Genomic DNA, 72,089 nt, shown 5'->3' with positions numbered 1-72,089 from the left:
ATCTAGAATTTTATATCATATATTGACCTTTAAGAGTCACAATTTTGAATTTTATCTTCTATTTTAACCTTTTAAACCCTTGATTTTGTATTTTATCTCATATCTTGACCTTTAAACTCACTATTTTAACTCTCTGTCTCATATATTTGCCTTTTAAAACCTTTTTTGACTTTTAATTTTGTATTTTGACCTTTAAGATTTATAAAGTTGGCTTTTTATCTTAGATATTGAGCCTTTAACTAATTTATTTATTTAGCATTTATTTGACATGGACACAGTAACATTGATGCTGTGATATTTAATCATTTTGACTTTTCTTTTTTTTTTTAAATCTTCATCATTTATCATCACTGTTTAATTTTCACTATAATTCATTACCTGTGAAAACACGGTTGACTGTTTACAGTTAAATGTGGACCCTGTTAGGCCCTCAGGTTAGACCTAAATTCAGATTTCAGCCCCTGCTGTGATTGAGTTTGACACTCCTGCTCTGATGTATCAAAATCACCACTAGAGGGAGCTAGAATCCCATATGTAACCTAAGGGTATGCTTCTCTCTCAGTCTCAGCTGATTGATAGAGAGTTGACTATTAATGTGGATCATCTCTATGCCCATAGGTGGTTTTACCTGGCAGTCACTAAAGGGGCTAAAATACATACAGGCATTAAGTGTGAGGTGTGCATCCAAATTATGTCGACAGTGTAGATGTAGTTAAGGATGTGAATATGGTGCAAAGAGGGCAAGAAATGGCATCAAGATACAGCTAGATAATCAGAACAGAATCTCTTGTAAAGACCCTGCTGAGGTTCAAGCAGCCCCACTGTGAATTCTTATCAGGTTAATTATTGTATGGTATTTTCAAAACATCAAATCAATCATCAATTCACTTGTATTGTTACTCTCTGAATAGATAATAGGCAAGCACTGCTTGCTGACAGTGTTGTACTCTGTCATTGTTGTATTCGGTGACTAGAGGTTTGCTGCACTAGTCTCACAATTCAGTTATTGTGCCTTTGATTCAATATCAGGATGCAAAAGTCGACCATCATGTAGATTCCTCTTTTCTTCTAACAGTCGGTAAACGTCTGGGAAGTGAGGAGACCACTGCAAGGGTTTTGGGAGAGGAATGTTGTCCCATTCTTGTCAAATGTAGGATTCTTGCTGGGTCATCTTTGTTGGATTTTTTCTTTTCTGATGCTCCAAATTTTTTCTATTAGTGAAAGGTCTGGACTGCAGGCAGACCAGATAAGGACTCGGACTCTTCTCCTGTGAAGCCATGCTATTGTGATGGATGTAGCAGTGTCTTGTTGAAATAGTCGCAGCCTTCCCTGACAGAGACATTGTCTGGATGGGAGCATATGTTGCTCTAAAACCTCTTTCTACTTTTCAGCATTGATAGTTCCTTTCCAGATGTTAGAACTGCCCACGCCATAGGCACTAATGCAACCCCATACCATCAGAGATGCAGGCTTTAGACCTGAGCCAGGAGAACAAGCTGGATGCTCCCTCTCCTCTTTAGTCCAAGGGACATGGCATCTGTGGTTTCCTCTGACCACAGAACAGTTTTCCATGTTTCCTCAGTCCATGTTAAATGAGCTTTGGTCCAGAGAAGACAGCGGTGTTTCTGGATCCTGCTCACATATGGCTTCTTCTCTCCATGATGCAGCTTTAACTGTCATTTGTGTTGGCAGACAATGATTTCTGGAAGTGTTCCCGAGCCCACGCAGTGATTTCAATACAGAATCATGCCGGTTTTGAATGCAGTGGCCCCTGAGGGCCCCTTCAGTCTTGCCCCTTGCTCACAGAGATTTCTCCAGATTCTCTGAATCTGTTGATGATATTATGGACTGTTTTTTTAATTGTTGTACACTTTAAGACTCAGTTTTCCTCAGATAGGTGAACCTCTGCCCATATTTACTTCTGAGGGACTCTGCCTCTCTTAAATGCTCCTTTACCCAGTCATGTTACTGGCCTGTTGCCAGTTGACCCAATTTGTTGCAAAATGCTCCTCCGGTAGTTTTTCATTCTCACCACTTACTTTTCCAGCCTCTTGTTGCCCCATTCCTACTTTTTTGAGTAGTGTTGCTGCCATGAGATTCAAAATGAGCTTCTTTATTTTTCATTTTACACAGCGCTACAAATTTAATAATGTGGATTATAAAATGTTTGGGTTTTCATAGACTAAGTTAAAATGTTCATTACTTTTAGTCACATTTTAGTCATCTTTAACCCTTGATTGTGTTAATGTAGCTTTAAAGACAAAGACTAAATTTTAAAATTGATGCCAAAATTAACACACATTCCCTAAGAACTATGTGACAGTTCAATCATAGATATGAAACATCTCTCCTAATGTTTCCAGCCAAAAGGATTGTCCAGATTCCATGTGTGTCATCTGGTGGAGCCATCATGCATAGGTCAGAGAGTGACCGACCAATCAGCATCATTCAAGGAAAAGGAGTCTGTAGCGATGCGCTAGTCACATGACAGTGGCTGCGTTATGGAGCATACTCCTTGGTGCCATTGCACACCTGCTACGGTACACCAAACTTCACTTTTTTCCAACAGTTTACCAAAAATATAAGTAAATTATTAAAAAATAAGCAGTGAAAAGACCCCTCAGGTATTTTGGGACAACCTTGTGTGTGTTTGACTTTTGCTGTGTTTGTGTGTTTCTGACCTTTGACCTTTACTTCCTGTTGAAGTGGTGGGCCGTCAGCTACCCAGAGTCCTCAGTGGGGCCAGCTGTCAGGGCCTCCGTCCAGCGTTTTCCAGCTCAGACTGTGGGAAAGTTGGAGCCCCGGTTCATCCCACAAGGCTCACTAATATCTAACAACTGCCCCCCGCCCCGCCCCCCTCCCTTCTCATCCTGCTTCCTGCAGCAAATGGCTAAATATAATCCACAGAGGGCCTGGGTTTCCCCCCGTCCTAAAGTACAGAGCCACAATACTGCACGGACATCAAACATGTTCTTTCAGAGGTTTCACTTCCTTTTGACTTCTTTGATGACAGCTGGATTTTCAGTCAGATTCCTGTACTGAATTGTTCTTTTATAACAAACAATTCTGCACCGTGGCTTACATGAGATTTGATTCTTTGATGGAGAACTTAAAGAATCTGTTCACCACGATTACAGTGGCTTAGACATCCCGATGAAAGGTTATAGTTAAAACATGAAACATCTCTGAAAAATCCAAACTCTACTAAAGACATCTGAAGGATTAAAAACTGTCACAATCAACCAATCCTGGTTGATGAGTCTCTGCCACAGTGTCTTTATCCATCAGGACAGGCAAGTAATGCCTCTGCTGACATTGTTTCTGTGTCTGTGGCTTTAAATGTTAATAATCTGTCTGACTCCGCCCCTGACCACACCCCCTTCAGGGAATGGATGTGGCACTCCTGATGTTACAACATTACAGACACTTTTCTCCAAAGTCAAGGACCTGACCGGGATTTGAACCATCAACCTCCCAGAGCAGTTAGTCAACCAAAGAGCCAAACACATCTGCAAGAGCCACAATCTAAGAGGTGAAAAGTGACAATTAAAATAAGTTAAAGGTGGCGAAAGTGGTCAAAAAGCAGCAAACACTGGGAGAGAAGTGGCGAGAAAGGGCAGAATATGGCAAAAATGGGTAGGAAGTGACCAAAAATTAAGTTAAAATAGTCAAAAAGTGGCAAAAAACTGAAAAAAGGTGGGAAAATGGGCAAAAATCAGAAAAAAAGGTGGGGAAAATGTCAAAAGTGGCATTTAAATGCAAAAGGCTGGTTAATAGGCAAGAAGTGACAAAAAATCCGGAGAAAAAGTGGCAAAAATGGGTGAGAAGTGGCAAAAAAAAATGAGTTACAGGTGGCAAAATGGTCCAAAGTAGCAAAAATCTGAAAAAAATGAATGAAAAAGTGACTCAAATGGGCAAAAATCAGAAAAACAGGTGGAAAAGTGAGAATTAAGAGGAATTTAACTGCAACAGGCAGCTTCAATGGGTGAGAAGTGGCAAAAATAGGCAAAAGGGGCCAAAAAATGCAAAAAGCAGGATAAAAGTGTCAAAAATGGGTGAAAGTGACAAAAAGAAGTGGGAAAAATGAGGAGAAAAAGTGGCATAATAGGGTATAAAGTGGCAAAAATGGGTGGGATGTGGTTAAAAAATTAAGCTTTTTTGACAAAAAAAAATTGTCCAAAAGTGGCAAAAATCTGGAAAAAAGGTGGGAAAATCAGCAAAACGTGGCATCTAAATGCAAAAGGCAGCTTGAATGGGCGAAAAGTAACAAGATGGAGAGGAAAGGGGAAAACACCAAGGGAAAAGTGGCAAAAATGGGTGAGAAGTGGCAAAAAACTGAGTTGCAGGTGGCAAAAATGGTCCAAAAGTGGCAAAAACCTGGCAAAAATGAATGAAAAGTGACTCAAATGGGCAAAAATCAGAAAAAAGGTGTAAAAATGGGAATTAAGTATAATTTAACTGCAAAAAGGAGATGAAATGGGTGAGAAGGGGCAAAAAGGTGCAAAAAATGCAAAAAGTGGGATAAAAGTGTCAAAAATGGGTGAAAAGTGATTTAAAAAAAAGAAGTGGGAAAAAATGGCAAAATAGGGCAGAAAGTGGCAAAAATGGCTGAGATGTGGTAAAATAAATGAGTTACAGGTGGCAAAAATAGTCTGAAAGTGGCAAAACTGTGGCAAAAAATGAGTAAAAATCAGCACAAAGGTGGGAAAATGGGCAAAATTCATCAAAGAGTGGCAAAATGGGAAGTAGGTGGCATTTCAGAGCATAAAAAAGCTTAAATAGGCAAGAAGTGGCAAAATGGCAAGAAAGGGGCAACAAACTGCAACAAGCTGTATAAAAGTGTCAAAAAGAAGCAGCAAAAATGGAGATAATGTAACAAATGAAAACATAAAAGAGCCACAAATCATCAGAAAAGAGCCACACCTGGCTCCAGAGCCACACGTTGAGTATCACTGTCCCAGACCAAAGTCAGGGGGGTAACTCACTGGGCTATCCAACATGTCAGGTGGTCATTGAGAGAAAGATCAGGAGAGTGGGCAGGGCCAACCAAACCTGGGGGCAGGGCTAACTCCCCACATGGCATCATGAGGGGAAAATCTGAGAACAGCTTGTTTCAGCACACATTTTCTGAAAGGTGGAGAAAGAGAGGGGGGAGGGAATGGATTTTTCTGGTATTTGAGGGGATTGTGGACACCAGGGGCACATATTTTTGTAAGAAAAGCCTGAAAAGGTGATTTTCGAATAGAGTGTCAGAGTTCTCCTGTTCCACTGAGCATCCCTACAGACCTGCAGAGCTTTGTGCTTGTTTTTTCTTAACAAGTATATTCAGTGTCATGTTTGCAGCACAGCAGATGTCGATGACGTATGGAAGGACCTCTGTAATATATCCCATAATTCCATTCCTTGTATTATCAGTGTTATCGGACCAGTGCAGCCTTCTCAAGTGTCCACAAGGGTCTGGAACATACCGTGATATTGGCCTCTGATGCTTTATTTTCCTTAGAGGTTGTAAAAAACTAAAGACAAACTCTGAATGAATGGACAGATGAAGTGTTGGTTGGTTGCATAGATGTCTGAGTACACACAGCACTTAACCCCATCACTGAATACGGCACCACCTCCACCTCCACCTCCACCAGCAGCAGCAGCAGGCCATTACTGTTCAGGAAATATGCTGAATTATTCAATCACTTCCTCTCTGCTTTCTCTACAGGATGCACACAGTCTATTGAAAATCACAGAAAGGGTGTGTGTGTGTGTGTGTGTGTGTGTGTGTGTTGATGTGAGCATATGAAGAGTGTGTACATGTGACAGACTGTCTGTGCTGGAAATGGTCATGACCTACATAAGGCTGCACTCTCACCAGTCTAAACACAACATAACAAGAAAAAAACTTACAATAAACATGATTTAAAAATTCAAGGATTTTTCAACTTTATTCATTTCTAAACCCCACTCTCTCTCCCCACGTCCTGTCTCTCCTTAGCTGTCCTATCAAAATAAAAAAATAAAGAACGGGGGGACCCAGGTCAGCTACCACCACATTTGAAGCTTTCCAAACTTTCTCTTTACAAAATGTGCACTACACAGATTACCTCAGAACAGGAAGATGTATTTAGCTCTAGCATCAGTGAGCAGCATGTCCTTTTTGCTGTTCAAACAACAATATGTAGAAGCTCTTTAACCCAAATGATATTTTTAATGCTAAAATATAATTATTATTGTTATCCATGATTTTTCAAATGTACTGATTTCCAAAAAACTGAAAAAATAGTAAAGCACATTAATATTTCTTGATTAATATGTCAAATTATAGTTATTTATTTGCATTCCTGAACAGAAAAATGAGTTTTAGTGGTTGAATGTTATGCTTGATTAATTTCTGACTTCTCAAAGAAGCCCAGTGAGCCGGCTCAAATTTGGGTGAATTCAGTTTGAAATTCCTCATTCCTGTTCAAAATGGTAAAACATGGAGAGCTGACTGAAAATGAAAGAGTCCGCATTAAAGCACTTCATGATGCTGGATGGTCTCTGAGACAAATATGACAGGTGGTCTAATACATTTTTTAAGCACTGTATTTTCAATTTTGCATCTCACAGTAAAGACTAAAAGTTATGGTTTTGACTTTTAATCTCATATTTTAACCTTTGAGATTCATAATTTTAAATTTTAAACAACATTTTGACCTTTTAAAGTCATGATTTTGAATCTTACCTCAATATTTTGACCTTTTTCAACTCCTTACTTTTACTTTTAACTCTTTTTTTTACATTTTAGAATCCTAATTTTAAAAATTTAAACCCTGTTTGACCTTTTAAAGTCATGATTTTGACTTTTTTCAACTTCTTACTTTGATTTTATCATATTTTTTACCTTTAAAACTCATTATTTTAAATTTTATTTCATATTTTGACTTTTAAACTCACAATTTTGATGTTTATCTCATTGTAAAATATCATGATTTTTAATTTTATCCCTACTTTGCTGACCATTTCAACTCTGAGCTTTCACTTTTATCTTATGTTTTCACTTTTAAAAGTCATTATTTTTAATTTTATTTCATATTTTGACTTTTAAAACTAATGAATTTGAAATTATATCTTATATCTTGACATTTTAAAATCACAATTTAGATGTTTATCTCATAATTTTTTACTTTAAATGTCATGTTTTTACCTTCGAAACTTATATGTTTGACTTTTTATCTCAGATTTTGAGTTTTTAACTTATCATGTTCACCTTTTAAACTCAAAATCATTTAGATTAATAGTTAATATTGAGTGGTTAAATGTTGACCCTGTTAGGCCCTCAGATTAGACCCAAATGAAGAATCCGGCCCCAGCTGTGATTGAGTTTGACACCCCTGGAATATATAATCTCTCCAGCGAGTTCTGGGTCTACCCCGGGATCTCCTTCAAGTTGGATGTGCCTGGAAGACCTCCACAAGGAGGCGACCAGGGGCATCCAATCAGATGGTTCCCATTTTCAAAAAGGGCGGGACTAACTGAACCCACCCAGTTACTGCCTCAAATCAGGCACAATTTTTGCAGATTGGAGATTTGCAAGACAGACCTGTCTACAGATACGGAATTAGGGCGGTCCATCTGCTCTACACAGTTATTGTTGTATAGTTGTAGTTAAAACATATGGTTGTACAGATTCCTAAGGCGCACCATTTGAGAACCACTGCAGTAAAAATATGAAAGTCTATCTGGTGTGTCAGGTTAGCTTTAGATGTTAAAAATTAAAAAAAAGAAGCATTTCATCAGTCAAGACAAGGAATCAACACGAATGTTTCTCAGGAAATTTCCCTTCGCCATGTTTGCTCATTCTGTCTCCATCTGTTGCCTCCCACCCATAAACTCTGAAGTTTTGGGGGCTGTTAACGGACCACAGCACATTCATAAACTCCTCTTTCTACGCCAAATAAAACAAACAACATGAGTCTCTAAAGTGTCTTTTCTGTAAAACTGGTGGGATAAAACAAACGGTTTATTTTAGTCTTTGGACAGCTGGGTCTCTGACTGGACTCCAGGTCTCTGGACTGGTCTCTGACTGGACTCCAGCTCTCCAGTTTGACCGCCGGGTCAGCGACAAACATCTGCAACAACAATCAATGAAGAGAACGGATGTTTTACAAAAGTTTAACACACATTAGGTAGAGAGGATATCGTGAGGAAATTCATTTCTGACATTTTTGGATGTTCTGGCAGACTGATCAGCTTTCCAGGGAAGAAAAAGTCAAAATCACGCCAGCCTGAACGGATCCTTGGTATGTTTTATCACAGCTGTTTTATTTCCACGTCTCATATTTCAGGTGAATGAAAAAAGTAGAAAACTCTGAAGACAGGACGGGGAACGAAAGAATGAGAGTGCGAGGGAGGGATGTGAATTCCAGAGGCAGGGAGAGGAGTTTTGTCATCCCAGCAGCAGAAACAGGAAGTGAGTTAAAACCTCTGTCCTGACCTTTTGACCCCTGCAGATAACATTCCCACCCTCCCCCTTCCCTGCAGCTGTGTGAAGTCCTCGCTCCGGGGATCTCTCCGTCATATTAGTTTCCTGTACACAAGTCCAGCTCCACCAGTCTCCTCTCACCGACTATTCATCTACGTCTCATTTCACTGACATGACTGAGAAATACACTGCTCAAAAACATAGAGGAACACTTAAATAACACCCCAGATCTGGATTAATGAAGATTTCCAGCTGAAAATCTTCATTCATTACACAGTGGAATGTGTTGAGAGCAAAATAACAGAAGAACTATGAAACAGAAATCATTAACCCATGGAGGACTGGATTCAGAAGCATCAAAATTAAAAGTGGAAAAATTAGGTCCCAGTCTGATCCAACTTCTGTAAAATTCCTCAAGATGACTCAAAATGAGGCTCAGTAGTGCGTATGGCCTCCACGTACCTGTCTGCACTCCCTACAAAGTCTGGGCATGCTGATGAGATTACGGATGGTCTCCTGAGGGATCTCCTCCCAGACCTGGATCAGGGCATCAGTCAGCTCCTGGACAGTCTGTGGTGTGACAAGGCAGTGGTGGATGGAAGGAGACATGATGTCCCAGAAGTGCCCATTTGTAATCAGGTCTGGGGGACAGGCAGGCTTTAAAAATCAAAATCATCAACTGAACAGGGGAAAAAATTAGATAGAAGTCAATATAATGAGTGAAAATGGTCAAAATATGACTTCAAATATCAAATTGTGAAGCTTAAAGGTCAAAATTTGACATAAAAAGCCAAAATCATCAACTGAACAGGTCAAAACATGAGATAAAAAATCCAAATCATGAGTTTTTATCATTGCAAGATGCAAAATGAATATAATAGAAACCCCCAAATGAATTTATTTTCCAAGTTCTTACCTTTGTTTTTTGCCTTTACTTTTTATGATTGGTGGGCCGCTCCATCAAAATATCATGTGATCTTGCAGGCTGGGTTTTACTGTGCCCTCCTGCCCCCCATCTAGCATTTGGGATCACGTCACTGCAGACAACCTGTGTAGCTTGAATCCTGATTAAGAATCATCATCTGGTCGGCTTTATTTTAGACATTTTCTTTTATAATCATTACATCCTGATGTTATCATGCTTCCCTAGTGAACAAATTAAGGAATATCTCTGCTTGTTTGCAAACCACAGCCACAAGATTAGCCAGCATAGGCACCTAGAGCTGAATCATTTCTGGTCTTTAAGTCCCAAACTAAAAGTTCTAAAAGTTACTGATGTATTTGTGTCAGTCAGACAGCGTTAACACTCATTGAACCAACCTTTGATTTTAAACAGAAGGATGGTGCTCTCTCTCTAACGCTGCAGCTTTTAAATACATGTCTGAAGATCTGAAGTGTTTTTAAACTTTTGGTGCTTCCTGACAGAATCAACCATCAACGTTACAGTGTGTGTTTTTAAAACACACAGGTATTAAAAACTGAATCGACCCTCATCAGGACTCTCTCCTACTACTCAGGGTTCAGAGCCCATAATCTGAGATAAATCCATCAGTGTTGACCAGAATAAAAGAATGGTTGTGATCATATTTATGGCTCTCCCTCCAGCCCGTTTTAAACGTGTTAGTGACCATTCACCGAGCTGAAGTGTCATTGAACAGAACACAATATCCCGCCCACCTCCCTGACCTCTGACCTCCTTTTATTTGTGTTTTTGTGCTCATCCATTGACAGCTACAAACCAAAGCAATGAGTGCGTGTGAGGCCGGTGTGGCTCCTCTCGGCGACGCTCCTCTCCGACAGCAGAGCGCCGGTGTCGTCTGTGTAAACACTGAAGAATGGCGAGGTGATTGACAGCTGCATGGGCCCTTGACGGACAGCAGGTTTTGTTCCTAAGAGGCTGGGAGGCCGACTCCCAGGGCGCACCAGGACAGCGCCTGTGTAGAAACAAGGAGGGCCACAGTGGAGACGCACACGTTGGTGAGGGTACGGGGTCGGCTCCTCACCTCTGGACTCCCACTGCTTCGACAGCGGGTCAGAGATCACAGAGAGAAGTGGCCTCGCTCGTCAGTCTGTGTCCTTACTGAGAGGAGGAAGAGGGAGATTTATCTTTACTTTATCATTAAAATGTTAAATAAAATGTTCTGTAGCCAAAGACAACAGAGAACCTGAGATTGTCTGATTCATAAATGTAGTTCTAAGCTTTTTTAAAGCTTCTGAAGAGCTCAGTGATTTCCAGTGTGAAGGATGACACCTTTCCAGTAAGATTGTTGGTCAAATTTTCTCCCTGTTGGATATTCCACAGTCAGCTGTAAGTGATATTATTACTTTTACCTCACCAGCTCCAACCACATTTCCAAAAGTTGGAGGGAAATAGCTTCACCAACGTTGCACCCTCTGCCTCGAGCGAGCCACATGGAGCACACCAGCTCAGCAGTTGCATGCGCTATGGTCCGTCTCCAACACATGCCAGAAGTGTCACTCCATTCAGCATCACTGGAGATACATGCCAGGACTATTTTCATCAAAGCTTGCCATCAAAAAGAGCAGAGCAGGAAGAACTGGCAAAGAATCCCTCGCACAATTTCAAAGTAAAACACGATGCAATGTAAGGGGTTCCCTCTGCAGAAATGGGCCAGGGCATGATGCAGTCAGGGTGACTGTGCACGCTCAGAATGTGGCGCAGTTAAACTTGGCCCACATTAGTTATAAGGTTTTATGCCTTTTAACTTGCACACTTCCCATGCTTTTCTCATGGTTTGTTTTTGTTCATCTCAAACCATCTTTGCTCTCATGTTTCTTCAGCTAACTTAAAAAATGAAATACTGGTTAACAATGTCCTTTTAAAGAGAACAAAAACATTCTGTTTTTTTAGCACATCTTTGTGGTCCTTTCCAGCACACTTTGGTTCTTCCAGATCAGAGTCGCCCTGCAGCCACGGTGATGTAAAATAATTCCACCACTGCTCCTTAATGTCTCACTTCACTTTAAAAACTCACAGACAGCTCAGTGGACAAGTTACAAGTCATCTGAACATTGTGATATCAAACATTTACTTTTTTAATCTGTAACAACTTCCATTATCCCGTTCTGGGTCGCAGCGGTGCTGGAGCCTATCCCAGCTGTCTTTGGACGAGAGGCGGGGCACACCCTGCTGGTCGCCAGTCAATCGCAGGGCTGACATAAAGAAAGACAGACAACCAGGAACACATTCACACCTACAGAGTCACTAGTTAACCCAGTGACACTCAACCTGTAGCTCATTTGTGATGATCTGTGGCTCTTTTATGTCTTAACCTGAAACATTATTGTTTTAAGAAAACCTCAGAAATTATCCATTGCAAGTAGCATTAATCAGTTTGTTTTTCCCGCACTTACACAGTAGGCTTTAATTGTCAACCTCTATTTATGTCTGTATGTCTCATTGCCTTTAGTTGCAATTTTTTTGCTACTTTAATTCAATTTTTACTGCTTCTAGCCCATTTTTGACACTTTTATCCTGCTTTTTGCAATTTTTTTGCCCTTTTTTCAGCTTTTTTCCCACCTTACGCCCATTTAAGCTGCCTTTTGCAATTAAATGATATTAATTATCCATTGTTGCCACTCTATCATGCTTTTTGCCCAACTTTTTTCTGATTTTTGCCCATTTGAGTCACTTTTCACTCATTTTTTGCAGCGTTTTTGCCTCTTTGTGCCCATTTTTGCCACTTCTTTTTGTCACTTTTCTACCCTTTTTGACATTTTTATCCAGCTGTTTGCATTTTCTTGCACCATTTTTCAACCTTTTTACCTTTTTTTACCCATTTAAGCTGCTTTTGGCAATTAAAAGCCTGTAATTTTCCATTTTGCCACTCTTTGATGCTTTGTGCCATTTTTCCCACCTTCATTCTGATTTTTGCCCATTTGAGTCACTTTTTACTCATTTTCCGATCTTTTCTTGCTGCCTTTTTCCTGTTTTAGTCACTTTTCACTCATTTTTGCCATGTTTTTGCCTCTTTTTGATAATTTTTTCCACATTTATCTCATGTCTTTGTCACTTCTCACCCATTGTTGCCACTTTTTGCCCATTTTTCCCACCCTTTCACTGATTTTTGCCACTTTTTGACAATTTTTTGCCACCTTTAAATCATTTTTTGGTCACTTCCCATCCATTTTTGCCACTTTTCTCCCAGTGTTTGCAACTTTTTGGCCATTTTTGCCACCTTTAACTTATTTCAATTGCCACTTTTCACCACTTAGATTGTGGCTCTTGCAAATGTATTTTTTGTAGTAATTTTTGTAGAAAAACTTTCACAGCCTTAACATTCAGGTAGTTCACATATACAGGAACATTTGCAATGCACTAACATTTCACATTTAGGTAGTTCATTATCAATGTCTTGTCTCAATTTCCATAAAATATATCATAATCATTTTAAATCATAATTAAACAGTCCACATATACAAAGAGGCCCACACAACACTGTTGTCACAGCTGAGCTTTATTCAAGTCTTTTCAAGTGCACATTGACAAATGTGAACCCCAAACGCTTCTGCAGATGACATGTGACCATCAAATGATGGTCACCAGCCTAGTGGCTAAGTGGCCAGGGTCTGTTCATGACTCCCAGATCTTCAAGGTCTGCACTGTCGCAGAAACTTGAGAAGGGTATGACAACAGTACATTTAATGTTTTAATCATGTTCATGAACTGTATTTTGTGGTACTAATCAAGGTGAGGATTTAATATTACAACACAAAATTGGCTGAGGAAGCTCTGCCCCAAACATCTGTGCTGTAACAAAGTGAAACTGAGTGATCAGAGTGCTGTCCGCTTATATTGTCCGATGAGTTAATATTGTATATTCTGACGAATTTACGCATTAACACAGTCGGCAGTTTTCTGCCAGCATTCCTTCCTGGCTTTTGCTGCGGCGACAGTGTTGCTTCTGGCCTGGATTATTGATTTAAATTCCTCATATTTTTTTAAGAACGATCGTCTGTTCTTCCATTGAGAAATACGCTGCTCTGCATTTCTCCATGTTTGCGATTGGTCAGATGCTGCAAACACCACCCCTTTTATGCGAGCGCGCACTGATCCAGATTGGAAAACCCTGGCTGCAATTAGCGAGTTGATAACCAGCTTCGTCATACAGATGATCCGGATTGCAAATGTCTTGATAAATCAATCCAGCTAGCGGAGAGATATCCCGGCCTTGTTAATCCAGCTTCATGGTACAGGCCTCTGGCTTCTCTCCCCTACAAATTAACAATATTTTACAAATAATAAACAAGAACTATTAATCAATACAGAATAATCAAAACAACTAGATAACCCCAAACATTGTAAACTAAAGACAAATACAATTAAATAAACTTCCCCTCCCTTCCCTGATCAAACCTAGCCTAACAAGGTGATTGGCCGCTGCTGTGGCCTGTTTACTGCATCCCCATGTGTGCACTCCATGACGACACGCCCCACAGGAAGTAGACCTCGGAGACTGGAAGTGTTAGGAGGGTTTACAAAATAAACTAACATTCTGCTTTCTGAAAAGAAAAACATTGCACTGACACAACTTAAGGATCATAGTGCAGGAAGTAAGACTTAAACATGTATTTTTTCTTTTCAGTGTCAAAATTTAGTTGTTAGGTCTCTGAATGCTCGGCAGGACATGTCAAAGTCTGTCATTAGTAGACAAAATGACCTGCAAAACATTCTGGGATCTACGATCATGGCCCCCATTAGAGCTAGCTGCAATAGGCTATATGATCAATATTGCATAAAAATGGGGAAAAGGCGTTCAATATCGGATCTATGTCCATGAATTAAATTTCATAAATCCCCGCAAAGACATCTTATGATATTGATGAAGTAACTTTAGAATCAAAAGACGTTTCATACGACTGTTACTTGTTGTGTACGACAATGCCGGTTCACAGCTGAGCACATACACTTACATCTAGCGGGGCGTCTCGCTCTCACTGGCCAGGGAAAGGCACATGATCCACGGGGCGGGTATGACGAAGAGTCGGGAAGTCGGACTCGCTGACAGCAACTTTTACACAGACGCACTCAGCATCGCCTTTCTCCTTAAAGCTTCCAACGACTCTGCCATCACATCCCTGCTCTTTGTCATCTGTGTTGTTTTCTAGGTTAAAATGCAGGACATTTATTTTGATCTGTTTCCTCACTGCGTGCACACACTCACACCCACTTGTGTGGAGATACCGCAACTATGTTACACCAAAGCATAAAAAGCAAAAAAAATAATTAGGAAAAAAAAACTCTAACATGGGCAGCGGGCCAAAAATAATAGCTTGTGGGCCAAAGTTGGCCCGTGGGCCCCAAATTGGACAGCCCTGTTATAGAACATAAATGGTAACCTGCAGTCAGACATACCTACCTTTAACTTAAGCTTGTATTTCTTTAATGGCCCGACCAAGTCTGTGTGTCTGCTGCAAGCGGCAACCTCCGGTCTTGAAAAATGAAGCCAATGCCGAAGTGCAAAAAATTGCTATGCCGCGAGTGTCCACTTGAGGCTGGCTGCAGCCGATTTTGACACGCAAAATAAATTAGTTTACAGCCTGGTTCAAAACACTAAATGTGTCTCATTAGCTAGTGTCTTATTGTGCTCCCACTGTACGGGGTTGAATTTTTTCCATGATCATTTGGATTATATTTAGGATGAAAGCTGATTGGCCCATCTCATTTGATTGACAGATAGCAAGCTTCCAGTTTAACAAAAGACATACGTCATTTCCTGCCGATGGTTTCACGCTTGCACAGATTAGCTTCTGTCACTCCGCTTGTGAGCAGTTACCTTGGTCGCTGAGGTTGCATGGTTGCCTGAGAAAACGTTTGTTTTAATTTCAGTAAATATGTTTATATGGGTGTAAGAAGAAAAATGCTGGTGTGAGCAGTATGTTGAAAAATGTCTATTTCATGTCCTTTTGAATTTATGTAAATGTTCTGCACCTGACGTTCACGTCCACAAGACATTGAAAAAAATGACTACACGAGCGTTCAAATATTGAATCAACATCCAGGAGAGGTCGCACTTTGACGTCCAGGTCCACTACTTGATTTGGAGGTCAAAATGATGTGCAGATTGGGTCTTGGACCGACCGACTTGATTTAGACCAGATCTGCGCGTCCTGTGGACATCCAATGTTTAGTGGGTCTGTCTGGCTTTTCTCATCAACGTCCACAGGAGGACAAACAGCACATCTACATGGTGTTAGTGTTCCTCCAGAGGGATGCGTGTCAGAGTGGAAGATGCTAAGAGCTCTGCTTTAATGCACTTTGATTGGAGATGATGAACAGAGAGGCTTCACTGTTTTCTCTCCAAGGCTGCACGTGCACATAAACACACACTCTTATATCTCCTCCTCTATAATCCCTCCTCCTCCTCCTCTCTCTGCGTGTCTCTCACATGCACATACACATCTGTATCAGTACTCTGGGAAGCCATTAGTGTGACCCAGCCTTGATTACTTATTTATGGGCTCCACAGAGTAAAGTGAGGGAGTGGAGTACCAGGGGGCCTCATTTATAAAACTGTTGTTTGACTTCACCCACACTTGATTCTTTCATTTATATCAGTGTCAGCGAAAAAACACTGGGCTTTAAAATATCTAATTTTAAGAGATCAGTCTGAGCCAATGAAGAGGTTTAATGTGTTTTCAGATGTCCATGGAAGCTAACCTTTTGCAATTGTTCCTTTCCAGACATTGCTAGTTGGTTGACAGTTGGAAAACTTCAAATGCTGTGGTGTTTTTCGCAGTTAGGGCCGTCATAATACTTGGGTTTTAAACTTTACCCAGAGCTCAGCATTTACAGGTGCATCTCAAGAAATGAGAATATCATGAAAAAGCAAATTTTTCCAATAATTGACTTAAAAAAATATAGCTTGCATATATTTAAGAGTCATCACAAACAAAGTGAAATATGTCAAGGCTTTATTTTGTTTTTATCTTGATGATTATGGCATACTATGGTGGCATATTACAGTCACTTATTATAGTATCTAAAAAAACAAGAAAAACAAAAATAAATATTTTCATGTTTTTACGAGAAAGTATCTCATAAAAACAGGAAAATGAAAAATAAATAAATTCTGGGGAAAAGACTGCGAGAAAAGTGGCAACAATGGGGAGAAAAAGTGGCAAAAAAAAGGCAGAAAGTGGCAAAAATGGGTGAGTAGTGGCAAAAAAAATAAGTTACAGGTGGCAAAAATTAGTGAAAAGTGACTAAAATGGGCTAAAATCAGAAAAAAAGATGAAAAAAAAGGGAATTAATTGGAATTTAACTGCAAAAGACAGTTTAAATTGGCAAAAGTGGCAAAATAGGGGAAAAAGGGCAAAAAAATTGCAAAAAGCAGGATAAAAGTGAAAAGTGGCAATTAAAATAAGTTAAAGGTGGCTGGGACTGGGAGAAAAGTGGCAAAAATGGGCAGAAAGTGGAAAAATGGGTGGGAAGTGACCAAAAAGTAAGTTAAAGGTGGCAAAAAAATTGTAAAAAAGTGGCAAATACCTGAGAAAAGGTGGGGAAAAATGACCAAAAATCAGAAAAAAGGTAGGGAAAAGTGGCAAAAATCAGAAAAAAGGTTAGAAAATCTGCAAAAGGTGGCATTTAATTGCACAAGTCAGCTTAAATGGGTGAGAAGTGGCAAAAATAGGCAGAAAGTGGGAAAAGACTGAGGGAAAAGTAGCAACAATGGGGAGAAAAAGTGGCAAGAAAGGCAGAAAGTGGCAGCTTTAAATGGGTGAGAAGTGAGAAAAAAATGAGTTACGGGTGGCAAAAATGGTCCAAAAGTGGCAAAAATTAGTGAAAATGACTCAAATGGGCAAAAATCAGAAACAAAGGGTGAAAAAACTGGGAATTAGGTGGAATGTAACTGCAAAAGGCCACTTAAATGGGTGAGAAGTGGCAAAAAGGTGCCAAAAATGCAAAAAGCAGGATAAAAGTGTCAAAAATTGTTGAAAAGCGACACAAAGAAGTGGCAAAAATGGGGAGAAAAAAGTGCCAAAACCATGGCAAAACATGAGTGAAAATCAGCAAAAAGGTGGGAAAATGGGCAACACGCATCAAAGAGTGGCAAAATGAGAAATAGATGGCATTTAACTGAAAAAGGCAGCTTAAATGGGCAAAACATCGCAAAAAAGCAATAAAGGGGGCAAAAAATGGCAAAAAGCAGGATAAAAGTGTCCAAAAAAAGCATCAAAAATGGGAGTAATGTTTCAAATTAAGACATAAAAGAGCCTCAAATCATCTCTAAAGAGCCACATTTGGCCCCAGAGACACATGTTTAGTAACACTGATCTATACACATGCCAGACGCAGTCTTGCCTAAACTGTTTGCAGTCAGTTCAAAATGCTGTAGCCAGACTGTTCTGCAGAACCAGCCACCGGTCCCTCATCACACCCATTCTTGCTCCATTGGCTTCCAGTGAAATTCAGAATCAACTTAAAAATCCTGTTACCCATATATAAAGCTCTGCATGGCCTTGCCCCTAGTTACATTTCTGACCTCCTTGTTCCATATATCCCCTCTCACCTACTCAGATTATCAAATCTTGGTCTCTTGTACATCCCTTCTTTACTTCAGGACAAAAGGTGATCAGACTTTTTCTGTTCTAGCTCCCACCCTGTGAAATAAAGTCCCACAGTCCATCAGATCAGCAGAATCGCTGGAATGTTTCAAACAACGGTTTGTGTCTGAACACTCTAGAAATGTTGGAATCTGGTTGCTGTAAACATGAAAACACTGAGATCTACATGTGACTGAATTCTGGATTTAGACTGTTAGAAAGTTTTCACCTCTTTCCTGGCTGGGTTTCATGTGGGCGGGGCCAATATGAGGGCTCATGATGTCATGAGCCCAGAGTGGGGAACGACCCCGCCCCCTAACACTACAATCTAAAATCACAGAGCAGTTCATCTCAGTCCAGTCTGCTGTTAGCTGATGTCACTGCCTTTACTGAAGGTTAACAGTCAGTTAAATGCTGGGTTTTTTTGGTCATTGTGAGGTAAATTTACCAAATCTATCAGCCACAGTGGTCCATGGATCATTTAAAGCATCAGAACAGAGATTTGAACCAGAAAACAGACTTTGTCTCTTCTCTGTCACAGAGCCAGGCAGCTGTGCTCTGATCATGAGGTCAACATTCAGACTGTAAACCTGGAGCAGATTTTACTGCCTCATTTTTCATGATTTTGAAGCTTAATTTCATAAACTCCAAGATGTTTTATTTGACTAAAATTTGATTTAGGGGTTCATAACACAGTGACCTGTCATACAACAAACCTAAATACAGATGTATTTTCACTTTACAGCAGGGGTGTCAAACTCAATCACAGCAGGGGCCAGACTCTGGATTTAGATCTAACCTGAGAGCTAACAGGGTCAACATTAAACCATAACTATCAACTTCATTTTCACCTGTAGTAAAAATGATAAGTTTAAAGCCTCAAATCTGAGTTAAAAAACCCTTACCCTAGTTCAAAAGATAAGAACACGATATTAGAAATTGAAAAATAATGTTTTAAAAGAGCAAATATATGAGGAGAAAGTTGAAATCATAAGTGTGAAAGGTCAAAATATGATTTAAAATTTTAAATTGCGAGTCTAATAGGTCAAAATATGGAATTAAAAAGGCAAAAACTAGGAGTTAAAAATGTCAAAATATGAGCTCAAATTCAAAAGGATTACTTAAAATGTTAAAAAATATTACTTAAATTTAAAACTGTGAGTCTAAAAGGTCAAAATATGATATAAAAGTTTAAAAAATTTGATTCAAAATGTCAAAATATAAAAAAAATTGAAATCGTGAGTTTAAAAGTCAAAATATGAATTAAAATCTGTCTGATAGGTCAAAATATGGAATTCAAAAGCCAAAATTAGAGTTGAAAATGTCAAAATTTGAGCAAGAATTCAAAATGATGACTTAAAAAGTTAAAAATATGACTTAAATTTGAAACTAGGAGCCTAAAAGGTCAAAATATGATTAAAAAAGTACAAATTATTAATTTAAAATGTCAAAATATGAAAAAAAAATTGAAATCATGCGTTAAAAGTCAAAATATGGGATTAAAAAGCCAAAGTAAGTTGTTGAAAAGGTCCAAATATGACTTAAAATTTAAAATTGTGAATCTAAAAGATAAAAATGTGACATATAAAATCAAAATTCTGAGTTGAAAAGGTCAAAGTATGAAATAAAAAGTCAAAATCATAAGTTTGAGTCGTAATCTTGAGATCAAAAAATTAAAAACAGGAAATGAAAACACAAATTAATTTCTCCCCCTACATTCTTGACTTTTTAGGAAATTTTTCTTACTCTTTACTTTTTCAGGTTTTAACGGCTTAACAAGGAAATTTTAAACAAGCAAACTGAAGTTTACATTATTATACTGGAGGAAATCCGCAGACCTCATACTGGTGGACCAGTTATAATACAAATATGAGGTGATCTTGAGGGCCAGATTTAGTCTTTCCTATAACGTTTGATATCTTTATTTGAAACCCTTGCAACAAACATATTCCGATAGTCCAGGTTGTCCTGAAAATATAGAAGTCTGTAACTTTATTGTGCTTAGAAGGGTTGACAAATAAAGAAAAAAAAATAGGCTGGCTATAAATAGTGAGAATCGGAGGTTTCACTAGGCCACAACTGTGACCAGGTTTCTGTGCGATTCCGATTCCCTTACAGTGCAGAAAGAGTTGGTAGACTTAACTTAAGAGAAACGTCTCAGCGCCAATGGGACATATATTTTATTTTCAGCTCTATAAAGACAAGAAGACAGATAGACAATGCACTGTGGTTCAGTTTGGAAACTCCTTTTTATTGGTTCATCTTTAGCCAGGAGGGTAGCAGCAGCCACACCACACCAAGAGGAACAAACCAACCCAAATAAAAAGACAAACAACAACAAATACATCAGTTCTCTTCATCCCCACTGAAAATAAATACTTCACTCATCACCACCATCCTCATGATTATTGTTGCAACCATTCAAATAAATACCCATGAAGCAATATCAGCAGTGAAACAGAAAGTGTGGAATGCATACTGTTCCATATAATATATATTCATTTTAGATAGATTTCTATATATATTTGTTCCATATACTCTCCTTAAATTCTTTTACAACATACAAGATGCCAATTTGTACCAAAAGCGATGCTTGCTAAGACATGAGAGGAGAAGTTTACTGGTTATAGTGGCAGCCTGCGTACGTACAGCGTCAGACAGGGTCCAGACATGAGCTCCGGTCCTGAGGGAGGGATGTCGGAAACATTTAGGAAGACTTCAAATGAAATAAGATTCATGAAGTGGAATGCTTTGCTTTTAGATGCACACAGATGCACACAGCGTAGGCCGGTGAAGTTACAGAAAGCCTGGCACACTAAGAGTTCGTTATTTGCTCTATCGCCATGGCTGTGTTTGTTGTGCTTCCTCCTTCCGTCAGCTTGGATCCTGCTCATGCCCCCTCAGTTTTACCACAGCAGACGGGATATCGAACATGGTCATGATCATCTTCTGAGCAGATCAGATAGGAAAAGATTAATGTTATCACACCTCAAATCTCCATCTAAAAAGAGCCATCTAAAAATCAGCTTTGCTGAAATATGTGTGATTACTGGCATGCAGTGAGTGCCAGGCTTAGGTTGCATCTAGAAAGATGGGCCTTGAAGAGTGTGACGTTTATGACTAACTTTGGATAAATCCAACCAAAACTGAAGCCCAGTTCAGACCAAAGATTCAGGATGAGATGAGTCGCAACTACTTGCAATGGGCCGCTCTGCAACGTTCTAAAATCCTGTCAGTTCACACCACTGCAACTGAAAGAAGAAGGAACTTCTGTGTAGAGAAACGCTACCGAAAGGCCGTGTTCTGTGCTTTTTATGATACTGTAAGGTGTTCTGAGTGCTAAAATGAATGCTTTTAAGTTACTTTTGTGTCCTGAAAGGATTGGCATGAGAAAAAGTTTAAAAATCTCCTCTCTTGGAGAATGCATGGATTAAAAAAGCCTCTGTCTAAAGCCTGGTCTGTTTCCATAAAGTGGTCCGGTTTGGTTTGGTCTAGTTCTGTCGTGGTTTAGTTTAACTCTGATCTTCATATTTCAAGGGAAAACCAAGGGAAAACTGTTTGGATATTTCACAAACTTTTGATGTAACCACACCGGCCAGAGTTACATGGACTGATCCAAAATTGTAACCCTGGTGCTGCGCCCGGTTATAACGAAGATACCTGCAGAGCATAATACATTTTCCAGGGACAAATATGGCTCTTACAGCCTTGAATTTCTCATGCTATTATAGCGCTGCACATCCTGCATACATATGCAGCTCATGGAGAAGGCAGTAGTGTTATAGGCCGGAAGTTTCTGCATGAAAAGTTGATTTTTTTTTTGTTGTTGTTGTTGTTGTTTAAATCCACAGTGTAATTTTACTAAATAAAATATTTTACTTGTACCAAATATATGTTGGAGTTTTTAGCCTCTATTGCACCTTTCACATTGATTTGCTTGCAACATCCTGCAACCAGCAGTCTGCAATTCACTAAACAGATCTGCAGGCGACATCATCAGGCAGCCTGATTTAAGGTGTGACGGCTCGGTTTAGACAGCTGCAGCCGTCATCAGCAAAGCTGTACAACAGTCTTGTCCTTTTTTAAATCTTTGGTCTAAATTGGGCTGAATAAATGTAATATGAAAAAGTCTCAACAGCTTCTTGAATCCAGTGACCTTAGCCTCATTTCCCGGAAATTTAGCGAATAACAAATGTAGCTTTTAAAGCATGGGTGTCAAACTCAAGGCCCGTGGTACAGTTATACCCGACCCGCAAGATCATATCATATTCTTATCATAACTGGCCCTAAAATAGAAGGTATGCAGATTTCCTTCAGTATAAAAATGTAAACTTAACCTTGATGATATCAAATTTCCCTTGAGCAGTACAAATGTGAAAAAAAGAGTAAAAATAATGAAATATGAAAAATTCATTTGTGTTTACACTTCATATTTTCTATTTTGCATAGCAAAATTATGACTTCTATCTACTATTTGGACTTTTGTCTTGTGTTTTGAGCTTTTAATATTTATTATTTTGACTTTTTATCCATATTTTGACCTTTTACGTTTATTATTTAGATCTTTTATCTCGTATTCTGACTTTATCAATTTATTATTTTGACTTTTGTCTAGTATTTTGCCTTTTTCTATTTATGATTGACTTTTAATGTCATGTTTGAGACCTTTGAGGTTCACAGTTTTACATTTCAAGTTATATTTTGGCCTTAAAAACATTATTGTGACTTTCTTTTTATTTATTTGCCTTTTAAAAGCATGACAATAACATCTAATTTTGTGTTTTGAGCTTTGGCACAAATAATTTTGACTTTTTATCTCTGATTTTGAGCCTTTTAACTTGTCATTTTGACTTTTTAAATCTCAAAGTCATTTACCATCAGTGCTTATTTTTCCCTATAATGTATTACCGGCAAAAACGTGGTTGACAGTTTGGTTTAATGTGGACCCTGTTAGGCCCTCAGGTTAGACTTTAATTCAGAATCTGGCCCCTTCTGTGATTGAGTTTGACATCCCTGTTTAAATGGTTGATTTCCTTACAAGTGATCCTTAATTAAGTTAAAAGTGGATTCAGTGGTGCAAAGGATGTAAAATATTAAGTGAAAAGTATCACTTTTAGTCCTAAAAAGTCTCCTTGATGTTATTGAATCATTTTGTACATGCACTCCTGCATATACCAGTGTTAACCAATGACTTTTAAAGCTGTCTCCTCACTCATGGTTTCAGACCACACTGGTAAAGCAGAGCAGCACTTAGTAATGTGAAAAAAAAATCACGATTGCCTCCCTTTAACCCCATCTGTGTGTATCTGTAGTGCCTTAAAGCATTGCAAATTTCAGGTTCTGATTCAACAACTGCCATTGTAGTATCGTAGAGCTACTCAGAGAACAATCCAAATCAAAACTAGCATTAAAATGCAATCATTTTCACTGCAGCATCATTCATCTCAGATAGAAAAACAACCTGGGTACAAATAAAAGTTCCTCAAGTTTCTCCCCCAAGCACCAAGATGTGACTGAAGTCATCCAGCCAATGTAGAAGAGACATTTAGTGTGTGGGTGTGTGTCTAAACAAGGCAATGACCACATTTATGCAGCTGAATCTGAGCACAAGCTTCACTTTGGTACTTCTCGTCTCATTTTTAAACCTCACAAGCGTTTGCACAAGGCCACCAGGTGCTTCTGCAGCATTGTTGTCATTCACAGAGCATGCATGCGGGGTAGAACGAGCCAGCAAATTATCAAAAATGGCTCCCATGACAAGCACACATCAGCATATTTTAAAAGATTAGTTTCTTCTTGTTTCTGTGCTGCAACATGGACACTGGCTTATTCCTATGTTTGCTCTTTTTCTGCCTGAGTGGTAGAAGAACATGTGAAAGTGGGTTCAGATTCATCTGCATTCATGTGGTTTTAAGGTTGAATTCATTCAAAGGTGTCAATAACAAAAAGTGTGATTCGTGGTTGTCAATAGCTCTAGTTATAATGTCGTAGGTTACAATAAAAATGGTGAAAATCGCAACATTAGAAATAAAAAAGTCATAATTTAAGCAAGCATGTCCTCCTTAGTTGTCAACCAGTCTATGTAAGTGGATGAACACAGGAACATTTAGGGCAACATGGCAAATTACGACACTGATGCAAACCATAGAATATCTATTTAAGCATTTATTACCATCCTAGAATAAAATAATGACAGTCAGGACGGCAGAAAGCGGCATTTTGCAGCTGTTCAGCTTGTGATTCATTTGCATGTACCCTGACTTTACATTGGTAGATTGGTGCTTGTTAGACTTTATCGCTTTTTACCATCTGCTTCCACCATTACCCGTCCTAAGATGACCACACATGATTTTGAGCCCAGCTCCCGGTCAGATTTGCACCAGCATGATTTGGGAAGTGTGTCCCTGTCAAGGCTCATCACTATGATTATCTGTCCAAATACTTCTCAAATCTTTTGTCCACACGATTGTTTTGCTGCCCCTGACTGCGCCTCCCGGCCTATCAAACATGTTTGATATTTTTCATTTAAGGTCAGACTGCCCACAACAAAATACAGCGTGCAGACCCAGAAACATCACCAAACAGATGTGATGTATTTTACGTAACATCTGTTTTAAGTACAAAGAATTAAACTTGAACTCCTACAGAGAGTGCATGCTGCCGCATTAAACTGGAATAACTAGACGTTGGAGAGTCATTTTGTACATGCACTCCAGCAGATTCCTTAAAGACCCTGTAAGGTGAAAATACATCTGTATTTAGGTTTGTTGTATGACAGGTCACTGTGTTATAAACCCCTAAATCAAATTTCAGTCAAATACAACATCTCAAAGTTTATGAAATTAAGCTTAAAAATCAAGAAAAATTAGGCAGTAAAATCTGCTCCAGGATTTTGTGGGTGTGTCTGTTGAATGAGCTGAAGCCACGCCCACTCAGGAGAAATATGAAATATGATCCTCTCAGATTAAAAAAATGCAACATTTTGATTAGATGAAAGCACTCACTCTATTAGCCCCGCCCCTTGACCTTACGTTGACCTTATGATCAGAGCACAGCTGCCTGAATCTGTGCCAGAGAAGAGGCAAAGTCTGTTTTCTGGCTCAAATATCTGTTAAGATGTTTTAAATCAGTGATACTCAACCCGTGGCTCTTTTGTGATGGTTTTTTGGCTCTTCCATGTCTCAATTTGAAATATCATTCCCCATTAAACCTTAAAAAAAGGGAAACTTTGACCTCAGAAATTATCTATTGCAAGTCACATTAATCAGTTTGTTTCATATACTTATACAGTTGGCTTCAATTGCCAATCTTATTTTCTTATTTTGTACATTCCCACTGCCGTTATTTGCATTTTTTGCCACTTTTAATCCATTTTCACTGCTTTAAGACTGCTTTTGCCACATCTTTTGCCACTTTTATCCCCTATTTGCCACTTTTTCATTCTTTTCTTGCCTTTTTTTTATCTCTTTTTCATCTTTTGCTGAGTTTTTTTGTCCTTTTTTGCCACTTTTTGTTCATTTAAGCTGAATTGCCATTAAATGCCATTCTTTTCCCCATTTTTTGCACTTTTCTCCTTCTTTTTCCCCATTTTTCCTACCTCTTTGCCCATTTTGGTCACTTTCACACTTATTTCTTGCCCAATTTCATTGTTTTTCACCACTCAGGGTGCTTTCACATTAGGCTCAGTTGTTTCAAACTGCACTGCAGCGGGATTCCTCCCCCTCCCCCTTCCCCCGCTGGCGTGCTTTCACGCTAGCAACATCAAACCGGGCCCTGGCCTACTTGCTTATTTACTCAGTCTGAAACAGCAGGTGGCAGTATGCATGTAGCTGGTTTACAACCCTGCCACGGAGGAGAAGAAGAAGAAGCTACCATAGCAATCACTGGGGTCATGACCTGAGCGAAGACTGTTTTTGTTTTGACCTGGCAAAAAATCCATTCTGCATCCATGGATGATTAAAATCACTTTTAAGATGCCAACAACTTCGCTCTTCGCATCTGCACATCTACTACAGCTCAGAGGATTAAAGGGGCTCGCGCTGCGCAGATACAGCAGTTTTTGAGACTTTTATTGCCTTTGCATTTCATCTCACTGACTCCCACTTGTGCTCATCGGTAAGGTGAGTCACAACAGACCGTTTATTGGCTGGATTCTGATGATTTCCACCTTTTATTTCGGAAAATGTGAACAAACTGCCGCGCTGTGGAAAGAAGTTTAGTTTTTACGCTGACGTCATAAAGCTGATTCGGCGCTCTGTCCCGTATCCGAGCGCGGTTGCATTCACATCCCATCTGAACCGTGCCAGAGTTCACTTGAATCGCACCTGAGACCACCTCCCCAAGTGAGCCGGGCCCGGTTTGTTTGCATTCACACTAGCAAAATGAACCGGACTTTGGGCTCAAGTGCACTCAGATCTGGGATCGGGCCCCTAACGTGAACGCACCCTAACATTGTGGCTTTTGCAAATGTTCTTTTCAACAATTTGGCTCTTTGGTTGAGGAGGGTTGAGTAACACTGCTTTAAATGATCCATAGACCACTGTAGCTGATAGTTTGGATCTACTCTGTGATTTTAGACTGTAGTATCAGAGGGACGGGGTCATTCCCCACTGTGGGCTTGTGACATCATGAGCCCACATATTGGCCCCGCCCACTTGAAACCAAGCAAGGAAAGAGGTGAAAAACTTTAAACATTAAAACAGTCTAAATCCAGAATTCAGTCACATGTAGATCTCAGTGTTTTCACGTTTGCAGCAATCATATTCCAACATATCTAGTGTGTTAAGACACACACTTTGGATTTCACTTTACAGGGTCTTTAATGAACAGCAGAGGCAAACTGTATTTTGAAGCTGTCTCCTATCTCCACGTCGTGGTTTCAGACCACACTAGTTCAGCATAATTTCCATAAGAAGTGGTTTGCATTCTCAGTATGGACTTGGACAATATTTCAAAAAGCCAAGTAGTTGAATTCAAACACTTAATATTAAATACAGTTATCTTTAGAAATGCAGCAGCTAATTGTGGGATATAAAATGTTAGAAGTGACAGCTTTGGAATATATAACACTGCCTACGACGCCTCTGCATGACATGATTGGCTGATTGTCTGAAGACAAAGATAACTGTACAAGTTACTATAAAAAACTTCAAGCCTATTTTGCTGCCAAGGTTGCCCCAAAAGTTCCTGTATTGATCCCCAGTGAAAAGTAAATAGGTAAATAATCACTCTAATGGAAAATAGCTGTGTTAATATCGGTCTCATCCAAACAAAGTAAAGCAAAATAAAAATAGTTATACAGTTAACAATCCATATTTACATATAAAAATAGAGCAAAGGAACCTTTAACAAACCAACTGTGTGCCTGCTCTTAATGCTGACACACAAACGGAACAGTCTGGTAGCATCCTGACACGACCACACGCTCACATACCTGCTGCTGTGTGCTGTTCTGATCACACTGGCATCCTCCCATGCACTGAGGCTGTATTTAGATGTCAAAACTGGAAAAGTTCAGAAGCTAAATATCGTCTCAGACTTTCTGATGACATCAACCTTTACTTTACCCAGCCCCTCTGCTCTCTTCCTCCCAGCATCCTTTTCTCTCCCCATCATCCATCCATCTGCCAAACACCACAACCCCACTCATCCTGTCCCCTCCCTCCCACGCTCCATTCTTCTCTGGCCCATTAAAAGCTATCATGAAGCTAATTGCCTGTTTGATCAACTCTCCATGGACCAGGAACTGGAGGCTTTTAGCCCTCTGAGCGTAAGAGGAGAGGCGGATGAGGCAGGAGGGGATAGATGGGTGTCTGGGAAAGATACGCCTTGTGTCAGCTTCTGCTTGTTGGGTTTGGTGGGAGTTGTTTTTCTTTTTCAGAACAGGATCTTCATCTTTCTGGGTTAAGGATGGGAAAATTTTAATAATCTGTTATGTTTCGGGGACTCATAGCAAAGTGGGAATCCAGTCTGGCTCTCAAGCCTTTCCTGAAAGTTCAATTTTGGCGCTAGCAGATGGCTTCTCACTGGCATTTAGGTCACAAAAGGCCAGTAGAAGAGCCTCAGTAAGAGCCTCTTCTCCATGCAAAACACTTGAAAGCCCACTTGGAGTTTGCCAAACACTCCAAATAATATCCAAGCAGGTGTTTGCGTGTTTTGCACTGAGGAGACTCTTCCCTGTAGCCACTCTGCCATAGAGCCCAGATCAGTGGAAGAATGCAGTGATGGTTGTCCCTCTGGAACTTTGTCCCATCTCCACACAGGATCTCTGGAGCTCAGTCAGAGTGACCATCAGGTTCTTGGTCATCTCTCCAACTAAGGCCCTTCTCCTGCTCAGTTTGGCCAGGCAACCAGCTCTTAGAAGAGTCCTGGTTGGTCCAAACTTCTTTCATGTGAGACTCCTGGAGGCCTCCGTTCTTTTGGGAGCCTTTAGTGCAGCAGAAATGTTTTTGTAGCCTTCCCCAGATCCTGTCTCTGCAGCTCTGCAGCTCCTTTGACCTCATGGCTTGGTTTTAGCTCTAATATCATTGTCAGCTGTTAGGCCTTCTATAGAGAGGTGTGAGGCTTTCCAGATCACATCCAATCAGATTAATTGACCACAGGTGGACTCCAAGCAAGGTGTAGAAACACCTCGGCAAAGATCCAGAGAAATGGAGGAACCTAAGCTACATTTACAGTGTAGCTGTAAAGGGTCTGCATACTGAAACTCTAAAAGTCTGTTTTCTCTTTGTTATGATGGTACTGAGTGTAGATTAATGAGATATTTTGCAAATATAGCATAGGGCCTGAATAATTTCTGGACACAATGCATGCTTAAAGGAAAGAGAAATATTACTGATGTTACTAAGGATGAGCATGGATAGCTAGCTAAACAGATACATTTGGATATCAGTTTAGCTCAGTGTTACTCAACCCTACTCAACAAAGGAGCCAAATTGTTGAAAAATACCTTTGCAAGAGCCACAATCTAAGTGGTGAAAAGTGGCAAAAACAGCTTGAAGTAGCAATAACAATTAGTTAATGGTGGTAAAAATGGTCAAAAAGCAACAAAAATGGGTGAAAATGGGGAGGAAAAGGGTCAGAAAGTAGCAAAAATGGGTGAGAAGTGACAAAAAAATGAGTTACAGGTGGCAAAAAATGGTCCAAAAGTGGCAAAAACATGTCCAAAAAATAAGTGAAAAGTGAACAAAAAGGGCAAAAAGCAGTCAAGAGTGGGAAAAAGGGCAAAAAACAGGAAACAAATGTAATTTAATGGCAAAAGGTAGCTTAAATAGGTAAAAAGTGGTGAGAAGGGCAAAAATGGGACAAAAGTGGCAAAAAGAAGTGGTTAAAATGGGCAAAAACTAGGAAAAAAGTGATATTTAACGACAAAAGGTAAATTAAAGAGGTGAAAATAGGGAGAAAAACTGTGGAAAAGGGCAAAAATGGGATAAAAGTGGTAAAAAAAAATGGGTAAGAAGTGACACAAACAACTGTCAAGAATGGAGAAAGTGGTATTTAATGGCAAAAGGTAAATCAATAGGACAATAGGGGGAAAACTATGAAAATGGGGAAAAAATGGGATAAAAATGGTTAAAACAAAATGGGTAAGAAGTGGTAAAAACAAATGGCAAAAAAGGGAAAAAGTGGTATTTAATGGCAAAAGGTAGCTTAAATGGGAAAAAGGGATAAAAGTGGCAAAAATGGGGAAAAAGTAGGAAAAAAGTGGTATTTAGCTTTTGTGAAAAAACTGGCGAGCCCTCTGTTCTTTAGATTCACTGCAAGTGAGACGTGTGTATCAAACACAAAACACAGCACACACAGAAAGCTCTGACTTTGGAATGTGCGTGCAGAAATGAGAATTGAGCCGTGATGCAGCCACGGCGTGCATCTCATGCACCCGGTCTGAAATGGGTTTGACTCACAGCTAAAGCTAGTAAAGGAGATCAGAAGGTATAACACACCTCTCCATTAGCATTTTGTTGATGTGCTCAGAAGGTCAGCTAATGATAGCATCATTAGCGTCAGATAAAGTAATGTTTTCAATGATTTTGACAAGTTTTCAGGGTATTTTCAATTGTTTTAAAAGCAAATGAGCCTGAAGCTGCAAGACATTTTATCTAACCCAGTAACACCAACAGGGAGGACAGGGCAGGGGTCAGTGAAATAAGTAGAAAGAATCATCCCTAGTTTCTTCTTCCCAGTACTTCTGCGGTAGCGTTTTAATGTCTAAGTCTGGTACCAGAAAACTAAAAGTCTTCCTGATCCAGGGAGCAGCTGACTGATTTAAAGATGTCCCAGAGAGAAGAGTGTTTGGTTTGAGGATGGGAGGAGAAGGATGGAGGTGGGGCAGCAGCGTAGGAGGTCGGTCAGAGGAGGGAGGATGGCGACAGGCTGACTTCAGGAGGAAACCTGACCAGACCCTCTGTAGCACGCTGCTAAAAATAAACAAGGGAGGCTCCTTCTGCTGACAAAACAGCACACACAGACTCTACAGACACGGGCTGTCATACAGTAGGAGGACACACAGAGACCAACACTCACACACGCTGCCTAATCACAGTGGATGCACCCTCCCTCCGGTTAAATAATCTCCCATTCAACTCTGAATGGTCCATCTACCTCACAGTGCTTTTCCTTTACAAATGAGCTTAATAGCATTGAAATTCACCCAGTTTGTACAGTGCATGGTCCCTTATTTGGTTGCTTTTGGAAGTGTCTGTTCTCACTCTATGCCTCAGTGCTTTGTCTCAGTCTGATATTCACCAAAGCACGGTGTTCTTTCATTCATCGTCAACTCTTAGAGGAATTTCCTGAATGTCATTGTGATTGGAGTCCTCGTCTGCCATGCTTTTCTCTTTCTAGAGGACAGAAACTCTGCTGGCAGAGACCACACACATCGCCACAGGCATCTTTCCTTCATGGTTTGGTCCAGTGCCCGTCTTTGTGAGTTCTCTTTGCAAACGGTGGGGAAGAAGGAGGCTCAACAATAAATAAATAGGGTAACACGACCAGATCTCACCACAGAATGAAGACAGAGGTGTTTTTTTTGTTCTCTGGAGGTCTTGGTTAAGGTTGAAGGGCAGTCAAGCAAAGCAGGACGGCTTCTCCTGCTTCAGGATTCATTGAAGACTGACATGAACAGGCACAGTAAAGCTTTGGTCCCTCCTGAGCTGGAGAAGAAGAAAATTCAAGGTACGTAAGGTGAACAACACTTCACGGTTGGTTGATTGGTTGGCTTTTGTATGTAGGTAGATGGGTCACATTGTCGTCACAATGTCAGCTGTGGCACTATTGGCGACAGCGCTGCTTTGGCGACAGCTGAGGGGAGATGGATTTACCTGTCCCCCGTTTAGGTCTGTCATAACGGCTTTTCCAGGGCCTTGCTGCGGAGTGCGGGATGACCAGGGTTTGGATTCGAGGCAGAAATCTTGCGGCACACGGTGTTGGTGTTGCTACATCTGCAGCCGGGTCGCGTGGCCCGGTCGTGGGCACACTGGCACAGGGCAAGGCACAGCCTGGCAGGGGGGTAGCAGCAGAGGCAGGGCAGACAGAGCGCCAGCAGCCCCATGGTGCCCCAGCGGGTGCAGGCACGGGCTTGAGTGCAGGAGCACGGATGGTCAGCGCAGTTATCCTCGTCATCCTGGGCGGCGCAGTGGTAGAACAGGCCTTTAACGCAGCACAAGCAGGTGCCGTACTCCACTGCATTCTCAGCAGAGCACAGACAACGCTGTCCACAGGCCCAACAGGACGGCAGGCGGCGTGGGGCGCAGCACTCATGGCACTTACAGCGACCACACCGCTCACAGATGAACGAATGAAGGCCGAGCTCAGCCTCGTCATCCGTCAGGCCTTTACCGAAGGAAGCATCAGGCTTGAGTTCTCCTTTAGGCTGAGAACGGACCACCGAACCCAGACCAGAATGAGACGAGGTCAGACCTGCAAGCAGCCGCTGGTCTGACGTGGCACTTGTCCGGGAAATGGAGGAGCTTATGGTACTGGAACGGCTCAGGTGGGCCAGGTGAGCATGCTGCTGCTGACTTTGGCTGCGGGACAGAGCTGAGTGGAAGGACGACTGGGGGTGGTGCGAGTATACTCCTTGAGGATAGAACTCATCGTGGGCGTAGAAAAATCCAGACTGGGATGCCGGTTCCAGCGCCACGGGCCTGTCCACATAGTCATTGTTGGCCCGGATGGCACGTATCTGGTCGAGCGACAACACTTGGACCTGCTGAAGGTCCAGGCTGTCCAGCTCCACCCTGTAGGAATGAGCGAGGTCCATCCTGGTAGGCCAGGCTGGGCGGCACCAGGGCTGAAGGCCGGTGCTCCCAAAGCTCACGGCACATCAGACAAACCTAAACACAGAGACAGGAAAGGGCACGTTAGTGATGTTAGATTTGACTTTAATGATACAAACATTGATTTCTGGTGCTGAGTTTATCAGAGTCCACCATTATACAGACAAATGAACAAATATTTCCTTCTGAAAGCACCAAACCAAAGTGAATCTAGACCCAGTCCTTCTCCAAACCAGTCACCACCTGGCAAGATCTGTATCCCTTTAGTAGTCCTGGTAAAATACGACAAAAACACCATACAGGTGTACCCAGAATAAACTGAATGCTGTGTTAGACCATTAGGAGTACAAGCATGGACACGGTGTCTCACAGTGTCTCAGTCTATTGAAGCGTACCAAGAACATTATCCTGCCCTCTAAAAACTTCTAAATAATGGTGTAGAATTGTGTTTTTTTCTGAAATCAGCCACAGAGAATGAACTAAAGCCAGGGCAAAAGAAGTCAAAGAAAAAAAAGTTGCAAAATTAGTAAAAAGGAAAGAAAATCAGAGTTCAGTCATGGTGGTACTTTGGGGAAACATGGCATGAAGCAAACAGTAGCCTCCGTTTAGCCCTGTAGATATTTAAACAGCACTGAATCAGAGATAGATTTGGCAGCTCCGCCTCCACACCACCATCAGCCATGTCATCATGACCACTGAGGTTCTCCACCGCTCAGGCTAATGCTATTATTAGGCTGCCAGAGCCAGAGAGAGAAACAACCATGAGGTCCACACTGTAATTTAGCATCTGTCAAACGCAGCTGCTGCCGCCACAGAGGAAACCCACCTGCACACAGAAGCTGGCCGTGTCGGTGAGATAGGATTTATTTCACTCATCTGTGTCTGCTCTGGTAGACACATTCATCAAACCTGCTCAGAAAAATCTAAAAAGACCTGTTTTAGATGTACATGTAATAAAAAAGTGGCCAGTGAGAGTGGTAGACCTTTGGTCTGTGGTTCCAGTCACACAGCAACTTCATGTTGGTGAATGCAGATGCCAATTCAAAGTCTTTTTAGTCATAACCAATGATTTCCCTGCAGATATTGAGCAGCAACTACTAACCAGACTGCTGTTTCCATGATAAATATTTCCAAAGTAATGGACTTCCAGTGGTGCACATGCACAAAATGTATCTGTGCATGCTCAGTAAATTAACAGTCCATTTATTGATTTTTGGAGATTGTGCCATCATCAATCAACCAATAATTAGAGTGGCTGCTCATTCTTCCCCTTTTTATGTTTCCCTGCAAATCCACTCATGGTTGCTGGTTGTGGTTCTCCTGCTAAATACCAAACTCTGCCCTAGTTCAATGAATTATGGTATAACTCTGTAAGGTTACCACGTTGGTTCTTAAAATAATAAATGTGCAGATTAGCTGTTTAGAATCACATCATGTGTGAAAACAAAAAAACACTCTGGGGTTAAAAATAGGACCTTGTATAAAATTATACTCAGAGCCAGACCCAGGCCCAGAATTGACTGAGCCCCTGAAAAAAATCTTTACTTTATTAACCCATATTGCATCTTTGACTTATTTTTGTCACTCCTGACCATTATTTGCCACTCTCTAACTATTTGTTACCACCTATTTCTGCCCATTTTTGACACCTTCAACAAACTTTTGCCATTGCTGGACCATTTTATACATTTGTATTGCACATTTTTGCCACTTTTTGACCATTTTGGGCCCACTTTGGCAACTTTTGGCACAGTTTTGCCACATTTTAATGGCTTTTCCCCCTTTATAACCACACCTTTTTTTCTTATTCTTTTCTTTATTAGCTAATATTGCATCTTTCAGTTATTTTTGCCACTCCTGACCTTTTTTGCCAATTTTTGACCGTTTTGGGCCCCCTTTGATCCACTTTGGCAACTTTTGGCAGTTTTGCCACAGTTCAATGGCTGTCCCCCCTTTTTAACCACACCTTTTTGCTAATTCCTTACCTTATTAACCCATATTGCATCTTTGACTTATTTTTGCCACTACTGAGTCCTGACCTTTTTTGCCACTCTCTAACTATTTGTTACCACCTATCTCTGCCAATTTCTGACACTTTCAACAAACTTTTGCCATTGTTGGACCATTTTATATATTTGTATTGCACATTTTTGCCACTTTTAGCCAATTTTGGGCCCCCTTTGACCCACTTTGGCAACTTTTGGCACATTTTTTCCATTTTTAACGGCTTTTCCCCCTTTTTGACCACACCTTTTTGCTAATTCTTTACTTTGTCAATCCATATTGCATCTTTGACTTATTTTTGCCAACCTCTTTCTCTGTGAACCCATGTTTGATGCTTTATTCCTTCTGTTGCCACTTTTAGCTAGTTTTTTGCTATGTATAACCCATTTTTGCCTCTTTTAGCCAGTTTTTGCCATGTATAACTAATTTTTGCCAATTTCTGTCTTCAATTTGAAAATATTTAATTATTTGTCCTTCAAAGTTTCAATGAAATGATTGGCCGGCATTACATCGGAAAATGTATACGACTTTATAAGAGGTAACGGGTAGTATAAATGGGCAGAGATAGTAAATGTTTTCTTAAAGTGGACAAAATGCATGAGCAAAGACTAAAAGGTCTGAGCTGATTTGATTCTCTGCACAGACATCAGATAAGCTCTGAATGAAAGAAACTCCAGAAAAAGTCTTCTTTATTACTGTTTAAGTCTGTTAGACAAAGAAAGCAGAATCCCTTCCAATAATAAACATAAATTCTGTACACTATTAGTGCTCTGTGCACACATACTCGCTCAGACATACATACACAAAGAAACTGCAGTCCTGCCAAGTGGCCAAGGGGGAGATATATCTGGCTCTTTCCTCTCGTGGTGCCAGTCCTCTCTGAGAGTAATGAGGCCAAATGGAAATGCATTTAAAGCAGCACAGATCATGAGATTAGATGGGAGAGAGAGGTAAGAGGAAGCAGCAGCAGCAAATCTTAGACCACATCCAGCAGGATGAAACCACAGTCCAAAGAAACCGTCAATGAATTAAGGGTTTTCTGTCCAGATTTATGCAGCTCAGATTGCCCTGATACTCCAACAATTGCCTACACTGGAACCCAGGAGATCCACTGAACTTGTTTAGCAACCAGACTGTAACACAAACCTCACAAAGCAAAGAGCTTGTTGAAAACATGAGAAACTCCGATCTAATAAATGTTATTTTTACATTAAGTCTCTTTTGTCATTCTTTAAAGAACAACTGATCCCAGTGTTTTGGCTGAAGTGCATCTAAAAATACCTGGAAACTTCCTGGACAGGACTGGTGGCGATGGGGGATAAGACACGCCCACTCCCTGCTTCCTTCTGTCCCTTATCAGCTGCAGCATCACTCAGTCTATGCGGAGTTTTTAGAAATAATGCCAAAGCCATTCAAGGTAGACTCACTGTAAGTTACCTGATTATAAAAATGTACAAGTGTTTCTCAGGCAACAGCACTACAATACCCATAATCCTAGAGTGTCACAGCGCTATCACTGTTTGGTTAGGCCTGCCTTTACCTTCAGAAATTCTTCTGCAAAAAGTGAATTTAAAGGGCACCACTCAACAAAAGACGGTTTTAACAGGGACAGTCAGGGGCGGAGTCAGACGGGGCTAAGCCCAAACAAAAGATGGCTGAGGGGTTGGCACTTCCCTGCAATTTTTTTTTACTTATCAGTCAGTTCAATGCGCTATTTTTGTGCACTTTTAAATGATAATTGTAATTAAAAATGCCAACAAATGTACGCATCATTTAGGCAAAATAATGTTGTTCAACCTAAACAAATAATTTATAATATTTTTCTTTTCTTAAACTAACTGAGCTGAAAGTCTCATTATCATTCTAGAATCGTGATACACCATACTGGAGTCCAAAAAAGTTTCACTTCTGCCTCCTAAAAATGTCTTTAGTTTATATTTTAAGTAGCATTGCATAGGTAGGGTAGGAATTTGGTGAAAAAATTTACAATTGAAGCTCTGCATTTTCAAACAAAGCACATAAAAAGCAACAACTGGGGTTAGATGTAATAATTTATTCACAAAAATGCTGAAAATTGAATTTTTAGAACAATGTTAAAAGCTTTTTTACACTTCAGTGAGTGTATAGATACAAGAGAGTATTAGGGCCATTAAAAATTTGCATGCATTTTTTTTTCTTTATTCTAAGAAAAAGACAAAAATCTAAGAATTTTTTTTATCATCAATCCGATCTAATCCACTTTTTTATAACATTTTATAAACTGAATGTTTCCAAAGTGCTGCACAAAACATCATTTAAAAACAAAACAATAGTTCTACCAGTGCTCAAATAAAACCAGTAAAACCAAGAGAATATACTGAAACAGTAGCTAAAAACAATAAATATAAATACAAAATATTTTTAAAAAACAACATAAAAACAACATAAATAAACAAAATAATAAAAAGACACAAAAAAATAATAAAAAGGCACGCGCTAAGGTATAAATTTGGATGATGTACTGTGGGGCCCGTCCATTCAAAACTTTAAAAACAAACAATAAAATTTTAAAATCAATTCTAAAACTAGAATTGCCGTCTGAGGCGGCAGACCCACGCTGAAGCAGCGCCACCGAGGAACTCACGCTGATTACTATGGTGTTCAAAATTTCAAAGTCCAAGTAAAACCGAACGGGTGCACAGATCATCACCAAAATCTAATCGATTCTTCCCCGTCACTATCCCAATATTCCCTGGAAGTTTGGTGAAAATCCAACTTTCCATTCTCAAGTTATCTTGTACACATACAAACAAACAAACAAAGATACGGAACCCTTTAAATAACCTCCTACTGATTTCATCGGCATGGGTAATTAACAGGGAGCTAGTGCAAAGACGCAAGAATTGGGGTGATATGTTCACGTTTTTTGGTTCTTGTTAAAAGTCGTGCTGAAGAGTTCTGGACTAACTGTAAGCGTGAAAGTGTGTTATGTGAGATACCGGTATAAAGTGTATTACAGTAGTCCAGGCGTGAAGAAGTAAAAGTGAGCACGACTTGCTCGAAGCGCTTGAAAGATAAAAACGGCGTAACTTTTGATAAAAGACGAAGGTGATAAAAGCCTGATTTAACGACTGTGCTGATCTGTTTGTTGAGTTTAAAATCACTGTCCATGGTGACGCCAAGGTTGGTTGCAAAGGAAAATTAGAAGAAATGCACATCAAATTTTTTTGTTAAATGTCCCTAATCCTCCTTTTTACAAACGTTCTTTAAAATAGAAGAAAGATCTGATTTTAAAAATTACTTTAAAAATGACTTTACCATGCTGCAATCATTAAGGCCCAGACGTTTTTGCATTTATCTAACATAACACTCATAAGCAAGAAAAGTACAACCAACCTGAAAGATTCTGGGTTTTTAAGAAAACATTCGGGGCTGAAGCCCATGGAAACAGTAATATACAGTCATGTAAAAAAAAAAAAAAGGTTCTCAATGATGGGTGGCAAAAAGCCACAAATGGTTGCATCCTTACTTTACAAATGACTTAGTTTTCCTGTGCTAAATACATTATTTTTTTATTAATTCACCTCATTTTCTCTGAATAACAAAGCTGGTTTTCCAAAGATAATGAGGCATCTCCTTGAGAAATTACCAGAACTTTGCAGCTATCTCAGGCAAAGGGAGAATAAATAAAGCATACATATGTTTATCCCTTCTGTGGTTCTAATTATATGCTAATGAACATGTTTGCTTTGTCCCTTATTTTCGTTCAGTCTCATTTTGTTCCATCTAAATTCCAAACATTGCTCATTACATGCATTCATGCAGTTGAAATCTTTTAAAAGTTTGGGTTGCGATTTCTCACAAGAAGGTGGTGGGGGGTCCTGATGCTTTAAAAGCATTGATGCAAAAGAGTTTTGGGCATGTAACACCACACTTGTAACCTTGCAAAGAAGATGGATACGCCTGTTTCTTTGTTTCTCACTGGTGAATCCATCTTGTAAAGATCCCAAATGAACCGTTTGGGCCCGGTTAGAAAGTGACAGGACCAATCAGCATGAAGGGGCAGTACTTTTGGGCACGGCGGAGTCGTGATGTAAGCAAGCAGCAACAAGGCTCAGCCCTTTCCTAAAAGCCATCTATGGAAGGTTTACCAGATGGATGTGTGAAACAAATCCATCTGGTGTGTCAGGTTAACACACCTGTGTATTTACTCAGTCTGATACAGCAGGTGGCGGTATCTTTCTTTATTATGATCCCCATTAGCACCAGCAAAAGCACTGGCTATTCTTCCTGGGGTCCAACAAACATAAGGTCATACATACCAACACACAATACAACATCAACCAACCGACAAACATGCATGTAGCTGCTTTGCAAACTGGCCAAGGAGGAGAGAGAAGAAGAAGCTACTATGGCGATCACTCAGGTCATAGACTGTTTCAAGCCCATCCTGCCACCATGGGTGTTTTCAAATCATTTTTTACACCAGCAATAGTCCTCTTAACATAGGACACATTTATTGCTTTTGCAACGCATCTCACTGACTACAACTTGCATTAATCCATTTCCACCTGTTATTGAGAAAAATGTGGACAAAATGCCACACCAGGGGAAGAAGTTTTGCTTTTACAGAGATATCATATAGCTGACTAAACGCTCTCGCCCGTGTCAGAGCATGGTTGGATTCACATCCCATTTGAACCGCACCAGAATCCCCTTGAATCCTACCAGTGACCACCTCCCAATAGCTGAGTGTGGTTCATTTGCATTTGCTCTTTGATTTTTTCTTGGCTGCAACCCCAATCAGGGCCAGTCAAAGATCAACAATAGACATGATACACTATATTGCCAAAAGTATTCGCTCACCTGCCTTGACTCACATATGAACTCAAGTGACATCCCATTCCTAATCCATAGGGTTTAATATGACGTCGGTCCACCCTCTGCAGCTATAACAGCTTCAACTCTTCTGGGAAGGCTTTCCACAGGGTTTAGGAGTGTGTTATTAAGAATTTTTGACCATTCTTCCAGAAGCGCATTTAGGCCAAGCCTGAAAACAAGGCCACACCATAATCCCCCCTCCACCAAACCTTACACTTGGCACAATGCAGTTAGACAAGTACCGTTCTCCTGGCAACCCCCAAACCCAGACTCGTCCATCAGATTGCCAGATGGAGAAGCACGATTGGTCACTCCAGTGACACCGCTGCATCCCACGCTTTGCATTGCACTTGGTGATGTATAGCTTGGATGCAGCTGCTTGACCATGGAAACCCATTCCATGAAGCTCTGTACCGCTGTTCTTGAGCTAATCTGAAGGTCACATGAAGTTTGGAGGTCTGTAGCCATTGACTCTGCAGAAAGTTGGCGACCTCTGCACACTATGCACCTCAGCATCCGCTGACCCCGCTCCGTCATCTTATGTGACCTACCACTTGGTGGCTGAGCTGCTGTCATTCCCAATCACTTCCACTTTTTTATAATACCACTAACAGTTGACTGTGGAATAATAAATAATAGAATACCCCAGCTTAACTTTACAATGGACCATTATTTTGCTGCCCCCCCTTTTGGTTTGGCCATTTTCCCCCCAAATGGACAGCTTTGTCTCAACATGACTATTCTTGAATGTGCATGACTATGTTCAGCCACCTTCAGGTACAGTGGGGGTCCCCGGTCTCTGACACCTTTATTTTGGGGGTCGCAGGCTGAAAAGTTTGAGAACCCCTGCCCTACAAAGACGGGTCTCTGAGCAAAGCCACAAACGAGGCTGGAAAGACATAAATAAAGCCATGATTTCCATTACTAGCAGACTATCAATGTTGATGGGGAGATCTTTAATGCAAGTCGTACATGGTTCTCAGCTGGCCCAGCATCAGGACCTACCACCACCATCCTCATCGTCAAATCAGGACCCAGATTCTTAGATTTGTCAATCATAACCAGGTGGTTTTAATAAAAAGAAAAGGCAAAGATGGAACAAAAGACATGAGGACAAGGAAACGGAGACATCTCTTTCAAAATAAAAGCACAAAATTGACAACTTCTTTTCCAAGCACATACCCGTGACCGACCTGTCGAGGACCACACTACCAATCCAGTCTGAGTAAAAGCATCCCGAACCGCCTCCATACGCAGTCAGGGCAATCAGATATCAAAGCATGGAGGTGCATACCAAGCATTGAGGATCACCACTTGGTTATGAAATGACAGAATTGGATATAAATCTCTGCTAATGTGCTGTATTATAAGGACTTGTGACAAAGCACCGCATGCATGTGAGTAAAGATCAGTCATGAGAATTTAAGGTAAAAGAGCATGCTCAGAATGTTTTTGTTCTCCACTGGAAAGTGTAAAATGTGTTGCATCATCATTAAATGGTGTTAGGGAAGTTGCTAATCAGATTTCTGTCCTGTTGTACAGTTAATTAGGAACAGCAGAGAGGCAAAGTAGCATCAAGGAAATGCAAAAGCAATAATAGAGGGGAGATGTAGGATGTGGATGAAACCCAAGACCAGCAATCCATCACTGGAACGGAAGGGGAGGTGATTAGCCAGCCAGACTGGAAAAACAAAAATAAAAACCTCTTCCTGCCCTCTAGGCTTTCCTCAAAAGAGTCTTTTGAACAGATCACAGCTTCCTGAACATAAAGGTGCTCTCCCCTGCAGCGTCTCTCTGCTTCTATCTCTGAGAAGGAGCAGATAAGAAGGTTCAGGTTGGTTAGACGAGGATGCATTTTCAAATTAGTCCGAGGAGAGAGGAGAAGTCCCGGTGACTAATCTCATCAGGCAGAGCGGTGGCTGCAGCTCGCTCATACTCTGCTTGCCTATCAGCCCATCTAATTGTTAAAAGAAGAGGCCTGCGCTCCATTTCCATGACCTCATATTTACTTTACTGGTTGGGCAAACCACTGCCAACTTCTCCATCAAGACACAAATACTACAGGGCATGTCAAACATGCAGGGAATGAGCAGCGAGGGGGAAACAATGAAAAGGAGAATGGCTTCATATTCAACCTTTCACAACAACTTTCCAACACTGAATTTAGCAATCTAGTGATTCAAGACTCATTAGAAATTAAAATTTCAGCCATGATAGTTGTTAATCATCTGGTTCTGCTGGATTAATGACATAATTGTAAACTTTTCTCTGTTATGGATGCATTTCAGACAGGCATATTATTGCATGTAGACATACTGTTGAGCTGTGCCCTGTTACTTTAACAAAACATTTAATGACTTTATCTAAAGCTGTGGGAACCTGCAATGCAAATTTTGTTGCCCTTTATGACTTAAGTTATTCATTATTACCACAATAATGTAAATTAAGCATTCAACTTGGCTGACTTCCCAGGGTCTCTGAGGACAGTGTTGTCGTATACAACAAGAAGTGACACCGTTTAGAAAAACGTTGATTACTTTTGAACCATAAGTCATTGACGCTCTTTTTTTCCCCTGACCATTTTGCCATTTGTTTGCTACATTTGATGTCTCCATAGCCCTAATGGACGCCATTCTAGCAAGCCCAGAACTTCAGCGACTTTTCTGGGTCTTTAAACATTAAATCCACAGCATTAGATCTAATAATAAGCATCTTTTTGTCAATTTTTAATCAATTTTTGATAATTACCTTTGGCCTTCCATGGTGGGTAGCGCCATGTTTGTTGAGGGCAATGTTTACATGCAATGCATTGTGGGAGTGGCTGTCCTTCAATAGCAAGATGCATCTCTACTGCTTAAAGGAATGGCACAAATGAATCTAACTGCAAAAAAGCATATGGACTTTTTTGTATGTATATTTTGAAAACCTTTAGTCACAGAATTTTTATTTTTTCACTTTTTTTGTCCCCAAGAGATGGAGAACAACTCTGTGTAAAGTAAATGGTAAGTCACTATTGTTTACTGTGTTATCAATAAAACTCTATGAATTTAAAATTCCGATTTGTTTTCTTTCTTTTGTCTTTAGAGTCCGATAATTTCTTAAAAATCAAGTGACATTAATGTAGTAGATGTATTCTTAAAGCCCAGATTGCCCTGAAAAAAAAGATGTGTAGAGCGTGACTGTGCAGCACAGGGTTGATGTTTTACAAGCTTTTTAAGACAAAAAGTCCAGATGAGACATGATGGTGAAAAAAATAGCTGAGCTCCGAGGGTTAAGCAAAAAATGCTAAAAAAAAAAAAAAAAAAAAGAAAATTGAAGTATTTGTGACTTGAGATTCATATCTTAAATATTCAATAACAGGCAACAAAACATCACCCAATTTTTATTTATCACCCATTTCATCACTTCTTTACTTTTTAAATCTGTGTATGTTGCTTTCTACTTTTTGCATCTTTTTACCCATTTTTTGCTGTTCTTGAGCAATTTTTGTCACTCTATAACAATTTTCACCACTTATTTCTGCCAATGTATGCCACTTTTAACCAATTTTTTATGCATTTTTAACCACTTTCTCTACTTTTCTACTGCTTTTTGCCATTTTAACTACCCATTTTTGCTTCATATAGCCATTTTGAACCATTTTTTGCCACTTAGCACACTGACCTGACACCCCAGATTGTTTCCTATATCTCCACTGCATGGACATATTTCACATTCTTCTGGAAAAGGTCCCATACAAAGAGTTTGGGAAGGGTAGGACTTGTTAAACAAAATTCACAGAAGGTGATTGGACGACCATTCTGTCAGTCACATTCCTTACTGGCCAATCAGATTATCAAGACAAAATGAGGTAGTAGGTGTGTGCAACCTGAGCTCAACAGGAAGATGCTGTCGTAGTTTACCAAAGCTTGAGCAGTGGATAAAAAAATTATAATAATAATAAAAATATAAATATAATATAAAAATAATAATAAAAGTCAAACAAAAACTGAAAATAAAATAAAATAAATAAAAAATAAATAGATAAATAAATATAAATTAAAAATAATGAAAATAAAATAAAATAATAAGAAATTAAAGAGGATAAAACATGCTTAGGTTGGACGAGGGAAGTGCTAAAGTGTCTTTCAGTGTGACTCTTTGTTGTTGTTTTAATGTGTTTAAATGTGGTCCAGTTCTGATTAAACTACTATTCTTAAGCTGCATCCAAGCTAATCGCTACACAGGCGGCAGCCATTACCAGCTGCTTCCACAACAACTAAACCCCACCTGTAGCTACCATCTCCTCAAATGAAGCTGATTGGTCAGGTCCATTCTCAGACCTGGCACAATCAGTTCAGTGTTGCAAGATGGATTTGCCTGATGGCAGACATGACACCTGGACAATTCCATCTGCTTTGCATATATTTATACCATTATGGAATAGTAAATAGGGCTGATTTTGGTCCATTTTAAAACTTTTTTAGTACACTTTTATTGCATATGGCTTTAGATTTTTACTATTAGCCTTACTACTGCTAAGGTTCATTCAGTAATTTAAATTTCAGGTTTTCTGATTAAATTGAAATGAAAAACAAGTGAGACGGTCATTATTTATGCAGTAGCCTGAAGCCTAGCACGTCTTGCCCTGAAAGGGGTCAGCATCTGAAGGTAGCTTCTGCAATTTCTACGTCCCATCCCTGTCAGAGACGCTGCAGCCATCCCGGATGGCTCTGTATGGTTTGAGGGGAACATTCTGATACACACATGTTTTTTTGTAAAAAGGATGTAGCTGTGTTTAAGACTGTACATGGTCTCTCTGCAAGTACAATTAAATAAGAGCAAGAGACAAAAATCATTAGCTGAAGATAGCCCTGGTATCAGCATCATCACAGATCTGAATGGGCTCCACTGATTGGTTGAAAAGAGCCTATAGATGCTTTGGTACTGATGCTCTGTCTGGCTCTGCTGGGAGTGTCTGTTGTCAATCCTCCAGCAACAACAGCTAGGACATAGAGCGTGGCTGTGTGGACGGTGGAGGGTGAGACCAGCGCCTTGCTCCCTCCCTGGAGCAGCCTGGTTTGAGGGTTTAGACCTCCGGCAGATCTGCAGGGTTGTTTGCGTGTTGATGAGTCCCGGTTTTCAAAAGAATGTGCATGCAAACACCAGGATTACAGGTGCTTTGAGTAAGCAGAGTTGAGTAAAAGGATGCATTTTACATTAAAAGTCCTGTTTATTTAACAGCAGTAGTGAAACACCACCATGTGCCTCTTTTCCCTGCCGCCTGCTGTGGTTGTTTTCTGATAGGGTGTGTTTTAAAGTACGGCCTCTGTTATATAAGAGTAAGAGATCAATACATCAAAACCTGCATGCCAACTTTTGCAAACTGTCCCATTTGGAAATGGGGACATTCAAACTCGGCACGTGCTGACACACGTCTGTCGCTCAGAAGCCAGTCTGTCTCATTTATTCGGGCCTTAGACTGTGAGATCACCAGCAGTAGGATATTATTTTGCTTGTATACCCTTTATTTTGGGGTTCACAATCTTTATCAACTAGAGGCCCATATTTTAAAAACTGCTTAAATGATAACAGTCTGATTATCCAGAACCTCTCCTCTAGTTCTTTAAAGTGCTTCTTCTATTGCAGTGATAATCATTGTGTGGCTCTGGAGCCTCTTTTGTGATTATTTGTGGCTCTTTTATGTCTAAATTTTAAATATTATTCACCTCAGAAAATCTTACAAAGGGGAAACTTTTTGCCATTTTCACCATTTTTTAACACTTTTTGCCCTATTAAGCTACCTTTTGCAATTAAATACCACTTTTCTCCTATTTCTTACCCATTTTGCAATTTATTTTTTACACTTTTTCCCCATTTCTGCAACATTCATCACATTTTTGCCCTTAGTTTAATCATTTTTTGCCACTTTTCATCCAAATAAGCTACCTTGTCATATTAAATACCACTTGTTTCCTTTTTCTCCAAAATTTTTGCGTTTTCTTTTTGCCCATTTTTGCCCTTTTTTACAATTTTTTGTTACATTTTGCACATTTAAGTTACCTTTTACCATTACATACCACTTGGTTCCTATTTTTTGCCCATTTTTGCCACTCTTGACTGCTTTTTGCCCATTTTAGTCACTTTTCACTCATTTTTGTTGCCACATTTTTGCCACCTGTAACTCATTCTTTGTCATTTCTCAGCCATTTTTGCTACTTTCTGACCATTTTTCCACTTTTTCCTCCCATTTCACCCCTTTTCACTCATTTTTTTCTGCTTTTTGACCATTTTTGCTAACTTTAACTTATTTTTATTGCTACTTCAAGCCATTTTTTGCCACTTTTCACCACTTAGATTGTGGCCCTTGCAAATGTACAGTGCTTAACAAATGTATTAGACCAAACTAACCTGAACCAAAGTAAGGTTTATGCCACAGCTGCCCTAAATTAACAGCATTGGTAATCACCAAAATCATTCTTTATGTTTCTGCAATGGTTAATACACCAATATGTAGAAGCTCTTTAAGCTCTTTATTATATTTTTAATGCTAAAATATAATTATTAGTGTTATCCATGAATTTTCAAAATTACTGATTTACAAAAAACCTGAAAAAAAATAGAAAAGCACATTATTATGTCTTGATTAATATGTCAAATTATAGTTATTTACTTGCATTCCTGAACAGAAAAATGAGTTTTAGAGGTTGAATGTTATGCTTGATTCATTCTGACTTCTCAGAGAAGCCCAGTGTGCTGGCTCAAATTTAGGTGAATTTAGTTTGAAATCCCTCATTCCTGTTCAAAATGGTAAAACATGGAGAGCTAACTGAAAATGAAAGAGTCCGCATTAAAGCACTTCATGATACTGGATGGTCTCTGAAACAAATATGACAGGTGGTCTAATAAATTTGGTAAGCACTGTATTTCTCAACAATTTGGCTCTTTGGTTGAGCAGGGTTGAGTAATACTGCTCTATTATATAAATGATTCAAAATTCACTGCAAATCGTAACCTAACAATGACTACTGGTCCTGTAGAGGTAGCTCAAGGGTTTCTTCAGGTGACACAAGCTGTGCTTTGTTTAGTAGATGATCCATCTGTCTCTAAAGCAGAGAGGAAAGAGGATGGGAGGGCTTCCATCCTCTCTGTGAAGAATTCTCAAAGGGACAGATGAATGAGAAACAGAGACAATAACAAAGTAAACATAACTCCGTCTTCTTTCTTGAAAATGCTTTCTCTAAAGCTACAGCAGTTGGCTGTGAATGGGAAAGTATTGTTCTTGATGTTTAAGAGTTTTAATCAGTGTTACTCAACCCTGCTCAACCAAAGAGCCAAATTGTTGAGAAATACATTTGCAAGAGCCACAATCTAAGTGGCAATTATAATAAGTTAAAGGTGGCAAAAGTGGTCAAAAAGCAGCAAACACTGGGAGAAAAGTGGCAAAAATGGGTGGGAAGTGACCAAAAAATAAGTTAAAGGTGGCAAAAAAAATGTCAAAAAGTGGCAAAAATCTGAAAAAGTGGGAAAAATGGGCAAAAATTAGCATTTAATTGCAAAAGGCAGCTTAAATCAATCCCCCTCCATATCAGAAACTCTGACTCTCTGCCCACCTTCAAACAATCACTCAAAACTTACCTGTTTAACAATGCATACAACTCCTAACCATTCATATTTTTCCCCCTGTCCCATTTTTGTTGTGTTTTTGTTGTTTGTTTGTTCTGTAAAGCATCTTTGAGTTTTCTAGAAAAGCACTATATAAGTCTGATGAATTATTATTATTATTATTATTATTACTAAATGGGTGAGAAGTGGCATAAAATAGGCAAAAAGGGGCAAACACTGAAGGAAATGGGGAGAAAGTGGCAAAAAAGGGTAAGAATTGGCAAAAAAATGAGTTAGGGGTGGCAAAAATGGTCCAAATGTAACGAAAAATGAGTGAAAAGTGACTCAAATGGGCAAAAATGAGTGAAAAGGTGGGAACTATGTGGAATTTAACTGCAAAAGGGAGCTTACACGGGTGAGAAGTGGCAAAAAGGGGCAAAAAGGGCAGAAAAATGCATAAAACAGGATAAAGTGTAAAAAATGGGGAGAAAAAAGTGGCAAAAAGGGCAAAAAGTGGCAAAAATGGATGAGATGTGGTAAAAAAAAAAAATGAGTTACAGGTAGCAAAAAGTTGTCAAAAAGTGGTAAAGATCTGAGAAAAGGTGGGAAAATGGGCAAAATCAGAAAAAAAGGTGGGAAATCAGCAAAAAGTTGTATTTAATTGGAAAAGGCAGCTTGCATGGGTGAGAAGTGGCAAAAATGGGTTACAGGTGGCAAAAATTGGTCAAAAAGTGGCAAAAAAGAGTGAAAAGTGACTCAAATGAGCAAAAGTCGGAAAAAAGGTGGAATTTAACTGCAAAAAAGGAGCTTAAATGGGTGAGAAGTGGCAAAAATAGGCAAAAAAGGCCAAAAAATGCAAAAAGCAGGATAAAAGAGTCAAAAAAAAGTGACAAAAGTGACAAAAAGAATTGGCAAAAATTAGGAGAAAAAAATGGCAAAAAAGGGTAGAAAGTGGCAAAAATGGGCTAAAAATGGCAAAACCATTTCAAAAAATGAGTGAAAATCAGCAAAAAGGTGGGAGAATGGGCGAAACGCATCAAAGAGTGGCAAAATGGGAAATAGGTGGCATTTAATTGCAAAAGGCAGGTTAAATGGGTGAGAAGTGGCAAAAAAGGCAAAAAAAAATCAAAAGAAAGATAAAAGTGTCAAAAAGAAGTGGCAAAAATGGAGATAATGTTTCAAATGAAGACATAAAAGAGCCACACGTTGAGTCTCACTGGTTTAAATGTAATATTTCACACTCTCACCTCAATAAAGTCTGGTGATGGAGACAGAAATGGTCGACATGCTGTATAACTGTTCCAAGTGAGTTAAAGTGAAGATGGTGTGTGTCAAACTGAGAGAGAGAGAGAGAGAGAGAGAGGGCTGGTGTGTTTGTGAGTGAGTCAGTGGTAACCTGAGGATAGACCTCTGAGCTCAGGGAGTATCAGTGATGACTGGGCCTCTGCCCTGGGACAGACACGCTCCTGCTCCATCACTCTGATGCTCAAAAACATCCACTGGATACACTCTGACCATGAGGCCCACTCACCTCTACAGAGCTGGACCCAACGCTACTGCACTCTGCCTCTACCTCTCTATGATTACTACGGCTTTAAATGTTAGTGTGGTAGGAGTCAAAATTTAAATTTGATGCCAATTCAACATTAGGTTGTACATATTTTATTTCTAATAATTGTAAAAATTAAAGACAGCGTCGCTTTAAAAATGCATGCACTATCTACAATTCTGACAACCTTAATAGTTACAGAAAACCTGCTGATCTATCAATTTATTCATTCATCATCCTGCAGTTGGCAAGAAGAGCTCATTCTACAGAAACGCCCAAAGGTCTGTGTCAGCATTTCCTAGTCAGAGCTAGTCACAATGATATCTGCAGACTAAAAGGCAAATTAAAGTCATGATTTACACAGTGGCTAGCTTTATTTCTGTACTGCTCCAGGCCCATGTCCTATCTGTCAAGGTATAGCTGGTTCAGACCCAACCAAGAATGCCAGGTGCCAGTAGAAGTGCAGCTGACGTTCCTGTATCAGGCAGCTCACCCTTCACATCCCAGCTCTCCTGAGCAGGTCAGCACTAGACACACGGTCTAACAACTGTATGCCACAAAGAAGTCATCAGAAAGAAATCCAGCTGGCGACTCTGGCAATCAGTCAACCTCCAGGCCTCACAGGGAAGACCAGGAGGACCAAGGAGGCTGATCTCAGCCTCACTGTCAGTGGATCGATTGGTTACACCAGTGGTTCTCAACCTTTTCAGCCTGTGACCCCCAAAATAAAGGTGCCAGAGACCAGATACCCCCACTGTACCTGAAGGTGGTTGATCAGCCAGGAACATTCAGGAATACTCGTGTACAGACAAGGCTGTCCATAAGGAGGGATAAGAGGGAGGTTTCTGGGACCCAGCCAAACTGGGGGTCCATGGAGGTCAGCAAAACCATATTTTATATTTGATCTGAATAATAACCACTCTTATCAACAAACAAGTATCTTTATTTATTCATTTAGCCCTCTTCAGATTAAAAAAAAAAACTTTCATTAAAAATATACTTTGAATGGGTTAAAAACTGACAAAAGTGGTGAAAAGGTGGTGAAGCCGGATTTTAAAAAAAAACATAAATGGGATAAAAGTGGCAAAAAATAACCAAAATTGGTTAAAGTGGCAAAAATGGGCACAAAAAAGTGGTAAAAGGGGATTAGAAAGTGCCTGAAATGGCTTTAAAGTGCAAAAAAATGATGGAAATTAGGTGGAACGGTGAAAAAAAATTGATACAAACTGGCAAAGATGGGTCTAACTGTGGTTTAAATGAGCAAAAAGGGGTATAAAAAAGGCTGATAGAGGCAACAATAGGCAGAAAGTGGCAAGAATTGGTTTAAAAGTGGCAAAACAGGCAGAAAAAGGTGAGGGACAGGGTTTAAAATAGACAAAAATGGGTTTTGAGTGGCAAAAATGTGCTAACATTGGTGTTAAAAAGTGATGAAAAAGGGTTAACATTTGGTAAAATTAGTGTTAAGTGGCAACAGTGTTATTCAAAAAATATTCATAGTTTTTAAGGCATCTGGGACCCACTCTCGGTGTCTCGCATCCCGACTCCAAGGTTGAGAGCCACTGGGTTACACTGGCAAGATAGAGGAACTGCTCTACAACTACCACGCTCTCACCATTCACAGACATAGACTCGATGGCAGCATCTAAAGCATCTCTGAATGTCTGGAATTAGAATGAAATCTTCCTCTTGTAGTGTCATTCAGAGCAGCGCTACATCCACGTTAGAACTATCAAAGTATTGTGATTGTTTTTACACTTTATCCTAATTTGGATGTTACTAATTTCTCGCTTCTTCTCCTCTCATCCTCTGTGTTTGCACACAGCCCTGCAGTCTCACGCCCTTATTTGGGCAAAAGAGGGTCGGTTCTCTATGCTAATTAAAAGAAACGTGCACCTACTTTCAGCTAACGAGCACCTGGCATTCGTCAACTTAAGAACACAGGGTTGTTTCCTATTAAAATAGATGGATTTGAAACTTGTGCAACACAACACAAAAAAATACCGAAGAAAATACCCACTTGCACAATTCAGTAGATTATTTTCGTGACCATTCTACTAAATGCTGTGACACTGGGTTGTGCAAACTGTTCTGGTCTCTTGTGCGTCCTCTGACTCACTAACCTCCTCAGAGTCTGGACTCGACCTTCTGATGGTCGATGGAGTTTAATGGACAGAGCATCTCTGCATCTCTCCCAGATGACATCATGGTTTCAGGCTATTTAAAACTGACTGCAGTGACCCTTCGTCTTGGAATGAGGAGGGCTTGCCCTCTCTTCCTCTCCTTCCTCTCGTTTCTCTCCCATTTCTGTCGACTCCTTTCCTCCCCTTGATTCACCTTCATCACCATCCTCCTCCACTTCCCCTCCTCTCTGCCGTCCTGTCTTTTAAAATCTGAACTTTTCCAGCTCTCGTCTGTGTTTTCTTGGCTTGTCCTGTCCCTGTTTAGCATGTCGCCCCCTCAAAAACCTTTAAGTCTTTTATTTCAGGAAACTGATTCCTTTAAAAGTAATTCTAAGAGCTTATATCTGACAAATGCATCCAAAGAGTGAATTTATGAAGTCATACAACAAACTAAATTGACAAAATCTTTTGTTTTTTAAATGAAAGATTTAAATCCACCTCTGTCAATTCAATCTTTGAAAACTCTTACAGGCTCCTGTAGACGGCGCAGGAGGAAACCTGCTGTAAAACTGCAGTTTATCTCTTGCGCAATAACTAACCCGGTCCACAGCACTCTTTCAGTTCTGCTCCACAGCGGGCATCTTCCCCAACTAGGTCTGTTTCTGCAGGGCAGTGCAGCCCTGCTGCAGCTGGAGATGAAAGATCACAAGATCACGGCAGAACTACTCCTTATCAACAGATCACTTTGCCTTTCTGAGGTTTATTTGCTGTTTACTTCAGCTTTTTCCCACTTCTACCATGTGTGAGTACATGAGGACATTAAAAGAGCTGATGTATTCTGGGAAGGTTGTGTGGGTATTCAGTACAATCCTCTGGTTTCATTACCTGACACGCCGGATGGATTTGTTTCACACATCCATCTGTGAAAGCTTCAATAGGAAACGTTTGAGAAAAGGCCGAGGCTTTGAAAAAACCCAGAGTGTGATTGGATGAACGTTCTGTCACATCTCTACAGGCCAATCAGAGAAACAAAACATGTGACGTAGCCGCTATCAAGCTGTGTGTGCGCAGTTACCGAGGAATAATGCGAAACATGGCGTCTACAGACATGTAAGTACTCGACTTTTGTCATTTTTGAAAAGAAAACAACTCACTGCTGTTCTTTGCTCTTCTTTAAACCAAGAAATGTCATCCAGTTCTGATAAAACTGGCGCTTTAGCAGCATCCATGCTAATCTCTTCCGCCATAATTGCACCGGACTCGTGTTGCTGCCTGTTTGCGTCACAACTCGGCCGGGCCTGAAAGTACTGCCCCTCGTCGCTAATTGGTCCTGTCCCTTTCTAACTAGGCCCAGACGATTCAGACGGTAGCTTTGCAAGATGGATTCGTCGTTGAGAAACAAGGAAACGGGCGTATCCATCTGCTTTGCAAGGTTACTGGTCTCAACCGTCAAAATTAACTGCTTGTCATCGATGGTGTTGTCTTACCTCTGTGACCCTCTGAGTAAATGATGACCTTGAGCCTGTGCTGACCATTTGTGATGTAATCTTGATATAATTGTGAGATTTACAGTTGCTTTTTGCATGCACTGTCATATTGGAAATGCTCCAGACACTGTGTGTGTTTCAACCTGCTCTACATGGATAGACACTGAGAATGGGTCACCAGATGCCTTAAAAAAACTTAAAATTTTTTAGATAACACTGTTGCCACTTTACACCAGTTTTACCAAATGTTAACCCTCATCACTTTTTAACACCAATTTTAGCATATTTTTGCCACTTACAATGCATTTTTGTCTTTTTTAACCCTTTCCACCACTTTTTTTCTGCCTGTTTTTGCCACTTCTAAACCAATTCTTGCCACTTTCTGCCTATCTTTGCCGCTATCAACCTCTTTTTACATCCGTCTTTCCCATTTTAACCACAGTTAATCGATTTTTTGCCAGTTTATATCAATTCTTTCCCCCCATTACACTTAATTTCCCCCAATTTTTGCACTTCAAAGCCATCCTAGCCACTTTCTAATCCACTTCTCCTCAGAGGAGGAAGGGTCTCTAACAAGCAGCAATACAGCGAGTGACCACTTAAGGCTGGCTGCAGGAACACTGGAAGTCCCGTCTGGACACATGTTAAACAGCTGGATTTTACACTAGAAATAAACTGGTTTACAGCCTGGTTCAAAATACCAAACGTGTCTCATTAGCTAATGTCATCATGTGCTCTCACTGTTCGGGGAGTGGATTTTTTTGTACCACAATGGTTTACATTGTATTGAGGAAAAACCTCACTGCGGACTGATTGGTGCATCTCGTTTGCTTGACAGATAGCTCGACAGGCAGACGCTATGTTTCTGTCAACCATGATGCTAGCTAGCTAGCTGACAGGAAGTCGTGCTTAGTGGGCGGGCCATTAGGTTGATCTAAATTTTGGATTAGACAGCGATTTCGATATGGAAGCCTCCGCAGATTGGCTTCAAGAGCCGTTTGAGACCGCCTATTGTAAGCAGATGGCTAACGCCCCACAGAGATCGTCCAATTCTTTCTACAGTCCATGGCAGTGTTACTCAACCCTGCTCAACCAAACATGAACTTGACCAAATATCAGAATGGGCCAGGTTCTGTAACCTGACAACCAGATAGACTGTTCTGTATATCTACTGCATGGATATATTTCACATTTATCTGGGAAAGCTCCCATAGAAAGTGTTTGGGAAGGGCAGATTTCAAAGAATTCTCAAAAGGTGATTTGAGGAACATTCTGTCAGTCACAGTGGTAATGGGCCAATCAGAGCGACAAGACAAAGAATTGTGCTTCTTCTGAGCAGACAGGCTCCAACACCAAAGTCATGAATGGTGGACCTCTCTGGTAAATGAACTGATGCCAAGACCGGACATGCAAAAAAGTCTTCTCTGCCAAGACAAGCTTCGGTGTGACTCTGAGTTTTTGTTTCAAAAGGAAAATGTGGCCCAGCTCTGATTAAACTGCTGCTTTCCTACAGCTACATCTGAGCTAACAGACACTGGCTGACCCACCCTCTTAACAATCGCAAACCTATGCCGAAGCAGTCTGGGAGAAGAGCGAAAACATATAAACATCTTTTCTGTCATGAAAAGCTTCCAGTGTGCATCTTTTCTCTTGTTTGAATAAAGAAATGTTGTCCAGTCCTGACAAAACTGCCGCTGTGGCTACATCCAAGCTAATCACTCCAGCAGCGACCACTGCACACAAACACTCACACAACAGCTACCCACCACCCCACAACTCTCACAAACTCATGCTGAAGCAGGTCAGCAGAAGAGTGAAAATGTCTGTTCAATAATGAAAAGCTTTACGTGTTGTTTTCACTCTAATCGCTGTACTGGAGGCAGCCATTGCAGTCAGCTAGTACAACTAAACCCCGCCCGTCACTACCGCCTGGTTCTCCTCAGTGTTTGGTCAGGACAGATTGGGGTTCAGCACACATAGTGTAGGTTGGAGCTTTTTAAGATGGATGCACCTGATGACAGAGATGAGTCAGGCAAATTCATCTGCTTTGCAAGGTTTCCGGCTCTGGGCATGAACCATAAACGGTCGCCCAGGGCTGGACAGCAAGAGTCATCATAGAGGATGATGGTAGTTATGTTTTATGTCATCCCAAGGACAAACGGACAGAAGATGCTAGAGCTAAATTTTCTTCCCAATCCAGCGCTGCTTTAGAGGGCTGCTGACATGAGCTATCGTCAACTTCCCCTCTCTTCTCCTTTTGCTCGACTCGATTCAAACCTTCTCTTGCATGGGCTAATCCATGACAGAGGAAGAAGAGAGATACCAGAGTATTTAGATCCTGGCTGAAAACATCCACCCATTCCCTCCTCCACTTCACATCCATCGGAAAAGTAAGGGTAAAAATTTAGACCCTAAAGTAACTCAGAGATCTGTGACATTCTAGGTTCACTTTATCAGGGTCAGAGGTGCTAATATTAAAGACCCTGTAAACCAGTGATACTCAACCTGTGGCTCTTTTATGTCTTAGTGGAAATATTATTCCCCCAAAAAAAACTTCGAAAGGGAAACTTTGACCTCAGACGTTTATCATATTCATCAGTTTGTGTCCCAGACCTAAACAGAAGGCTTTTATTGTCAAACATAATTGTCCCATTTTTGCCACATTTATCACATTTTTGCCCTTTTTCACCATTTTTTTGCCACTTTTCTCCCAATTAAGCTACCTTTTGCCTTTAAGCACCCCTTTTTTCCAACTTTTTGCCCATATTAGCCACTTCATTTTTACACTTTTTTCCCAATGTTGCTGCTTTTGTCCCATTTTTGCCCCTTTTCACCATTTTTTGCCACCTTTTTGCCATTTAAGGTACCTTTTGCCATTAAATACCATTGTTCCTAATTTTTTGCCCATTTTTGCGACTTCTTTTGGCCATTTTCATCCCATTTTTGCCCTTTTTCACCATTTTTTTCCCATTAAAGCTACTTTTGCCATTAGATAACACTTGTTTCCTTTTTTTTTTCCTATTTTGCCACCCTTGACTGCTTTCTGCCCATTTTAGTCACTTTTCTCTTATTTTTTTGCCCCCTTTTTGCCACTTTTGGACCATTTTCACCTCTTTTTGCTATTTTTCACCATTTTTCGCTCATTTAAGCTATTTTTTTGCCATTAAATACCATTGTTCCTCATTTTTTACCCATTTTTGCAACTTCTTTTAGCCACTTTCTTCCCATTTTGCCCTTTTTCACCATCTTTTTCTCATTAAAGCTACTTTTTGCCATTAGATAGCACTTGTTTCCTTTTTTTGCCCTATTTTGCCACTCCTGACTGCTTTTTGCCCATTTTAGTCACTTTTCCTCATTTCTTGCCCCCTTTTTGCCACTTTTAGACCATTTTGCCACCTTTAACTTATTTTTATTGCTACTTCAAGCCATTTTTGCCACTTTTCACCACTGAGATTGTGGCTCTTGCAAAGGTATTTTTCAACAGTTTGGCTCTTTGGTTGAGCAGGGTTGAGTAACACTGCTGTAAAATGAAATCCAAAGTTTTTGTCTTAACATTGTAGATCTGTTGGAATATGGTTGCTGTAAATGTGAAAACACTGAGATCTACATAAGACTGAATTGTGGATTTGGACATTAAGAACATTTTTCACCTCTTCCCTGGCTGGGTTTAATGTGGGCAAGGCTAATATGTTGGCTCATGATGTCATGACCCCACATATTGGAGGGTCAAAGGCACCAAAAGGGCAAGGCTCACCAGATTGTCACCAAAGTACTATGAAGTGTACAACCATGTTTGAAAGCCTACTATTCTTTAAGAGGCCCTTGACAGAAGTTTGTAAGAATGCCATTTCTGATAGGCTGCAAAATCAGATTGAAACTTTAGTTTTGGAGAAACTAAGAGCCCAAAAATTGAGCCAACCCAAACTAAACCCATAAGACCGACCAAGCTCTTAGACTGTGTCGCCACTGTGACCACTACAGTTTCAAAGTCTGTGTTGCTGTATGCCAAGCCATCCAAAATATAAATAAGCAAAGACATAAAAAATCAGATCAGTGATGTCCAATCCAGTCTGAAAGGGGAAGAAAGTTACGAGTTTGCAGCCTTAAGATTCAAAGTGTTTCTGGGTGTTGGAGCGTGTTTGTGTGAGGTCAGTCTGGCACTAAGACCCAGGGGCCTTCCTCCTGATGCCCTCCGGGAGCACAGCAGGATTGAATGACAATAAACTGGATGAGATACCGGATGTGCCGAATCTGACCCCAACGGAAAGACTGAAATAGACACTGCAGACCAGCAAGTCCAAGCAGAGGGGGAAGAGAGGGGGGAGAGAGGGGGAGAGAACGATGGGGGAGGGAGGGCAAGAGGCAATGAATGAGAGAGAGAGAGACAGTGATGGGAAGAAAATGAAAGTAGTAGAGCCAGAAACAAAGAGAAACAGAAGGTGGAAGAAGCCAAAACAGAGAGGGAAGTTTTTAGATATTACATTAAAACTGAAAATAAAAATGTGATTATAATGCAACAAACAGGAACAACCATCAAGCTACACCAAAACCAAAGAGTTTGTGCTTTCTGTCAATGTTTTTTTTTTGTCAAAATTCAAAGTTATAATCTTCTCCTCAGGGTTTGTCCTCCCTACAGCTGCCTGCTCACCAGATGATTTTACAATCTCTGAAATGTGGGAGACCATCAACATCAGGATAGTTTAACTGGACTTTTCACCTTATTACCCTCTAAATGCAAACACTGGGCGACCCCGCCGGACTGTAAGACCATACACGTCTATAGCAGTGAGACTCAACCTGTGGCTCTGGGGCCAAATGTGGCTCTTTAGTGATGATTTGTGGCTCTTTTATGTCTTCATTTGAAACATTATTTCCATTTCTGCCACTTCTTTTTGACACTTTTATCCTGCTTTTTGCTATTTTTGCCCCTTTTTGGCCATTTTTGCCACTTTTTGCCCATTTAAGCTTCCTTTTGCAATTAAATGCCACTATTTCCCATTTTGCCACTCTTTTATGCCTTTTCCCATTTTCCCACTTTTTTGCTGATTTTCACTCATTTTTTGCCACAGTTTTGCCACTTTATACCCTTTTTTGCCACCTGTAACTCATTTTTTGCCACTTTTTTCTCCCAATTTTTGCCACTTCTCATCCATGAAAGTTTCCTTTTGCAGTTAAATTCCATTTTCACTTCCTATTTTCAACATTTTTTTCTGACTTTTGCCCATTTGAGTCACTTTTCACTCATTTTTTGCCACATTTTTGCCACTTTTGGACCATTTTTGCAACCTGTAACTTATTTTTGCCATTTCTCACCTTTTTTTGCCACTTTCTGCCCATTTTTGCCAATTTTCCTTCAGTGTTTGCCCCTTTTTGCCCATTTTATGCCACTTCTCACCCATTCAAGCTGCCTTTTGCAATTAAATGCCACTATTTCCCATTTTGCCACTCTTTGATGCATTTTACCAATTTTCCCACTTTTTTGCTAATTTTCACTCATTTTTTGCCACAGTTTTGCCACTTCTTACACATTTTTGACACTTTCTGCCCTTTTTCCACTTTTCCCTCAGTGTTTGCCCCTTTTTGCCCATTTTATGCCACTTCTCACCCATTTAAGCTGCCTTCTGCAATTAAATGCCACTTTTCTCCCAGTGTTTGCTGCTTTTTGACCACTTTTGCCACCTTTAACTTACTTGAATTGCCACTTTTCACCATTTAGATTGTGGTTCTTGTAAATGTACTTTTCAACAGTTTGGCTGTTTGGTTGAGCAGTGTTGAGCAACACTGGATTAGTAGATGTTCAACATAGAAACATAAAGTCTCCCTGGCTATCGCTGGCACAGAGGCATAGAAAGTAGGGGTGTACATCACCAGTTTCATCATGATATTTTCTGGCATGACACGATCTTGATTTAATTTAATTTGATACAAGTGACCGATATCAGACGATTTTATGAACAAATTTCACACAGGAAAAGAAAAAACATTTTTTGCTTTCTGCAGAGTTTCTGTATATAAAAACAGTCTGTTCAATAAATGCAGCAAAGACCTGCTGTATGTTTTATTAGTGTATGTTATAATGTTGTTTTTAATAACTTAAAATTAAGGGCCCTGATGACCTTAAAATCAGGAACATCACTTTGGACATTCGTATTAAGATTTAGATTTTACAACAGCAAACATTTTATAAACCAAACATTTTTATTTCATTTACTCTGATAACTCTAAAGCAGTGATCCTCAACCTGTGGCTCGTTTGTGATGATTTGTGGCTCTTTTATGTCTACATTTGAAACATTATTCATCCAGAAAATCTTACCAAAAGGGAAACTTTGACCTCAGAAATTATCCATTGCAGGTCACATTAGTCAGTTTGTTTCCACACTTACACAGTAGGCTTTAATTGTCACCCTTATTTTTTTGTGTGTATTTTCCATTGCCCTTATTTGCCATTTTTTGCCCTTTATTTCAACTTTTTGCCCCTTTGAATTAAATTTTCTGCTTCATAAGCCCACTTTTTGCCACTTCTTTTAACTTTTATCCCATTTTTGCCCTTTTACACCAGGTTCCACCTCTTTTATCCTGCTTATTGCTATATTTCCCCCTTTCTTGCCATTTGTGGCCCATTTAAGAGTCCTTTTGCCATTAAATGCCACCTCTCCCTCTTTTTTGCCACTCTTTGTTACTTTTTGCCAACTGTTTCCTTCCTTTTTGCTGCTTTTTCCCCATTTTAGCCACTTTTCACTCATTTCTTACCACATTTTTGCCCCTTTTGGCCATTTTTGCCACCCTTTACTCTTTTTTGTCACTTCTCACCCATGTTTGACACTTTCTCCCAGATTTTGCCATTTCATGCATATATTTTACCCATTTTTTGCCACTTCTCTCCCAGTTTTTGACCATTTTTGCCACCTTTAACAGACACGTTTCCAAACATGTGGACTTGAATCGTTATTTCTGCTCCATTATAGCCCTTCATACTTCACATAGCGGCCTTTAATGTGAAATGTAGTTCATTAATTCTTTTGTCGTTTTTTTTAATACATTGTATAATTTGAATGAGGTTAGATATGTGATGTATGATGTTATAGTGATGAATGTGCATTATTTTTATTTCCTGCAGTTTTGATTTTGATGAATGAGAGGTTAGGATGAAGTTGCATTACAAAGGAAGATCATTTGTTATGAGCAGCATCATAGCAGGACGGATAGGAGAGCAGCTGTTTTTATGAAACATTTAGCTTTATTTATGAATTTATAATTCTACCAGAGGTGTTGGGCTTCAACCAGTGAGTCAAACAGGACATCTAGCAGCAACTTTTCCCTCTCTTTGGGTCTTTTTTAGCTGTAAAGGATCTCATAAAGCGGTTGTGTACGGTTAAAAAATGAAGAGGAAGTCTGCAAAATAAGGCAAGGCCCGCCCTGGTGTCTGAAACATGTCTGAGAGAAGAGTGGATCTCTGCTTCCTGTCAGCAAGTGGCGTTTAAGGCTAGCTTGTTGAGGACGTGCAGGAGGCAGAACTGAAGGCAAAACATCCTCAGAAGACTAAATCAGACTTGGTTATTTAAAATTTAGTTGCATGATGGCTCAAGTATCCTGTTGGATTTTTATACCCACCTGCACCAATTCATTTCGAGTGGTTGGATGTTTTGCCTAAAATCTCAAGAACTGAAGGGACTTAAGACTTGGAACCTCGTCCCCCGTCTTGGTCCCTTGCCTCTAAGACCTATGGTTCCTGAATTATAACTGAGAAAACCTTCAACCAATCACAATTTGACCACTTCCTGACATTGTAGATCGGTAATACTCAATGTGTGGCTCTGGAGCCACATGTGGCTCTTTTGTGATTATTTGTGGCTCTTTAATGTCTACATTTGAAACATTATTCCCATTTTTGACACTTCTTTTTGACACTTTTCAACCTGCTTTTTGCATTTTTTTGCCACCTTTGGACCATTTTTGCCACCTGTAACTCATTTTGTTGCCACTTCTTACCCATTTTTGCCACTTTTAGCCCTTTCTTCCACTTTTTCTCCCCATTTTTGCCATTTTTACCTCAGTGTTCGTCCCCTTTTGCCCATTTTTGCCACTTCTCACCCATTAAGCTGCCTTTTGCAATTAAATGCCACCTATTTTGCAACTCTTTGATGCACTTTGCCTATTTTCCCACCTTTTTGCTGATTTTCACTCATTTGTTGTGATGGTTTTGCCACTTTTCCCCCAGTTTTTGACGCTTTAATCCTGCTTTTTGCATTTTTCTGCCTTTTTGCCTATTTTTGCCACTTCTCATCCATGTAAGCCCCCTTTTGCTGTTAAATCCCACTTAGTTCCCATTTTTCCACCTTTTCACTCATTTTTTGCCCATTCGAGTCACTTTCACTTTTCACTTTTTTTTGGTCACTTCCCACCCATTTTTGCCACTTTCTGCCCTTTTTGCCACTTATCTCCCAGTGTTTGCTGCTCTTTGACCACGTTTGCCACCTTTAACTTATTTTAATTGTCATTTTTCACCTCTTAGATTGTGGCTCTTGTATTTTTCAACAGTTTGGCTCTTTGGTTGTGCAGGTTTGAGTAACACTGTTGTAGAGACTCGTGGGTGGTACAGTTGGAAAGCTTGTGCTCACAAATGGGGGGACACAGCTTGGTTTGGAGTCTCTGGGACCTTACTATGTAAAGCTACAGCCCCCAACCATTTTCATCCCCTAACCCTAACCTTAACCCTTAGCTAGAATCTGGGTTAGTTTTTTCTTTTTACTAAGTGTTTTTACTGCCATCTTTTCTCTCTTTTTCCACAACTTTGTGGTTCTACAGTGCATTAGTCGGTGCATTAGCTCCTCCACTGTGGCACAGAAACCCTCCACCCCTCTCCCTCCCTCTCCCCATCCATCCATTTCATCATTCATTCATCTATCCTCCATATTCCCCCACTCTACACGCACAGCCCCCTTCAACCCATCATCCATCCATCCTGAGTCAATCCTACGCCCAGCACTACCACTCCTCTTGTCCCATTCACATTCTTTCTCTCCCCCTCCCCTCCCCCCCATCATCAGTCCATCCCATCATTTGCTCATCTACCCGCCCCTCCAGTCCCACCCCAGCGGAGATGGGTATTGACATTCTGCATCCGACCTTGAGGACAATCAATCCCAACCCCACATGTCCCCATCAACATTCTACACCCCGGCACACGTACACGTAGACACAAACGCCATCTGCCCAACCACACAACATTAACATGCAGCCCAACAATCGGTTAATACGACCGTTCCATTTCAGAGGATCGTTCAGGATCACTCACGCCTTCCTCTCATGTAAACTGGTTTACATACTTGAAGTTTACATTAGAAAGACCATGGCAGTCATTATTACATCTGTAATAACTGCTTAATAAAAAATACTGCCGGATCCTGAATTCTCCTAAAAGTGGCTGCCATTTCATTTAAAGCATGGTTTCAACAAAGTAAACAAAAGGCAGATAAACTATGATAAGTTCTACCTAAAAGACAGCAGAGGCAGCACTCGTTGTTTCTCACAGAGTCAGCGCTCTATTGGACCAATTTCAGATGTTTAGTAGTTGAAGTAGACCAGAATGTGGAGGTTTGAGGCTATAACTAGTCAAGATAAATGTGCCACTCTGGTGCTGATCAAGGGTCGGCTTGAATGACAGTTTAAGGGGGACTGTAGCACCACATTATGTAATAACGCCGCATTATGTAATAACCTTAACCATAGGACTTAGTGTGGGCTCTAAGGTATGCCCTACCCAACTACCTTGCCCTAACTCTAACTGCTTAGTGACCTATGCCTAAACCTAACCCCCCTTCAGGGCTCTAGACTAAACACCTAACCTTAACCCTAGGACTTAAGGTGGGCTCCAGGGTATACCCTTCTACCTTGCCCTAACCCTAACAGCTTGGTGGCTTACCAAATGTTGCGTTATCACATAATTAATTGAAAATTTATTACATTATTACATAATGTGGCACTACAGGGACCATACAGCCAATGCATGGGATATATTTCACATTCATTTTCAAAAAATTCTCAGCAGGTGATTGGACAAATGTTCTGTCTGTCACATCCATTGTGGGCCAATCAGAGTGAGACAAACTGACACTCTAGAACAGTGATACTCAACATGTGGCTCTGGAGCCAAAAGCAGGGACCCCAGGTTTCGCAGAGAGCAGAAACACACTACCATGATTTGATCGACTAAAACTAGACTAAAATGTTTTGAGTTTTTGTCAGCTAAAACTAGACTAAAATGTTTTGAGTTTTTGTCGACTAAAACTAGACTAAAATGTTTTGAGTTTTTGTCGACTAAAACTAGACTAAAATGTTTTGAGTTTTTGTCGACTAAAACTAGACTAAAATGTTTTGAGTTTTTGTCGACTAAAACTAGACTAAAATGTTTTGAGTTTTTGTCGACTAAAACTAGACTAAAATGTTTTGAGTTTTTGTCGACTAAAACTAGACTAAAATGTTTTGAGTTTTTGTCGACTAAAACTAGGCTAAAATGTTTTGAGTTTTTGTCGACTAAAACTAGACTAAAATGTTTTGAGTTTTTGTCGACTAAAACTAGACTAAAACTAGGCTAAAATGTTTTGAGTTTTTGTCGACTAAAACTAGACTAAAATGTTTTGAGTTTTTGTCGACCAAAACTAAACTAAAATGTTTTGAGTTTTTGTCAACTAAAACTAGACTAAAATGTTTATATGTTTAATATGTGCCCCTGACCTCTCCACAATTTCCTCTAGTACCAGAAAAATCCATTCCCACTCTCCACCTTTCAGAAAATGTGTGCTGAAACAAGCCGTTCTCAGATTTTACACCAAGTGACCCCACATGGGGTGTCATCACCCGCCCCCAGGTTTGGTTGGCCCTCCCCCACTTAGAGGAAAGCTCTGCGCTCCTCTACTGATCCTCTCAGCTGCCAGCTGAGATACTGGATAGCTCAGTGTGTTACCCTGCTGGTTTGAATCCCATTCAGGTCCTAAACTTTGGATAAAAGTGTCTGTAACACCAGAAGTGTTGCATCCATTTCCTGAGAGGAGTGTGGTTAAGGGGCAGGGTCAGACAGCTAATTACCATTTAAAGCCACAGAAACAGCTCATTCTTAGCAGGGCTGAAACAGAGGGGTTTTTAGATATGCAACAATCCAATGCTGGAGTATTTTTTCAGCAATAAACTTCACAGGCATGTTTTGGGGACCTCTGAGACCGATATGAACTTGTCTTAAAGGGGTAATATATGTCTCCTTTAAGATATCCTTGTTAAGTTGTAAAATCTGAAAAAGTAAAGAGTAAAAATATTTAGATAAGTCAGGATTGTGGGAAAAGAAATTAATTTGTGTTTTGATTTCATATTTTCAATTTAGCATCTCACAATTAGGACTCAAACTTAGGATTTTGACTTTTAATTTCATACTTTGAGCACTTCAACTCATAATTTTGACTTCTCATATAATATTTTGAGCTTGAAGATTCATAATTCTAACTTTTAAGTGACATTTTGACTCTTTTAACCAATTACTTTGTCACAAATCACAAATTTGATTTCATATTTTGACCTTTTAAACTCACGATTTTGACTTTCTTTCTATTATATTTGCCATTAAAAAAACAATATTTTTCAATTTCATGTTTTGTCCTTTTTGAACTAATAAATTTACTTTTCTCAGATTGTGAGCCTTTAAACTTTTCTTTTTAACTTTTTAAATGTCAAAACAGTTGATCATCAGTGCTAAGTTTTTTCCCCGTATCTTATTACTGGTGAAACAAGGTTGAAAGTTTCAGGTTAAAAAGGTGACCCTGTTAGGTCCTCAGGTTAGTCCTGAATCCAGAATCCAGCCCCATGCTGTGATTGAGTTTGACACCTCTGGGTTAGTGGTTAGGTCACGCCCGTGTATACAGGCAGCCTGGGTTTAAGCTCCTTTCTTGTATGTCTCTCCCCTGTTCTCTCATCCATATTTCTGATTCTGTCCACCGTTCATCTCTACCAAAAAGCCCTAAAATCTTGATTTAAAATAATAATAATCTTTAATAATCAAGTCTCTTTTGCTGTTGCTGTAGCTTAGTGTCAACATTTCTCCTGGTTGAAGCTCTGATCAGTGAAACTTAATTTTTTTGGAATAGCATAAAAACGTCTTTTTCACAGAAATCCAGAGCAAATGTTTCTGAGCTGTTAGAGTAAAAAACAGTGAACTGACAGATAATCTGGCACGCCAGTGTTTGGTAAAGGGCAGAGCTTTTGAAAAAAACTTGCAGTGTGATTGGATGAATGTTCTATCTGTCACATCTTTACGGGCCAATCAGGGCAACAAAACACGGGATGTAGTTGCTACTAAGCTGTGCCCCGTGCGTTTTTGAAAAGAAAACAACTCACTGCTGTTCTTTGTTCGTCTTTTAACGGAGAAATGTCTACAAGATCTGATAAAACTGGCACTTAAAGCGGGGTACACACATAAGGATTTTCTAAATCTTAAGAGATTTTTTATCTGTTAGAGACCCCGCACATGAAGATAAAAAAATCAGGCATTGAACAGTTTTGATCGTACTGTGTGTGGTGTGCTCTGATAATCTCAACACAGCGCACCACACACATCATGATTCTGTCCCACCACCGATCTAGAATCTCACATGATCACACGTGATCTAAGAAAAACAAGGAGAGGAAACATGGCAACAACCGCAACACACAGCACGCAACATGGAAGAGGACATACAAGAAGACAGTGTTCTTGGGACTATCTTTAACAGAAAAATCCTGAACTAAAAAGTAAGAAAAGACTGTGTAGAAAATCCTGGAGACAGCGCGAACATGGACTTTATAGTCTACTGGGTGAGCTAGAGGTGAGTTGTTGTCAAATGAAGCTAATGGCTGGTGTTATTAGCCTAGTAACACTAAAGCCTAAACGTAACTTAACTAAATGTTGTTTTTATTTACGCCTGCTTCCTTGTTCTCAGTCAGCTCGCTTCTTGATTGGCTACATTCCGTTCCACGTCACAATTCACGGAGTCATGACTCGGGGGTCGTCGGCTTTCCCCACACACTAAGATTTTTGGTTGTAAATATTGAACAAGTTTAATATTTACGATTGTTGCCCCCGACCATTTTCGGAGCCGATTATCGGGACAAATTCACTCTTAACACACCTCAGACCACAGGATAATCTTATAGGATGATCTTATAAGACATAAGATAATCGGGCATTTGCCATCCTTGGTAGGGAAGGGGGACAATCGGGACAAAAACAGCCTGATTATCTTTATGTGTGTACCCCGCTTTAGCAGCATCCACACTAATGTCTTCCACTATATTTGCACCGGCCTCTTGTTGCTGCTTGCTTACGTCTCGACTCCGCCACGCCTAAAAGTACTGCCCCTCGTCGCTGATTGGTTGTGTCACTTTCTAACCGGGCCCAAACAGTTCAGACGGGAGCTTTGTAACATGGATTCACCAGTGAGAAACACAGAAACGGGCAAATCCTGAAGGTGGAAACAGAAACTGCAGCTTTACCAGAAAAGTCACACAAAAACTTCCCGCTGATCAGGACAGCAATTCCCTCCTCCAGTACAAATTTTCTAATGATAGCTGTGTTGATGACACACAGACATTATTATTCAACCATGAAAAAGGATTAAACTTGAATGTTTTGCCATCAAATCAGATACAACCAGTTGTTATTTTCTTCTTCTAGAAGTTTTAGATGAACTTTCTTCTGCAAATGCAGGTGATTTTACATAGAATGATCACAGTCTGCTTTATGTAATTACACATACCATTTAAAAATTTCTACATGAATTTGTCAAAATGTACTTTATCTGTAATTTAATTTCTTAAAAATATATTCTTACATAATGCATGCATTTCTGTTTGTCCTGGGTATTTATTAGCAGACATAACAGAGTTTGTAACTCAGCAGTCAGACCGGCTTCTCCAGGTCTTTCTAGTAGGTTTGGAATTCTGGGCATTCTAGTGTTAACAGCTGAAAAGTATTTAAAAGTTGGTATAAAGAAGGGCTGAACCATTTGGGAAAATAATCTGATTGCAATTTGTTTCTTTTTTAACCCAGTATTGCGATTTAATATGCAATTATTTCTTAACTTCCTCATCTCATGTGTTTTCCTACAAAAACAAGCAATAATGCATTCTGTACTATAAGCAACACAATATTAGGTTAAACCAGGGCTGAACAGTTTTGAAAAAATATCTAATTGGGTTGATTACAGCTCATTTTGCAAATTGGATATAAGCTGTTGTACTAAAGGATCTTTTTTTCTTTTTCTTTTTAACAAAATTCTCACATTTAACAAGAAAAACATACAAAATGAAGAAAATAGGAATTTCTTTGTGCAATATTCTGAAAATATGCCATTAGAATATTTGCACAATATGTTATGAATTACATTTCTGCATTACGACAAATCTCAAAAAGATTCTGGTCCAGTTTTAGTCAACTTTATACAGCCTTAAGTGTCTTTGAATAAATGCAATCAGCAAAATTACTCATTTCACTCATTTTTTTACCACTTTAAGCACATTTTTGCCACCTTTAACTCTTTGTTTTACCACATCTCACCCATTTTTGCCACTCTCTGCTCTTTCGTGCCACTTTTTTCTCCCCATTTTTGTCACTTATTTACGTCATTTTTCACCCACTCTTTTTTTTTTCATGCCTTTATACGATGGAGGAGGACAATGGATAGACTCGGAAACAGGGATGGGCCACGGGCCGGATTTGACTTCCCTCAACCATCTGCGCGCCCTGATTTTCACCATTTATTGACACTATTTTCCTGCTTTTTGCAATTTTTTGACACTTCTCACCCATTTAAGCTGCCTTTTGCTGTTAAATTCCACTTAATTCCCATTTTTCACCTTATTTCAGATTTTAACCACTTTTTAACAATTTATTGCCATTTATTTATTTTAACTCATTTTTTGCTCGTTTCCCACCCATTTTTGCCATATTCTGCCCTTTTCTCCTAGTGTTTGCTGCTTTTTGCCACCTTTTACTTATTTGAATTTCCAATTTTCACCTCTTAGATTGTAGCTTTTGCAAATGTATTTTTCAACAGTTTAGCTCTTTAGTTGAGCAGGGTTGAGTAACACCGTTCTAGTCTAAGTAGCCCACAATCATTTCTCCATCATAGTTAAGTAACTCTGAGTCATCTGCAGGTCACCTTTATTCATTTTTTTTTTTGTTTTGTTTCTTGTCTGTTTTGACTCTGCAAACTATTTCTTAGAAATGCAAAACATACAAAATGAAGAAAATAGGAATTTATTTGTACAATATTCTAAAAATATGCCACTAGAATGTTTGCACAATATGTAATGCATTACGTTTCTGCTGCAAAAAAAAGTCTTAAACTGGTATTTTGACATAAATTTCAGGTTACAGAAATATTGCACCTTATGTAATTTGAAAATTGCAGCAGGTCATATTACAATTCTATCTAAATTTGCGATTAGTTGCCCAGCCCTAGTATAAAACATAAATGCATTACACTGTGCTTTGCTCAATCCAGCTATTTAAACTTTTACTCCTAAGGTTATAAAACACTTGCAGATAACCATCCACACTTTTACCGAACAGTGCTGAGTGCAAAGTGAGAAGATTGGTGGTGTATACATATATGGTGTAAAACATGAAATATAAGCCCTTTTAAAACCCACCTGCACAGACAAGTTGCCCATGAAGAGAATAAATTATCAAGATTTGATGGGAAAAATCAAAATCTGCCATAAGTGCTGCACAATCAATATAGTTGCAAACACTCCTGTCTGAATAAAAGAATTGTTACAGTAAATATATTTGCAACCATGATGTCAAGCTGTGCAGTAATTATTTCTGTATTCAGTAGTAATGGAAGAGTTTAGAAAAAGAAAGGCCTTTAAGTTTATAATTGTGCCAAAACTGAATTTTGCAAAAGTACCTTTATTTTCAAAAAAGAAAAAAAATGTTTGGATAACATTAAGTTATTGTGAAAGCAGTAATGTAAAAACTTCAGGTTTTGAATTTTTATGCAAATAAAATCACTTACTGCATTCTCCTTGATAACCAAGCAAGTAGACTCATGAATCCATTTATATTTTATATCATAATCACAATCAAAACGAGAAAAGCACTCAGAGAGCACAGACCTCCGCCATCAGCCCTATCTCCCAATAGTGAAGAATCCTTCAAAAACTTTCCTGGATCCAGACGGTGATGCGGATCACTTCCCAAAATCTAATTCGCCGATTATTCCATCTCTGGTGGGGTGGAGACACGGTGAGGTAAAGCATTGGCTTTGCTACGTGTGAAAGTTAAATATTCCTCTATTCCTCCCAGCATTGTGAGTATTCTCACTACAAATCACTGTCTTTCACAGTTCTTCCTTATGACATTTCTGACATTCCTGAAAATTTCCTGAAAATCCGTCCATGACTTTTTGAGTTATGTTGCTAACAAACGAACAAACAAACAAACAAACCCACCCGATCACATAACCTCCTTGGCAGAGGTAAATATTGTCCAGTAGAATCACAGTCACACATTATTAGCAAATCATGCAGAACTACTGTCTAATGAAACAACGAGGGACTAAACTTCTGCACATTTAGGCCTTCTCAATCTCTGCACGGAAACGAACAGTATATTTCCGTTTCGTTCTGAAGAGGTTTTCCATAAACACAGGATCGTTTAATGAAATGTCTGTGTAAGAACGGAACCACTGAAAACACTGTAGTATATATGCCAAGCCGGTAAGTGGCGCTGTAATGCTGCCACGGAAATGCACCAAAACAGAGAAGAAGATGACAGAAAACTGATACAAACGTACTCCTGGTTGTTCTCTGTGGTGGATCGAAGAACGTCTGGTGTCTGCTGTTCTCAGTGGTGGTAGAGGAGCATCAGATTTGGCTGTAAAAGCCATAATAAGCTCAGTAGCTTCTGCAGCAAACGCTGTTTCCATGTGGATAAAACACCAATACGATTGCATGTATTCCTGAATTCGTCTTCATGTGGGCGGGGCCTTGGACAACCTTTGATTCTGTTACTGGTCACTTCCCACCCATTTTTGCCATATTCTGCCCTTTTTCGCCACTTTTCTCCCAGTGTTTGCTGCTTTTGACCACTTTTGCCACCTTTTACTTATTTGAATTTCCAATTTTCACCTCTTAGATTGTGGCTTCAGCAAATGTCTTTTTCAACAATTTGGCTCTTTAGTTTAGCAGGGTTGGGTAACACTGGTCTAGTCGAAGTAGCCCACAATAATTTCTCCGTCACAGTTAAGTAGCTCTGAGTTATCTGCCAGTCACCTTTGATTTTTTTTTTTGTTTGTTTCCTGTCTGTTTTGATTCTGCAAACTATTTCCTAGAAATGCAAACGTTTCCAAAGACCCTGATATATTTGAGCAAGTGGTTTAATTGGTCACCAGATATTTCAACACCAGTTGAACCGTGACACCGGTTCTGCACATGCAACAAAATGAATGATAAAAAGTAGACCTGTAGGTGAAACCTTCTGCCTGCATTTTGTTAGTTCTAGTACCAACCCTCACCCTAGAAATATAATGTCCAGAATAAGTGCTTTTTTTTTTTTTAATCCAGATTAATCTCCTACTTTTTGGTTCCTTTCAGCACCCTTTGGTAAAGTCACATCAACGTCTCCCTGCAGCCAAAGGGATGTTAAATAAGTCTAAACTGGAACTCTCAATCAGCACCTTCTGTTATTTACCTTTGAATGTCCTTTTAAATCCATAACAAGTCTCTTTTTTTGTGATAAGGTTTATGTAATTCCCTTCAATCTATCCAAAATTCCTTATTTATTTTTAAAATAAAAGCAGGAAGTTAGTTACCTTTAGTTTAGGATGGTGCAAAAATCTAAAATGAAACAAAGACTGTTCTGAATGCAAAAAAAGTTGAATTTTCAAATGTGATATAAAGAGGAGAATAATCAGGCTTAGATGTTTTAATCATTTGACAGCACTTCATGTATGTTCTGATCATTTAATTGTTTTTGGTGCCCACAAGGGGGCCACAGCCCACACTTTGGGAACCACTGTTATAGGTCATTTTGTCTTATCTCATTTGAAAAAATAAATAATATAAACATATTAATATATCTGGAAATATTTATCTATCTTAGCCTGACATGGTATGGTCATACGAAGCATGTCGCTGATTTGTGGGATGCTAGCTGGCTCCAATTTATTCTGTTATGTCTGAAGAAGAGAGGTGGGTCTAACTGAACATACAGCTTGAAAATGTTTGACTTGAATCTGCAGCATCTCTACAAATAAGATAAATGAGAACACCTCAGCCTTCTGCATCCAACTCCAAATTATCTCACTGATTTAAAAGAGCTGGTCTCTCCCATGATCCACCTTGTTCCTGTTGGCTGCAAATATATAAAAGGCTGTTGCCTTTCTGCAAACATGAGTCAAATCCTGCAGGGCAGACCTTTATGCATCTGTCTGCAAAGTCCTTTGATGATGCACTTACACATATACACTGTTTTTCCGAAGGGAAAAGACTTTAAATAATTCCTGATCTCATCAAAAATTCCCAGTGGAACTTTTCCATTCCAAGGTCACGCAAATCATCAATAGTTCATCAGCAAATCGGAGGGCGACAGGATGAATTTATGCTTACCTCTGATTGGAGGGAGATCCATTCTGCAGCCGTGTGCTGGTGCTGGCGTCCTGGTTGTCCGTGAATGCCTCTAATTATGTACAATATCCTTATAATACCTCTGTTATGACCTGTAGTGCCTCTCTGGAACCCAGTGATGCTCTAACTGCACTCTTGTCTACTTTTGTGATTGTTTAAAGTTTACTTCATGATTCTGCAGAGGCTGCTTTGTTTAAATAAAGTAATTTACAAGATAAACTCTCCTATTGTCTTAAGGGTGTGTGATTGGAAGGGAGTGTAAAGGTTGGAAGGATGCTCTCTGTCAGTGTGGTGCGCCCTCCTCCTCCTCCTCCTCCTCTTCCCGGAGCACTCAGGTCCCGTGCGTCCTCCTGAAGTCCCCTCCCAAAGGAAACCAAAGCAGTCCTTTTATGCACGCTGCATGGAGAGGCTCCTCTTTGTCTTTGTGTTTCCAAGTTGTAAAGAGGCGCTCGTGATGAAAGGATCCCGTCAAAAACATGCACAGGTCTTGTTTTTGAGCATGTGCTGCTGTCAGATGAAAAGTGTCCTCACTGCAGGAGAAAAAAGTGGAAGTATCCCCACCCAGAGACTTGAAGTTTGGTTGTGAAATACTTGCAGCAGTGCAATATTTCTGGGTGTTAAAAGAATTGATGATGAAGAGGAAAATATCAAGTGGAGTTCAAAGAGAGTGACTTCTGAGGTCAGGACAAAACTTTTCAAAATCTTCCTCCTTTTCCACTCAGAATCGTCTTTTCCCGTCCTGGTGTACTTCCCTCTCCTCTCACCAAGAGATGAATGACTGAGGGCTGGATGCTCTCTCTCTCCCTCACACACACTCCAGTCACCCCTCCTCCTCTTCCTCCTCTTCTGTCACTCCCCTCCCTTCTCCCTCCCATTCTCATCACTGAAATCAGCCCAGATCACTTCTGCTGGATGAAGATGACGAGGCAGAAGTCTGTTAGTGACTCAAATGTTAAGTCTGGCTGATGGATCACAATCTCTGATTTCTTATTGTAAACTCAGGATGTGTTTTATCTCGGGATCTACCACTTCTGTAAGAGTCAGTACTTTTGCATGATTATACAATCTTTATTTGTATTGAAACATTTTATAAAGAGATGGAGGGTGAAGGAGAAAGAGAGAGGAGGAAGATGCAGGGAGAGAAGAGAGAGGCGCAGAAAGAGAGGAGCGATACGCAAGAAAACAGAAGAAGGAGATTCAGAAAAAGAGGAAATAGGGAGATGGATACAGAAAAGTGAGTTGTAGAACTGAGAAAAGAAAAGTTCTGTGTTCACCTGCAGAGTTCTCAGACACAAAACAAACCTGCTGAAAGCAAAAGATTCAACAACGGAAGGAAAACTGTTTAACTCAGTGGCAAGAATCAAAGAAGTAAAGCAGATTGGAATGTTATTTGTCCTTTAATAGGGAATATGCAGCTGCAGAATAATGTCACATTCTTTGCACCCCCCTGTCCTCGTAGGTCAAAATAACCCCCTTCACTAAACCCCCAAAATATAACAGCTAAACTGAATTTTAAACACCAAATCAGTTT

The 72,089-nt window shown here is 39.9% G+C and overlaps 1 protein-coding gene across 1 annotated transcript; it reads right to left on the bottom strand.

Annotated features, from left to right (window-relative positions):
- Window positions 1-29,650: 29,650 nt before the first annotated feature.
- Window positions 29,651-71,310, bottom strand: LOC121518405 (protein sprouty homolog 3). Its single transcript, XM_041800693.1, has 2 exons — window positions 70,541-71,310; window positions 29,651-32,355 (listed from the first exon to the last, which is right to left on the bottom strand). The coding sequence occupies exon 2, from the start codon at window positions 32,280-32,282 to the stop codon at window positions 31,362-31,364; it is 921 nt and encodes a 306-aa protein (XP_041656627.1). The 5' UTR covers window positions 32,283-32,355; window positions 70,541-71,310; the 3' UTR covers window positions 29,651-31,361.
- Between the last annotated feature and the right edge of the window lie 779 nt (window positions 71,311-72,089).

This window comes from Cheilinus undulatus, linkage group 12, assembly GCF_018320785.1.
Source record: "Cheilinus undulatus linkage group 12, ASM1832078v1, whole genome shotgun sequence".
Lineage (NCBI taxonomy): Eukaryota > Metazoa > Chordata > Actinopteri > Labriformes > Labridae > Cheilinus > Cheilinus undulatus.
The sequence above is the reverse complement of the archived record's forward strand: the minus strand, read 5'-3'. Positions and strand labels throughout refer to the sequence as shown.

Excerpts from the sequence above, each read along its gene's own strand:
- LOC121518405 (XM_041800693.1), bottom strand. The coding sequence starts at position 32,282 with ATGGACCTCGCTCATTCCTACAGGGTGGAGCTGGACAGCCTGGACCTT.